We start from the raw sequence: 72089 nt of genomic DNA, 5'->3' as shown, positions 1-72089 counted from the left end.
ATCAAACGTGTTTTTAGAATTCCGTACGTAAATCTAAGCAGATCAAACGTTTTATGAAACACAGATTGAGAGGTGTGTGTGTGTGGATCGTTTTTACGATTGTGGATTCTACTTCTGCGTTTGTTTATTTTTGATAGACCTCTAAGAAGAAGAAGCGTCACACATGAATCCCCACGGGAAAAACAGCGAAATATTTGTCTCAAAATTCCGTACGTAACTCCAAGTTTATCAAGCGTGTCCTTAGAATTCCGTATGTAAATCTAACCAGATCAAGCTGTTTTTAGAATTCCGTACGTAAATCTAAGCAAATCAAGCTTGTTTTTATGATTTATGAAACACAAATTGAGAGGTGTGTGTGTGTGGATCGTTTTTACGATTGTGGATTCTACTTTTGCGTTTGTTTATTTTTGATAGAAATCTACCCCCATATTGGGATGGTGACCTTTTACTATCGCTTCCTCTGCCACATCGCTCACATCCTGCGGCCTCTGTACGACGCCCAGAAGGGCAGGACGCTGAAGCAGCCGGTGGACTGGACGGCGGAGCGGGTCAAGGCTTTTCAGGACACCAAGGAGGCCCTGGCCCGCACGGCCATGTTGGCCCACCCCTCGCCCTCGGTGCCCACTGCTCTCACCACGGACGCCTCTGACTTTGCTGTGGGAGCGGTGTACGAGCAGTGGGTTGGGGACGCCTGGCAGCCGCTTGCCTTCTTCAGCCGCCAGCTGTCGCCCAGGGAACAGAGGTACAGCACGTTCGACAGGGAGCTCCTCGGGCTGTGGCTTGCTGTCAGGCACTTCCGTTTCTTGCTGGAGGGACGCGAGTTTTACGGCCTACGTGGACCATAAGCCGCTCACGCACGCCATGTCCAAGGCGGCAGAGCCGTGGTCCGACCGCGCCAGCTCGCCTACGTGTCCGAGTTCACCACGGACATCCAGCACGTTGCTGGGAAGTCCAACCAGGTGGCGGATTGTCTCTCCAGGGCGGTGGTTGGTGCGGTGCAGCTGGGCTTGGACTACGTCAGCATGGCTGCGGACCAGGCCGCCGATCCTGCCGTCCAAGCTCTCAAGTTGTCGGACACTGGACTGCGCCTGGAGGAGGTGGTGTTCAGTGACGCGGGGGCCACGCTCCTGTGTGACGTCTCCATGGGTCAGCCGCGGCCGGTAGTCCCCGCCAACTGGAGACGCCCTGCCTTCGAGGCCATACATGGCTTGTCTCACCCTGGCAGGAAGCCGTCCTCGCGACTGGTGTCGGAGAAGTTTGTGTGGCAGGGGCTCAAGAGGGATGTGAGAGCCTGGGTCGACATGTGCACCGCCTGTCAGCGCGCCAAGGTGCATCGGCACATCAAGGCCCCCCTGGAACAGTTCTCCGGCCCGAGTGGAGGTTCGACCATGTCAACGTGGACCTGGTGGGACCGCTGCCCCCCTCGCACGGATACAACTACCTTTTCACCAGCAGTTCCGCTCTCCTCAACAACGGCCCCCGACCTGGCCCGGGCGTTCATCGCGGTGTCTCCCGCTACGGCACCCCGGCTGATCTCTCCTCTGACCATGGCTCGCAGTTTACTTCGGAACTGTGGGCGGCGGTGGCAGAGAGTCTGGGTGTAACTGAGGGGTACAATTCCCTGACTGTATTGAGAGTATGGTATTATTAAACCACTACTTAGTTATGTACTTTAATTACTGGCCATACAGTACACGGTATATCTGGTGAACACCCACACAAGAATACTTCAATGACAAAGAAAGTTATATTTTGAGGGATTTATTATTAAGCAAGAACGATAGGTTACAATATTGAGAATTATGAAATGCGCTTATATGGCGAAGAACACTTAAGTAGGTCAAGAGCGTAAGTCCATGAGCATAATAAGATGGGTATAATTGATACCACCTGCAGCATAAGAATTATATAAGGCACACTCGTAGTCAGCTGGAGATACTAAGGGGGTTCCCTCCGGTTGTAAGCCAGCAGGGGAGAGGAATGTTCGGATGCAAAAGTCTGGATCAACGAGGAATCAATAAGCTCCAGCTACGGGAGGCGGTACATATACTCCCCTCGATCGGCAGACAAAAGCAGCAGCTATAATCCAAGTATGCGCGACAGCATGGATGAAAGCCAGCCAGCCTCTTCCTAGAGACGGGCTCGAGTGATGCTCCTCACGGGTAGATCCCACACAGCAGTGGGGTAGACGGTTCTCTGCTCCAGCAGCCACAGTACCAAAAGCAATATAATCCAGCCGGAAAAGGCTCTGCATTCGCCGGTGTAGATTCTCCTGTGCACTATACTTCACATTAACTAGGTCGAACTTGACGTTATTTCACTAAACTCGGACACTTTTACTATCCTATTCGCACACGGTTCTAAGTGCTCTATTTAGACGCAAGGTTGCTCACTTCACTTGGTCGTTGACTCGTGGTGAAGGCTTTACTAGTAATGAACGAACTAGACGTTACTTTGAACGAATGATGAACTGAATGAACTAAGCTGAACTGAACGAAGTGAACGAAGTGCTGCTGTTTCCACCTGCGCCGTATTTATACGTAAGGTGAATTATCTAGTGCCAACCTCAGTTCTGTCTCGTATTACTGCGCAAACCTGGACATGTTGAGACAAGCCTTGGCGGTGGCTTTGAACTCGCCATTGGGGGTATGGTCGTTGGCGCCTAGGGGTCGCTGTCCAATAGGAGAACGAATATTATGGTCTGGTTTGTACCTAGGTAAAGGGATATTCCGTGTATATATACAAAGAATAAACAAGGGATATCAAACGATATACAAATATTATCCAAGGGATATCAAGCAATAAATATATATATTCGGTTTAATCTGACCCTTTGTAACAGCCGCCTCCTAATTAGTCTGCACCTAATTAGATAAGCAGAGACAGATTAACCGTCTTGTCCACTACTCAATGTCCGTTGTGAGGAGTAGGACAATTCACAAAGTCAGTGGGTCATGGTCGTCAGCAAGGGAGTCAGGGAGCCTTGGCAACTCTATCAGCCTCGCCACGGGTCGGGTGTATGTCCGTCCCTGGACGAGCACTTCTGCCCCTCTGACCTTTCCGTCGGCGCCAGTGATCACTTTGCTTACGCGGCCGGCCGGCCACGCAGCTCGGGGTAGTGACTGGTCTATGATCATGACGACTGTGTCCACTTTTAAGTTGTCCCCGTCCTTGACCCGCTTCTGACGGGCTGGAAGGGATGGTAGGGGGGTTAGGAGGAAGCGGGCCTGAGACTGCTTTGATCTGTGCTTGGCTGTGCCTCCACCTCCTCCGTCTGTTTCTCTTGTTTGGTCTGTACCCCGTCTGAGGAGGGGCCGGTTCGGGCCGCCCCATCAAGGAGTCGCTTGGGGTGCTGGGTTCGAGGTCAGCTACGTCTGGAGCGCAGCTGAGGGGGGTGGAGTTCGGAACTCCCTCTTGTGCCCACGGTTCTCTCACAGGCCTCTCGCCTAATGTCAATAGCCTCTCAACGGGCTGTACGAGAGAGTGGCCTGTGTCGCTCACCTTTGTGTGCAGGCAGCGTGTAGACGTGGGTTCACTGTCAAGTCCGTAGAGGGGGCCCTGGAGCGTCCACCCCAGTCGGGTCTGAACCGCGACTGGGCATCCTTTGGGTCCGATGTGGGCCGCCTCAATTGGGAGAATGAGGTCCGCGTGGTCGGAGCCGATGAGCAGGGTCGGTGTGGCGCCGTCGATAAGCGGTATAGGTAGTCTGCGTAGGTGCACGTACTTCGCCATCAGCTGTGGGATGGGGTAGGTGTACTGTGACAGGCCTATGTCGTGGCTGGTGAAGACGTTAGTGATACTATACTGCTTCTCGGGCTGGTCCACCGCTGCTATCTTGAAGGAGACCCTTTCACCCTTTATGGTCTTCTGGTCTCTTCTGATGGTACGTATTGTCATTGTTCCTTTGGCACCCCGCAGGCCCAACTGGGCTGCGGCGGAAGCGAGGAGGAGAGTCTTTTCAGACCCATCGTCTAGGACGGCGTAAGTGTCCAGGACCTTGTCCTCGTAGCTCAGGAGCACTCTGACCACTTTGATGAGCACTCGGGGGGTCCCGCTATGCTGGTCTATATGGAGCACTCCTGTTGGTGGGTTGCCTTGGATCTTCTGGGGTGGTGCCGACTCGCGGTCGTCCGAGTAGCACCGTGACTCCCAGTGTCTGCTGTAGCAGTCGGGACACCAGGGGGCGGTCTGGTGGATCTTCGGTACTGGTGCCACCGCCTCGGCCTGGTACATTACCGTGACGGGCCCACTTTGTTGTCCTGGCGGACGCCTGTTGATGTCATGCAGGACCTCCAAGTGGGCGCCGCCGCACCTGCTGCACTTCTTTTTCAAACGGCACTCAGCTGCCATATGGCTGCGCGCGCAGCGGAAGCAGCGGCGGTGGTCTTTGATCCAATGACTCACCTCGTCCGTGGTCAGCTTCTTGAAAGTGTCACATTGATACAGCCGATGTTCCCCTTCACAGTACTGGCATTCAATCTTCCACTCCTCTTTCGTCGAGGGGGTGTTGTGTTTCTTATGCTGCGGTACTGATTCGGCTTGGTGCATAACGGTCACCGACCGGCGGTTATCATTTGATCCCCGAGGTCCTGGTCTTGGGCTTGGTCCACTCCACACGAACGTGTCCAGTCGTAGGCTGCTGACTTCTCTCGCGAGGAAGTCAGATAAGTCTAGGAGGGAGGCCTCTGGGCCGTTGGGGTCGCGGTGGTCTCTCTGCTGCCGAAAACGCTCTTGTCGGGCGGGAGGGAGCTTCTCTAATATCCTTTCTACATTAGAGTTAGCGTACAGTTCATATATCCCTTTTTCCTTTTGGGACCCCAGCATCCCTACCAGGGACTGTACCTTGATAGAGAGGTCATCCAATGCTCTATTGTCTCTGGCTGGGGGGAGGCGGTCGATATCTCTTATTTCCTGTATCACGTAGTCCCATATGCGTCCATAGCGCTGGTCGAGGGCCACTAGAGCCGCGGAGTATGGGGTGCTTGAGTTGGAATATGCCAGCGCTATATTATGCGCTCTGGGCACCTTCAGGTGCTTGAGGAGGATAGCATATTTGTACGTCTCATCAGGGACGTCGGACATCATAGTCTCCAAGCACATCTGTAATTCCGTGTACTGTGCTCTGTCCTCGCGCGTAAAGTCTGGGAACGTCGGTGTGCCAAGGTACGATGCCATGGATGGCTGGCACATCGGTGAGCGTTGGGGAAGAGGCCTCCTGGGCGAGTCTCCCCGTACGTGTTGTCGTGGGTTGGTACTTGGTGGGTACCAGGGGCCGGGTACCCAGGTGCTGTTCCTCGGTGCTGACGGTGCGTCAAACTCACCCGTGAGTTGAGTCGGGGGTTTGTAGCGCAGTGACTCGGGGCTGACGTCTGGGCTGTACTGCGCCTCCTGGTCCAGAGTACGTTGCTGCTGGTCGGGGCTGTACTGGGCCTCCTGGTCCAGAGTACGTTGCTGCTGGTCGGCTTGACATTCCTCCTCTTCCTTTTCCTCTTCCTCTGCTAGGTCCTGGAGTCTTCTAGTCAGTCTCTCGGCGACGTAGGCCGGTTCTTCCCGGTTGCTGGGTCTCGTATGGACCGGCCGGGGAGGGGGTTCGGAGACGCAGACACGATCCTCCTGTTGGCGGGGTCCCGGGTCGCTTGGTCGGGTAGGGGAATGTGCCCTAGACCCTTGTCGTGATGATCTCCGGGAGCTCCGTGCGGAGAGAGGGGGTGTCGCCATGGCAATCAATTGTTCTACCATCTGGCCTGCAGCCGGTCGCGCTCTGCTTCGCGCTGGGTATGGGCGGCGTCGCGCTGTGCATCGGCGGCGTCGCGCTGTGCTTCGCGCTGGGTATTGGCGGCGTCGCGCTGTGCATTGGCGCTGGCATGGGCGGCGTGGAGCTGTGCATTGGCGGCGTCGCGCTGTGCATTGGCGGCGGCGTGCTGCGCATCGGCGCGGCTTCTTTCAATGTTCTCTTCCGTCTGAAGGCGTCTGGTCTCCAGTCTTATGCTGTCGTCTTCACTCCTTTGTTGCGCCTGGAAGCGTTCTCGCTCGATTGCAGCGTGTTCGCGCTCGCTCGTCTGTTGAGCCTGGAGGCGTTCTCTTTCCATGGTAGAATGTTCGCGCTCACTTAGTTGTTGCGCTTGAAGTCGATCGCGTTCTGTGGAGGCTGCCAGGGTGGCGATGAATGCCTGCGCCAGCATCTTGTCCGCTTCGCTGGGGGAAGACACTGACGGAGGTGATCGGCTTCTGGCAGTGCTCGTTGGAGATCTGTTCTCTGGGCGCGCCTCGAGGTCCGTCTCCTGGGCGCGCTTCTCTTCTGGTAGTGGGTCGGGTTCTGTCCCTGGAGCGCTTTCTTTATCCTGGAGCTCTCCGGGGACCGTCCCGTTGACGTTTTCTGGGGGTATAGTCATGTCATGTCCCCCCTGGTCCCCCCCGTGGGCTTGGTCAGTTTCGTTAGAACCCACTGGGGTCTCTACTGGCAGGGTCGCCTGGTCGGTAGGATTTGACATGCTTTTACTATCCGCTTTATTTATTTTATCCGCATTTAACGTCTTTATAAAGCTAGGTATTAGACTGACAGCGTATGCCTCTAGATAGGGAGGTGGCTGACGTCTGCGCTGCGGGCGTTCTAGCTCGGGAGAGCTGCTTGGGGAGTGTTCACCGCTGGCCATGGTTAATATCAATATTATATTTAGATATTACACTGATTACCTCCGGCTCGAAGGACCAATTGTAACTGAGGGGTACAATTCCCTGACTGTATTGAGAGTATGGTATTATTAAACCACTACTTAGTTATGTACTTTAATTACTGGCCATACAGTACACGGTATATCTGGTGAACACCCACACAAGAATACTTCAATGACAAAGAAAGTTCTATTTTGAGGGATTTATTATTAAGCAAGAACGATAGGTTACAATATTGAGAATTATGAAATGCGCTTATATGGCGAAGAACACTTAAGTAGGTCAAGAGCGTAAGTCCATGAGCATAATAAGATGGGTATAATTGATACCACCTGCAGCATAAGAATTATATGAGGCATACTCGTAGTCAGCTGGAGATACTAAGGGGGTTCCCTCCGGTTGTAAGCCAGCAGGGGAGAGGAATGTTCGGATGCAAAAGTCTGGATCAACGAGGAATCAATAAGCTCCAGCTACGGGAGGCGGTACATATACTCCCCTCGATCGGCAGACAAAAGCAGCAGCTATAATCCAAGTATGCGCGACAGCATGGATGAAAGCCAGCCAGCCTCTTCCTAGAGACAGGCTCGAGTGATGCTCCTCACGGGTAGATCCCACACAGCAGTGGGGTAGACGGTTCTCTGCTCCAGCAGCCACAGTACCAAAAGCAATATAATCCAGCCGGAAAAGGCTCTGCATTCGCCGGTGTAGATTCTCCTGTGCACTATACTTCACATTAACTAGGTCGAATTTGACGTTATTTCACTAAACTCTGACACTTTTACTATCCTATTCGCACACGGTTCTAAGTGCTCTATTTAGACGCAAGGTTGCTCACTTCACTTGGTCGTTGACTCGTGGTGAAGGCTTTACTAGTAATGAACGAACTAGACGTTACTTTGAACGAATGATGAACTGAATGAACTAAGCTGAACTGAACGAAGTGAACGAAGTGCTGCTGTTTCCACCTGCGCCGTATTTAAGGTGAATTATCTAGTGCCAACCTCAGTTCTGTCTCGTATTACTGCGCAAACCTGGACATGTTGAGACAAGCCTTGGCGGTGGCTTTGAACTCGCCATTGGGGGTATGGTCGTTGGCGCCTAGGGGTCGCTGTCCAATAGGAGAACGAATATTATGGTCTGGTTTGTACCTAGGTAAAGGGATATTCCGTGTATATATACAAAGAATATACAAGGGATATCAAACGATATACAAATATTATCCAAGGGATATCAAGCAATAAATATATATATTCGGTTTAATCTGACCCTTTGTAACACTGGGGGTCAAGCTCCATCGCACGACCGCCTACCATCCGCAGGCAAATGGGCTCTGCTAGCGTTTTCATCGTTCTATGAAGGCCGCCCTTCGAGCCAGCCTCATGGACAGCGACTGGCTTGACAAGCTCCTGTGGGTCATGCTGAGGCTCAGGACGGCACCAAAGGAGGACCTCCAGTCGTCGTCGGCCGAGCTGGTTTTTGGACAGCCGCTACGGGTCCCTGGTGACTTCATTCCCAGGTCGACAGAGCCCTGGTCTGCCATTGCTCAGCGCGCCTCGCTGCTAGACAGTGCCAGGACCTTCGTCCCGGTCCCGACTACGCAGCATGGTGTCCCTACTTCGAGGATGCCCCCGGAGCTGCACTCTGCGAAGTTCGTGTTCATCGGTCACGATGGCCACAAGACTCCGCTACTTCCTCCTTATGACGGGCCCTTCCGCGTCATCGAGGCCAGGGCCAAGAACTTCGTGGTCGACGTGGGGGGTAGGCCTGAGTGTGTGTCCGTGGATCGCCTCAGGCCGGCCCACTTGGACCTTGAACTGCCCCTGGACTTGGCCCTGCCGCCACGCAGAGGCCAGCCCCCGGTCCTACCTCCCTGCCACGCCGTGGCCATTCCCCCCTGCGACCCCTCAGACCCCCCGCAGCTCGCGAGCGTCTGGTCACTTCCCCCCATCCTGCTCAGCAGGAGGATGTGACCGACGTTGTCACACCCCCTCCCGCACCTCCTGACTTTACCTACAATCGTAGGGGCCGGGCCATACGCCCTCCTCACCGTGAGGATTTCGTATATTGATGTGAACACTGGGGGGGCTGGTGTAGTGACTACATTATTGGTTTGTGTTCTCCTCTGACGGTGTTGTGTAGTGTGAGGGAACTACTGATTGGGCACCGCGGCCAGAGGGGACTTCTATTGCGGTTGCACTCCCTGTTGTTATTCATTACTGTGCTAGCGATTACATGTGCTCTTGTTATGTGTTGACTGACGTTGCTTTGTATATTAAACAAGCATTACGTTGCCTACGTTTATTCCTTTTTCCTCCGGCACTACAATAGCGGTTCAAATAACAAACTCAGCAAGACCGACGGCTTCTCAGTTACAGTGGGTGACAATATTGTCACAAGGAAAGATGAAATTACCTACCTGGGTTCCATCCTAGAGGCTAATCTCTCCTGTGACAAAATGGCATCCAATGTAATAAAAAAAGTCAACCAACGAACTCGATTCTTGTACCGGATCTCCTCTCTGGTAAACAAGAATACCCTGAAGACTCTGGCAGGAGCACTCATTCAGGGGTACTACGACTATGCTTGCACCTCATGGTACCAAAGCACCTCAAAGGCGCTAAAAACAAAATTACAAACATCTCAAAACAAACTGGTCAGACTACTGCTTGACCTTACTCCTAGAACCCACCTCACCCCTGCCCACTTTGACAACCTAGGATGGCTTAGAGTAGACGACAGAGTACAGCAACTTGCAATGGGCCTGGTCTACAAGATACACTACACGACCAAGGTACCCATGTACATGTCAAAATACTTCCCAAAGGTCAGTGAATACCACGATCACAACACCAGAGGGAGCTCCACAAATCATGTTAAACCCAGATTCGGCTCAAATAAGGGACTAAACACGTTTCGCAATTATGCCACATCAATGTGGAACGCCCTACCCAAAGCTGTAAAGGAATGTGGATCACTACCCACTTTCAAAACCTCTCTCAAGGGACACCTACGGGAGACTGCAATTCAACACTGGCCCCTGTAAATATCCTAACCCAACCCCCTCCAATGTACAGTCATTTACCTAGTATGGTTTTGTCAATAGTCCAATGTACAATTTTGTTTGTTTGTACAGTGTCTCCCCCCACAGTTTTGCTTGTTTATACAGTGTGCCCCCCCCCCCCCCCAACCACCTCCAATGTAGATTACCCAGTATGGTTGTCAATACCCCAGTGTACCCAACCCCCCCCACCCAACCTCCTCCAATGTACAGTTTCTACGTCAAATGTATATACTCCCTTTTCCTGACTCCTTCTGTATCACAAACAGTACTGTATTTGCAAATCTGGTATGTCATAAATGTATAGATGTAGCAGTACTGACTATCTGTATGTCATATATGTCCTGATGAATTGAAAATGGGGGACCCTGATGTAAACAAGACGAAAGTCTTTCTCTGGTCTGCATCCCCTTAACAATTGTGTGTATTGAGCTGTACTGTATTGTACCCATTCTGCAATCTGTTAATAAAGTTTTCAATCAATCAATCAAGCACCTTTCACAGACCAGGGTCACAAAGTGCTTCACATATAAAAACATCAATAAAGTGCAAGGATAGCAGCATGTTAAAAAGAAAGTAATTAAAAACGTGAAAGAAAGAAAAAAACAAGATAAAAAGACATACAAGATTTACACAGACATAGTTAGCCAAAAGCCTGTTTGAACAACACAGTCTTTAGCTGCTTTTTAAGAGTGTTTACCGAAACCACACCGATGTATCCTAGTTCCCACTTCAATGGAATGCATTTAGAGAGAAGAAATAATATTCTCCAAAATGTATTTTCGTTAGTTATAAATAGTGATTTTGTGTAAACCTCCCATTTAGTGTACCTCCCGCAATAACAATGACTGCGCTTCGACCGCCCTCTACTGGCAAGAGTTGGTCCTCTCCTTTATAGAGCTTTGAGGCAGTCCCCGCCCAGCAGAAATGACGTCAGCACGCGCTCTTTGTGTACTGTAGCTTCACCTAGTTGTCTATGGCCAATAAGCTAATGCTAATCTAATTATCTGATCATATCTAGAACTATAATGCAGAGAACGTGTAATGAATGTACTAACTGCAGCTGCAGAAGATATATTTGAAGTGTTTGAACGGACTAAGGTGGAGCAACGTGGAGGAGGATGAACTAGAGAGACTGATCGCCAGATTCTTCACCGTGAAACTACTGAATGTTTTGATGCTGAAACTGAGATGAAGAAACACAAAGCAGGTTTGTTAAATCAGAAGGTCATTTGAACTTTAATGTCACCCTCTTGATCAATGGGCTCCCATTTGAGATTACGACATTGCACAATGTAATGTTTTATTCTGCATATTACTAGCCGCTTGCAGTGGTTTCATAACCAGGCTGGGCCTTGTGTGCTGCAGACGTCATCATTGTACCCTAATGCTGCTGCATTGTTTCTGTCTTTATTACCTAACAGACTGAACATAAATACACCACTAGTTTCAGTTAAAGATGAACCCGAATCTCTTTGTCTGGAAAAACACAACAAAACAGAGTCGTAGCAACAAGGGTCTGCTGAGGAGTAGAACTAGTCCGGCTCCACGAGCAGAACAAGATAGATGTGACGCGCATCGTATAATAATTCAGTTCCACGTCCAGAATATGCTTTTAAAATATATTCTTTCACTTAAGCTTAGGCACTCTTTCGAAGTTGGTTAAGGTTAGAGTTTGTCTTAGAGCAGGGCAATAGAACACCAGCCCTGATTCCAAACTCTAACCTTAACCAACTTCGAAAGAGTCGCCTAAGCTTAACCAGTGATAGATAGTGGTAGTTTGCAGGCTGTTCGAAGCGGAAATAGGTGCAGAAACAGGCGTCACACGATTGGCGCACATGTCACATGACCAGAAACGTCAGTGGCCAATCAGATTGCAGAACGTGAACGCGGTAAAAGTATAGACGCACCCCCTCTCCTGAGCTCACCCCCTCTCTCCTGAGCTCACCCCTCTCTCCTGAACTGACCCCCCCTCTCCTGAGCTCACCCCTCTCTCCTGAACTCAACCCCTCTCTCCTGAGCTCACCCCCTCTCTCCTGAACTCACCCCCTCTCTCCTGAGCTCACCCCCTCTCTCCTGAGCTCACCCCTCTCTCCTGAACTCACCCCCTCTCTCCTGAACTCACCCCCTCTCTCCTGAGCTCACCCCCTCTCTCCTGAGCTTACCCCCTCTCTCCTGAACTCACCCCCTCTCTCCTGAGCTCACCCCTCTCTCCCGAACTCACCCCCTCTCTCCTGAGCTCACCCCCTCTCTCCTGAACTCACCCCCTCTCTCCTGAACTCACCCCCTCTCTCCTGACCTCACCCCTCTCTCCTGAACTCACCCCCTCTCTCCTGACCTCACCCCTCCTGAACTCACCCCCTCTCTCCTGAGCTCACCCCCTCTCTCCTGAACGCGTCTATGCTTTTACAAAACGGTTAGTGTTTCCGCGTTCCCGTTTTGCGCTCTGATTGGCCACGCACGTTTCTGGTCATGTGACATGTGCGCCCAATTGCATGACGAGCAGTGTCTTAGCCCATTTCCGCGTCAAACAGCCTGCAAACGACCTAACGCCTAGTTTATCACTGGTTAAGCTTAGGCGACTCTTTCGTAGTGATTTTGTGTAAACCTCCCATTTAGTGTACCTCCCGCAATAACAATGACTGCGCTTCGACCGCCCTCTACTGGCAAGAGTTGGTCCTCTCCTTTATAGAGCTTTGAGGCAGTCCCCGCCCAGCAGAAATGACGTCAGCACGCGCTCTTTGTGTACTGTAGCTTCACCTAGTTGTCTATGGCCAATAAGCTAATGCTAATCTAATTATCTGATCATATCTAGAACTATAATGCAGAGAATGTGTAATGAATGTACTAACTGCAGCTGCAGAAGATATATTTGAAGTGTTTGAACGGACTAAGGTGGAGCAACGTGGAGGAGGATGAACTAGAGAGACTGATCGCCAGATTCTTCACCGTGAAACTACTGAATGTTTTGATGCTGAAACTGAGATGAAGAAACACAAAGCAGGTTTGTTAAATCAGAAGGTCCTTTGAACTTTAATGTCACCCTCTTGATCAATGGGCTCCCATTTGAGATTACGACATTGCACAATGTAATGTTTTATTCTGCATATTACTAGCCGCTTGCAGTGGTTTCATAACCAGGCTGGGCCTTGTGTGCTGCAGACGCCATCATTGTACCCTAATGCTGCTGCATTGTTTCTGTCTTTATTACCTAACAGACTGAACATAAATACACCACTAGTTTCAGTTAAAGATGAACCCGAATCTCTTTGTCTGGAAAAACACAACAAAACAGAGTCGTAGCAACAAGGGTCTGCTGAGGAGTAGAACTAGTCCGGCTCCACGAGCAGAACAAGATAGATGTGACGCGCATCGTATAATAATTCAGTTCCACGTCCAGAATATGCTTTTAAAATATATTCTTTCACTTAAGCTTAGGCACTCTTTCGAAGTTGGTTAAGGTTAGAGTTTGTCTTAGAGCAGGGCAATAGAACACCAGCCCTGATTCCAAACTCTAACCTTAACCAACTTCGAAAGAGTCGCCTAAGCTTAACCAGTGATAGATAGTGGTAGTTTGCAGGCTGTTCGAAGCGGAAATAGGTGCAGAAACAGGCGTCACACGATTGGCGCACATGTCACATGACCAGAAACGTCAGTGGCCAATCAGATTGCAGAACGTGAACGCGGTAAAAGTATAGACGCACCCCCTCTCCTGAGCTCACCCCCTCTCTCCTGAGCTCACCCCTCTCTCCTGAACTGACCCCCCCTCTCCTGAGCTCACCCCTCTCTCCTGAACTCAACCCCTCTCTCCTGAGCTCACCCCCTCTCTCCTGAACTCACCCCCTCTCTCCTGAGCTCACCCCCTCTCTCCTGAGCTCACCCCTCTCTCCTGAACTCACCCCCTCTCTCCTGAACTCACCCCCTCTCTCCTGAGCTCACCCCCTCTCTCCTGAGCTTACCCCCTCTCTCCTGAACTCACCCCCTCTCTCCTGAGCTCACCCCTCTCTCCCGAACTCACCCCCTCTCTCCTGAGCTCACCCCCTCTCTCCTGAACTCACCCCCTCTCTCCTGAACTCACCCCCTCTCTCCTGACCTCACCCCTCTCTCCTGAACTCACCCCCTCTCTCCTGACCTCACCCCTCCTGAACTCACCCCCTCTCTCCTGAGCTCACCCCCTCTCTCCTGAACGCGTCTATGCTTTTACAAAACGGTTAGTGTTTCCGCGTTCCCGTTTTGCGCTCTGATTGGCCACGCACGTTTCTGGTCATGTGACATGTGCGCCCAATTGCATGACGAGCAGTGTCTTAGCCCATTTCCGCGTCAAACAGCCTGCAAACGACCTAACGCCTAGTTTATCACTGGTTAAGCTTAGGCGACTCTTTCGTAGTTGGTTAAGGTTAGAGTTTGGAATCAGGGCTGGCGTTCTATCGCCATGCTCTAAGACAAACTCTAACCTTAACCAACTTCGAAAGAGCGCCTAAGCTTAACCATCCAAAGAACTTGCCGTCACAAGATTGGGCGCACATGTCACATGACCAGAAACGGACCAGAAACGTCAGTGGCCAATCAGATTCGCAAAACGCACGAACCGTTTGGTAAAAGTAATGAGGCCTCCTGAACTCACCCCCTCTCTCCGTAAAATGTCAACACCAGTTAAAAGGAGAATGAAATCCCATATGAATACTAATTGCAGCCAAACCCCAGTGAACACGCCCACCACCTAAAGTGACAGTACGACTAACAATACAACACCATAAAGTTCAGCTCAACCCCATCATCCATTATCAAAACTCATTCTTAGTTAATAAATAACAAAATGGACATTATGCAACAGCATATTATTTATTCAAAATGTCTAATTAATTATTTCACAATAACATATTTCTCTCTCTCTCTGTCTACACAGACACCCATTATGAAGTAATGCAAAGTACACATAGATTACTACAAAGTGTCCAGAGAGATAGAAAGAGATGAAGAGGAGGGAGGAGGTAACAGGATCACAAGACAGGCAGGACTTACGACCTTCACCTACAGACCAGGCTCACAAGACTCCAGCTAGCAGCAGCTACTGGGTAAACAAAAAAAGAGCAAACAATACAGACTGAGGCCCCTCCAGCACCAGTCTCTCAGTTAGTTACAGACTGAGGCCCCTCCAGCACCAGTCTCTCAGTTAGTTGGTACAGACTGAGGCCCCTGCAATTCGAAACTGGCCCCTGTAAATGTCCTAACACAACCCCCTCCAATGTACAGTAAATTACCAAGTATGGTCTTGTCAATATTCCAATGTACAGTTTTGTTTGTATAGTTGTACAGTGTCCCCCACCCACCCCTCCTACCCAACCCCCCCCCCCCCCCCCCCCACTCCTACCCAACCCCCCCGCCCCCACCCAACCACCTCCAATGTACAGTCCCCCACCTACCCAATCCAATGTACAGTTTCTACGCCAAATGTATATACTCTTTTTTTCTGGACTCTTTTTGTATCACAAACAGTACTGTATTTGCAAATCTGGTATGTCATAAATGTATAGATGTAGCAGTACTGTCTATCTGTATGTCATGTATGTCATATATGTTACGATGAATTGAAAATGGGGGACCCTGATGTAAACAAGACGAAAGTCTTTCTCTGGTCTTCATCCCCTTAACAATTGTATGTATTGAGCTGTACTGTACTGTACCCATTCTGCAATCTGTTAATAAAGTTTTCAATCAATCAATCAACCCTCCAGCACCAGTCTCAGTTAGTTGGTACAGACTGAGGCCCCTCCAGCATCAGTCTCTCAGTTAGTTGGTACAGACTGAGGCCCCTCCAGCACCAGTCTCTCAGTTAGTTACAGACTGAGGCCCCTCCAGCACCAGTCTCAGTTAGTTACAGACTGAGGCCCCTCCAACACCAGTCTCTCAGTTAGTTAGTACAGACTGAGGCCCCTCCAGCACCAGTCTCACAGTTAGTTGCTGTGCCTCAAGCAACGGTTTATTAGGATCCCCATTCGTCATCACCAATGTGTTGACTATTCTTCCTGGGGTCTGCACAGATATACACATACAAATATGAAACATTCAGTATAAATCATAGTCATATATCACATACATAATCAATAAAAAATAAAACAAAAGAAGGTCATGGGTGAATCAATTTCACCATACCTTTAAAACAAAAACAAAGTACACAGAAGAAATTTGGATAACATGGCTGCAGCTACACTCATGCATGACATATATTGATTTCCTTCCGGATTATGGCTCCTTTAAAGGTGACATGCATTATAAATGTATTTTCAGTGTCTAGCATTGTATTATAGTAATAGGAGTTAGTATCAATGTGTTTGTGTCTCTAAATACCATATTGGCGGATTGCCGTCATTCAGGTCATTCATTTCCTGGTCCATTTTAATCAGGTCATTCTGATTTGACTCGCATGGTGACGTCACGTGACGCTGGGGAAGAGGATAGTGATCCGATTGGCTCTGTGGTTGGAGCCAATGCCCGCCCACAACCTAGGCAGCCCACATAGCGATAGCAGAGCGAGTGGAAATCACTTCCTCCAACAGCGAGGCAGGTAATCCGACACCCCGACTGCACTCTGCGAGGGAGAGAGAGAGAGATGGAGAGAGAGAGGGAGAGACAGAGAGAGAGACAGAGAGAGAGGGAGGGAGAGAGAGAGAGAGGAGCGATCGCTCCGAAAGCCCGCATCTGCGTGTGCTTGTTTACACAGTGCTCCTCCGTGCCTCGGTCTATCTCTCTCTGTCTACCAGTCGCAGACTGTGTGGATGACTGCCACTCAAAGTGCTTATGGGCGGAGCCAGGCCATCACAGCCTGAAATACTGATGCTGTGAAATGAGGCTTTTGAGTACTTGATAAGAAATATACAACAATGCATTTTTTTGAAAAAAACCTTACAGATGTCTTCAATAGACTCACAGGAATTGTGTAAAGTTGCCCAAATAGTGCTAGAAATAGCAATGCAGGTCCCCTTTAAGTTTATTTTTGAAACTGTCCTTGTTTTCCGTCCATATGATATGTAATGGGATCCTATTCCAATATGTTATGGCTCTATACATTGCAGTTTTCTGAACTTGTCATGCCTCAGAAAGGCAATCTCACCCCTCTCCCGGGCTTCCCTCAATTTAGGGAGTAGCTCTTTCCTTTTCATTCTGACTGCGTCAGTGTAATATTCATTCATGTAGATGTTCGTCCCTCTTAGATTTTTGTCTCTCTCCAAAACCGCTGATCTGTCCTTGAACCTCAAGTACTTCACCACTATGGGTAGAGCCATATGAAATCCGTTTAATTTTTTTCCAAATTCCATTTAATTTTTTTCCAAATTCCGTTTTTTCCGTTTTAATATTTCAGAATTCTGTATTTTGCTTTGTACGCTCATTTTACCATCAGAAATGGTGTCTAATAAGTGGGAATGAATAAATGTCCACAATTTAATAAGATATAACAGTCCATTTAATAGGGCTGTCTTAAATACTTCGAAGCTTCGAAGCTTTGTTCGATGGGCATGGGATTCGAATATGAAAATAAAATTCGATTATTAACACTTTAATCGCCGAAGACGCTGTTCAGCGTCTTTCCCCGCCATGCTTATTCTGCTGAAGACGCTGGACAGCGTCTTTGATATCAATATTTCAAAAATCTGTGATCGAAATCATATTTCTCCCCCGGAGACATTATATGTGCTGGTGAGTCCCGCTCAACTCTCCAATGGTTCAAGAGCGCCATCTGGTGGCCGATCGGCGGATCGCCCAGGGCAGAAACAGGAAGTGGAAGCTGGTGCTCATTTCGATTCGGTCCGATCACTCGCTATAGGTCCCGGGACTCGAGCTCGACACAATGGATAGCGATCCGTTGCCAATAACTTGATAAACAACATGATTTGGACGTGTATATACTATTATACAACCTGGAAATGGATCGGATCTTTCTACATCCCATAATAGAAAAAAGTCTGTTCCACGCTCATCTCCCAACGGCGCGAGGAAGATACGGTAAGATCCAGCGTTATTCTTCAACGTGTTCTTTACTAACTGTTGCGGCAGTAGACTGTCATAGACAGGTAGTGCCGAGGGGCTGAGCGGAGGAGTTCAAACAATTGACGCGCAACGTGAAATAACTCCGTTCCACGTCCAGGAAATACTTTTGAGGCATTTATTCTTTCGCTTCATCATGAGACAAACAAAATACGATTTGCACTTTGCGTTATTGCGTTATTGCGGTCAAAAGAAAATATGCTCTCCTAACTCTCACCCCCTCTCTCAGTGAACTGTCAACTAGGCTTGGGCGGTATCCTTATTTTCAAACCGGCAAACCTTTATGTTATAATACCCCGGTGCACGGTATTTGACGGTATGACTTTGGGGGGGGGTTTACGTGTTACCAAGTAAACAAATCATCGTCAGCTCTCAGAATGGTAGTCCCGTCCCGCACCGGTAGAAGCCTGCACCGTTTTAGCGTTAGCATCTAGCCTATAGCCATGGCAGACTATTTGATTCCTTAAGGGCTAGACATTGCCTGGGTTTTGGTCATATGCTCCCGAAATGCTCCCGTTGTTTGGCTACTTCTATGTGCAGTGAAAACTACTCGAATGCTTTATAACCTAGTCATTGATTTAGTTCAGGGTAATCTAAGATTAGCCGCAGAGCTAACGCTACTTAACGTGAGCTAACGCTAGTTATTCAAGCTCAGTAGCTCACAGAGAGAGATAAACAGCTGACAGCGGATAGTACAGGACGGTACAAATACAATAAAAAGGCGGGTGGGGGCTGTTGTGTAAACCTTGTACTCTTTAGTTCACATAATTATAATAAGAGACGGATTGCCCCACAACAACACTGCTCTCGTCACAACGCTTTACGGTATTTTCACAGCACTGTCGTAACATTACCGTAAAACGTGAACACCGCTGTGACCCACTCGCTCCACTAGAGCGGTCTCGCCCTCTGCTGGCGCGTGTGTGCACTACACTCAGTGTGTGCACTACACTCAAAACTCTGTTTCACTGTTATAGAAACTGAAGCGCATCTGTGATTTTGACGGTGACGGACGGTATTGAAAATCAATACCGTAGGTATTTCTAAATACCCTGGTATACCTTAATACCGTCATACCGCCCAAGCCTACTGTCAACCTCTGTGAACTGTCAAACACGAGAACTGTCAGACGTGAAAAGGTGAATGAAATTCCATAAAACACTCCCATTAGCGCCACACCCCCGTGAGCACGCCCACCACCTAAAGTGACAGTACAACTAATAATACAACACAAATAGAATACTGAATCATAATAAAGAGACCTCCATTACGGCGCCTACACTAACTGCTCTAATGATCATATCACCCACACTAGATGAATGATATAACATTGCCCACGGAATTATAAACGACCCCCCGCCCATCCGGTCGACATCGGATGATAAGTAGTAACTTCTAGAACCACGTCCATTTGACATTTTTTATCTGGCGCAGATCGCTATAAAACTGTATTTCATCATCAATACAATGCATTTGGGGCTATAAATCATGTTCTGGAGAAAGCTGCAGAAAACGACAAACATACTTATACTTTAGACCGTATTTTAGTATGAATATGTGAATGAAAAAGTATAACGTTGCTACACCCTGAACAATAGATATAGGACGTTGAATGGGCCATAATAATGTCAATTTAGCAATACAATTTAAAAAGTTATAGCCCTGCAAAGAAGGGGAACTTCTCCATGTTAAATAGGGCTGGCGAGGGATGGTAAATTATGAATTTAACCCCGGCGATCAAAGTGTTAAAATAAAAAAATAATATTTATTTTTGCAAAATCAACTCTGCCTCTCTTTGTTAACTACAACCATAGACGCCTACGTAATAGAGCAGCCGAAGCACGTGCTCCAGGAGTATTGAACTTGGGGGAGCAAACTTGTCTCTTTGCTCCCTCACTTTTTGATCATATGATATATCCCCCCCAATATATAAATATTATCTAACCATAACTACGTAATTTCAATCAAATTAATAATACGCAATGACACTTAATAGCAAGTTTTTAAGTTTCCAAAGATTGTGACACCCCCCTGCCCGATATGGTTTGATCCAGTGCCTCCCACAGACCGAGCGGAGCCCGGCCGGCGCACTCCAGTCTCACAGCGCTGCAGCCTCCAGGTGTAAGCTGGTAGGCAGGCAGGCAGGCAGCGTGAACACTTTGTTACAACAGCAGGATCTTCCACTAAGTAAGTTCAGTTGTTCGAACAAACTATTATGTTAGACATCATCTTTACTATTGAGTGGTATAACCTCTACCACGCAATACAATAAAATAGTTTCATGGTCCGAAATGCCATCTGGTCATACCAATAATAATAATAATAATAACAAAGTTTCCCTCTGGTTGGCGTTAGCTTTAGTGCTAGCCGCTAGCTAACGTTGTCATATATCTAGATATGTGGTGTCGTCAGCTGGATAACGTTGACTTCGTTTGCAAATTTTAACGTTCGCTATGGCAGATGAGCAGGGCCGGATTAACGACGGCCGCGGCCCGTGGGCCTATAGTGACGAGGGCCCCCCAACATTTTTTTTTTTTTTTTTTTTTTTATAATAATAATAGTGCAATAAAAGTCTGAAAATGAAGGGATTATGTCCATGAGTGTCATTTTTAGAAATTAAGGCCTGCCTCTTATATAAGCCTCTAATAAAGGACTGGTGCTCTTTGCAGCTGAGGTAAATAGAAGACCCGTCCTATATTTGAGGATTTACGGTAAATCAAGATGTTCAATTATCTTAAGGTACAATACCTGAAATGAAAATGTGTATGTGTCCAGCCAACCAGGTAACATGGCAGAAAAAAGAAAGAATACAGACATCGGAGCATTTTTCAGTACACCAAAACGCAAAGTAAGAACCCAGTAGCCTAATAGCTCAAAGACTTAAAGGGCGGGCTCCACAAATAATGGATTGCACGGTGTTAATTGCACCCTTACTTACAATTCATTATGAATTGTAAATGGGGGACCCTGATGTAAACAAAACAAAAGTCTTTCTCTGGTCTGCATCCCCTTAACAATTGTGTGTATTGAGCTGTACTATATTGTACCCATTCTGCAATATGTTAATAACATTTTTTATCAATCAATAACAGATTGCAGAATGGGTACAGTACAGTACGGCTCAATACACACAATTGTTAAGGGGATCCAGACCAGAGAAAGACTTTCGTCTTGTTTACATCAGGGTTCCCCATTTTCAATTCATAATGAATTGTAAGTAAGGGTGCAATAGAAATGTTTCATAATGATGTTCAGTGTATTCATAAGTGTATTGCTCTCCTTAATGTAGAATGATATGGTGACTGTACAGACTCAGGAAGGAGAGAACGAGACCCAAGAGTTACAGGTAATGGTAATATCAGACAGTCAGCTTAAAGTGTAGGATAACATAACAAATTAAGACACAAATACTTGGATTATATATCCCCCCCTCTCTCCCTTTCTTTACAGAGTAGCATAAAGATTGTGTATTCAAACCGGTTCAGTGTATTCATAAGTGTATTGCTCTCCTTAATGTAGAATGATATGGTGACTGTGCAGACTCAGGGAGGAGGCAGAGAAGGAGAGAAAGAGACCCAAGAGTTACAGGTAATGGAAATATCAGACAGCTTAAAGTGTAGGATAACATAACAAATTAAGACACAAAATAGGCTATATTTACAGCAGACCCTGTTATTGTTCCTTGTTGGTATTTTTTCTCTCTTTCTTATTAAAAACTTGGCCTATTTGAAAGGAGATTGATTTAATAAAAATAAAAGAGCGAAAAATCAATATACAGTATATATATATATTAATATATTATTATTATTATAGTAATTGGCTATCATACTGCAATATAAACTGAGTTTTATAGTGAAAAGAGCAGCTTTATTAGTCAAGATTGAAGGCTCTATATTGCAGGAAATTGCACGTACAGGTTCATTAAATGAAAAAAATATCTGCCGTGGAGGGGGTCGTGCCGGGCCCCCTCCAAACCACCCCTTGCCTGTCAAAATTTTTTTTTTAAAAAATATAAAAAAAAAAAAAAATTATAATATTGCACCCCCACTTTCAACTATAACTATGCGGCCATGACTACAACAAGCAATGCTGTTTGTTATTTAAGATGAGGTCGGACTCGGCACTGACAGATGTGTTCATTGTGCTGCTTTTATAAAGCCTCAAATGACGGCTTACAATATTTCATGAAAGCAAAGTGTTTTGTTTGTCTAAGATTTAAAAAGGTTTACTTTACAGCACTGACAAAGTTGAACAAAGTGCTGTACAAGTCCCACAACATAAAAAAAAAACATTTCATTTTTTATTCTTTTTTTATAGTTGATTCCATTTTTATTGCTCAATTCCGCGATTCCGTCCGCGATTCCGTGATCGCGGATTCCATATGGCTCTACTATGGGTCTAGGTCTGGTGTTGTGAGCGGCTGGCTTCCCAGTGAGCTCGCTCAATCTTAATGCCTCGTTGAAGCTTGAGCTTGTCCACAAGAACGTCCTTCACCTTTTCCTCGGTTTGCTCCCAGGTCTCCCCAAGCTCCTCACCGATGCCGCCAAGAACCAAGTTGCTCCTTCTCGATTGTCCTTCTGCATATTCCATTTTGTCAATGACGGCTGACAGGCCAGACAATATACAGACTGTTTCACATTTTGAGTTTCAGTTCAGTTCAGTTATTTTTTATTTCAGGCTTTGGACGCATAACAACGGTCATTCCATAAAACGTCAAAGTTTTACCAGCTGCTATTGCAGCATTGTCCGAAAAGGGCTAGGGAGAAGCACTAGGCTTGTCGGGCCCTACCCCTGAAGACTTACTTTTTTTTTTTTTTTTTTTCATTTACATACATACATAGTACATACATATAGTACACATTACAGTACACACATATAGTCAGGGCTGTACACTGCGATGAGATTATCGCAAATTGCCCCTTAATTTGGCCCGTGCGAGTGGTAAATAATATTTGGGGGCAACCTTGCGAGTAGTGATTTCAACCCTTCATTCGCATTTCACTCCTAAATTAATCCATACAAATTGGATAAAAAAATTTGTAAAACATTAGCCTACAACCAGGGCTGTACAGTGCAACATAATGTCGCAGTGCTATGAAAAAATCTGTCGGCAATGAATGAACTTACTGCGATAGCCTGTGTGAAGAAAAGATTTGCGTGTGGAGTGAATCTGGGCCAGTTGTAGTCTATCGTGCGATTAAATACCATGTCCCGTCTGCGTAGAGTCCATACATCCAACACCAAATCCCATAATTCCTAGCGAACCATCTAAACGAAACTGAATGTTGCATCGCCAAAGAAGAACTTCATTTCAATAAGTTTAAGCCACTAATTTTGCTCTGCAAGAACAACGGAGTGGATATCAGTCCATCTTATGACAACCACGTCCGATGTGGAGAGATGATAAGAGACCATAGCCGATGAAATTAAGTCTGATCTGGCAGTGATGATTGACGGGGACACAGCCATGCATTAGGTGAGTCGCCCACTATTAGGACGTTTTTCAATAATACTGTCTACTTAAATTTCCCTCCGGGGATCAATAAAGTATCAACCTATGTATCTAATAATGAGACAATATGCAAATAAGATAATACTAATAATTGTCACGGTTCCCCGTATGAAAGTGGCTTGCAACTTACTGCTGGTAAAATCACTGTTTATTTCTCGTTTTGCATAGTATTACATTCCTCTTCTATAAAGTCCCACCGTAAGAGCTATGGCCTCATACAGGTCCATTAAACCTTTTTGATTAGAGTCTTTCCTTCGAGCTAAGTTGAACGGAACATTTCACTGTCAAAAGCGCAAACTTAAACAAGGTTGCGTCGCAACACGGTTTTCAAAATAAAGGTCACATATACAAATACCGTAGTAGGCCTCTCAATTCTTATAAAAAAGTCCCGGATATACATAAACATTCATTTGCATAGATCTCTATAAATGGCCCAACACATTGATCACTTTAGGCACACCCTGAAACCAGTAACATCACAAATATGAAGCGGGTAATTACATAAAAATAATAAACCTTTCATGGGGTTATTTACAATAATAATAATTCATTTTATTTATAAAGCACTTTTCATTGTGAAACAAAGGTATGCAGAGTTTCTTGTCCTCCTGATTAATGCAATGGTGTGTGTGTGTTGTGGTGATCTCATTCAAGGAGCACTACAAACGCGCACACACACACAGTTTGTTGTTTTTGTTCTATTAGTGATTTACACACTTTCTCAGTTGGTTCATTATAAAAGATACAAACCTGAAAACATACGCACTTAAATGTTAAATAAAAGGACCACAGTAATGAGGCAGGAGGAACACATTTCTTTGCACTATAATGGTAAAATTGTTATTAAAAAATGTGCCCCTAAAAAATATTCTGTGCCCCTAAATTTCTCATTTAGGGGCAAGTGTGCCCCTAGTGAAAAAGCTTAGCGTACAGCCCTGATAGTACACATTACAGTATAGTATACCTGCAGTATATAATAGTATACATATGTACAATGTTCGATGCAGAATAGAAGTAACTGAGTTACCATACAATATACTATGCAATATACTAATATACAATACTATATAGTGCAAAGCAGAAATGGGATGAGGTACAATTTAGGTACAATTTACAGTAAGGTGTACTGAGGTATGGGTTGTAGTGCAAATCCTTTACCAATAAATATAAAGTGTGTTTAGGTGTTCTAAAGTGTGGAGAGTGGGTGCTGCAGTGTGTTGTTTGTTTAAAGTGAGTGTGTGTGTGTTGTGAGTGCATTTGATGGTTGTTGCATAGTGTTATTGTTCGTTGAGCAACCTGATGGCCTGGGGATAGAAGCTTCTTCTGAGTCTTTCTGTGCTTGCCATGAGACTCCGGTATCGCTTGCCTGACCGCAGCAGTTCAAAGAGGCAGTTGTTTGGGTGGCTGGAGTCCTTGATAATTCTCTTAGCCTTACCCCTGCACCGCTTGTTGTAAATGTTCTGGAGAGTGGGAAGCCCCCCTCCAATTGTGCGTTCGGCTGAACGTGCCACTCTCTGTAGTCTGCTACGGTCTTGTGCGGTGCTATTCCCAAACCAGGAGGTGATATTGCCAGTCAGGATGCTCTCTATTGTACATGAGTAGAAGTTCTTAAGGATCTTCTGACTGACTTGGAACTTCCTTAGGCGCCTGAGGAAGTAGAGGCGTTGTCGTGCCTTCTTCACAACACTGTCTATGTGTGTGGTCCATGTCAAGTCCTCGGATATGTGGGCTCCGAGGTACTTAAAGCTGTTCACTCTCTCAACCGGTGCCCCGTCGATGCTGAGGGGGCTGTAGTCCCTGACCCCCGACCTCCTAAAGTCCACAATCATCTCCTTTGTTTTGCTGAAGTTCAGGAAGAGGCTGTTCTCCTGGAACCATCCCGCCAGGACCTTGACCTCTTCCAGGTAGGCCCTCTCGTCGTTTGCAGAGATCAGGCCCAACACTACTGTGTCGTCAGCAAATTTGATGATTGTGTTGTTGTTCCGCTGAGCCACACAGTCATGTGTGTACAGGGAGTAGAGGAGGGGACTCAGAACACAGCCCTGGGGGGCCCCTATGTTGAGGGTGATGGATGAGGAGGTGCAGTTGCCTGCTCTCACCACCTGGAGTCTGCCCGTCAGGAAGTCCAAGACCCACTGGCAGAGGTCATAGTTCAAGCCCAGGTCCCTGAGCTTGGCTATGAGTTTGGAGGGGACTATGGTATTGAATGCTGAGCTGTAGTCGATGAATAGCATTCTCACATAGTTCCCCTGCCTCTTGTCCAGGTGTGATGCTGCTGTGTGCAGCACATGGGCTATGGCGTCCTCCGTGGACCTGTTGGGGCGGTATGCAAATTGCAGGGGGTCCAGGTTGATGGGGAGGGAGGAGCAGATGTAGCCCTTCACTAGCTTCTCAAAGCACTTCATGGCTATGGAGGTGAGAGCTACAGGGCGGTAGTCGTTGAGGCTATGTAGCGTCGCTACTTGTAGCTAGCTACTGCCCATCACTGTAGAAGGTATAGTATTGCCAAAGAATGTTTAGACGGACTAAAGTCATTATATAGACTATCTCTGGTATTATTTATTTTGATAGTCAGTGAATCTACTTTTAGTAAATGTCTCTCTCTCTCTCTCTCTCCCCCCTTCACTCAGATGAGTCTGACGGTCTGTTCGGCGAGTATGACGACAACAACGGCAGCGGCAGCGTGGAAGAAGAAGACGGCTCCATGTCGGACGGCGCGTGGCGGAGCCGCTACCTCATGGACCACGACCCGCTGAACCAGCTGCTGGTGTGCATGGTGTGTGGGGACCTCCAGTACTCGCACAGCCTGGATTGCGTGCGCGCCCACATCGAGGAGGCCCACCCGGACACCCTGAACCTGGAGGCACCGGAGCGCAGGCGCATCCTGGAGGCCTGGGACGAGCAGGTGTCCCAGCGGGAGCGCTTCTTCAGCAGCCAGCTGCAGCAGCAGAGCGGGGACCTGCCAGGTGAGGCCCCCCCGGTAGCCACCGACCGTAGTCACCTGGCCATGCCATTTTGCTCTTATGTCGTGCTCAGGTTGGGATTCCTTTCATCTCATTCAAACCTTTTATTTATTCTCAAAAAGACAATTGAGGTCACCCTCATTTTCAATGTCGTCGAGACTTTACAGGCTTTTCAATGCATACATTTTTTACAATACAATAATAATAATAAATATGAATGACTCTATAGCACCTTTCACACATGGGCCGCAGCCCAGAGTACCCCACAGCAACTAGTATACAATTTACATAAAACCAGCACACAATTGACTGAATAAAAACAATGCATAAATTGCTGACATAAGAATAGGTATAAAAGACAATAAAAGTAGTGCAACGTAAACATGCAGACAAGTTTCAAGTTTGTTTATAATATTTCTTTACTTTATTTATTTTTATTTATAGCATTTTCAGCTTTTTCTGGCCACGCAGGACCGATAGAGGGAGAGAGGGAGAACGGGAGGAGAGGTAGGGAAGACATGCGGCAAATGGTCGCCGGGACTGGGAAACGAACCCGGGACGACGGCTTCGCGACTCACAATAAAATACACATACTTTACGGTGAAATGCTTGGTTCTGTATGAGCCCCTGAGAGTGTGCTTCATACAGTAAAAAAAAAAGTAAGTAAAGAGGAATATACAATATACACGTATTGCAATAAATGCACACAATATGCATTGATGAAAGCGTCTGGTAAGATCATTAAGCTGTGTGTGGCTCTAGAGCACATACAAGTGAAAAGAAGAACGTACTTCTTCAGCTCCTTTCTTTCACAAAGAATGGTCCAAAACAATCTATGCCACAATATGTGAACGGAGGTGTCATTTCCACTCTGTTTGCCACAAACACATGAAACCGCCGGGCATCGTTGTTTATATATCACAGGACGACATTCGAGTCTGTCCAAAAATATTCTTGGAAATTGTCGATTTCAAGAATTTTTTTTTGCATGACGCTTGTTCTTGCTGCTACCACTTGAAGGAAATCACTGGTTTTCATTTGGTTATAACATGTAGGTTAAGTACATATCTATATAGATATTGTATGTTATTCAGATTCAGATTCAGATTACTTTATTCACCATATTATACAGGTACAAATGGAACGTGATTTGACATTTCAGTGCATGATTTTTTCACAAATAGGAATAAACATAATAATGATAAATAAATAAATGCAAAACAGGACGGAACAGTGAGACAACAATAAGACAGTAAAGTGCAGTGGTTGGGGACATGGATACAGTGCAGCACAGTTCAAGTCCAGAGGTGCAGGGGGACACCTCACTCATTTACCAGGCGAGCTGCTGAGGGGAAGAAGCTGAGTCTATGGCGTCTGAGCCGCCTGCCGTGGGGGAGCATAATGAAGAGGCCGTGACCCGGGTGGGCGGGGTCTGCCATGATCTTCCTCGCCCTCCTCAAGGCCCTGGTGGAATGTAGGGACTCGAGGGAGGGAAGGGGGCAGCCGATATAGTGTGTATCAGACAAGTTAGAGATAAAGACAGGGCCTGTGGGAGTGATAAGAAGCTTGGGAGAGAGTCGAGGTCACTCATAGCTATGAGGAACGTAAACATCTATTAGGAGATAGGGCGGTGTTGCTATGGGCTAGCAGCCGTTGCTAGGGAAATAGACTATAGCTGTGAGTTCTTCCGGTTTGAGTCAGACGAGGTTGCTATAGTGACACAAAGATAGTGGTCGCCATGACAATGCAGATAAGGAGCGGCTAGGGGGAAAGCCGTTGCTATAGTAACGAAGAGAGTTAGACATCGCGAGAGATAGAGACTTTAAGACATTAACCTCTTAAGCCCGGAGCCCTATTTTCTGAAAATCCACCTAAAATACATACCTGAGTAGATAAGTAGATGGAAGATTGCTCCACTTCTACAAGGTCCCTTTGCATGTTCTTGGTATCTAGGGACATCTATGGACCTCAGTGAATGTATTCCTAGTGTCACAAATACTGTGTCTAAAGGGGCGGCTAAGTGGCGCAGTGGGCAAGGCGCTCGCCACTAATGCAGGAGATGCTGGGTTCGAGCCCAGCTCTCGGCATTGCTACCAGCTTGGCTGGTCGTTCATACTAACGCAATTGGCAGTGTTAGAGGGTGGGAAGCTGGTGGGTGGGGATCGGACGTTGTGGACAGCGACTCCTACAGGTCGGTTGGTGCGCCTGCGCAGTAGAATCAGGAAGCAACGGGGGCGGCGTGTCCCTCCCGCGTGAATATTAAAGGCAACCAACTTGTGTTCAGCCTTTCGGCAGCGGCCGTCTTCCGTTGTAGAATTGTTTACATCAGGGTGAACGCTGTTGTATTCGCAAATATGAGAGCCAGCACTACGCAGCTCCAGTTAACCTAATTTATACCGTAATGAATCATTAAAAAAATATACCGTTAACTGGAATATGTTGTTTCTTTACACATATGTTGGGATTATGTAATTGGTTTGTCATGACAAAACAATAAAAATCGCTACTTTACATCAGGGTGAACGCTGTTACAGTATGCTGCCACCACCCACTTCAATGACAGAGCTCTCATATTTGCGAATGCATAAACTATATCTTAAATTATGGCTATGTGTCTAATATGGCTGTCGCGAAGTCATTGATAAGCGACAGCCATATTAGACACATAGCCATAATTTAAGATATAGTTTATGCATTCGCAAAATATGAGAGCTCTGTCATTGAAAGTGCTTCTAAGTTCTACAACGGAAGACGGCCGCTGCTGCTGGAGCTGGACCGAGTCAAGCCGGCGGCGGTGCACGGAAGCCGGCGTGAAACCACCGCATCGCCCCGCTGGCGCTTCAGCAACCTCCACACTGATGTACAGTGACTGACGTTAAAAACGCGAAATAACATATAACGTTACAGCGTACAGTTTCTAGTTAATCAGTCAGGCGTTAGCCTCCACACTGATGTACAGTGACACCCAGAGTTTCTAGTTACAGTAGTGACGCGTGAATCGAGATAGTCCTAACAGTGTTTATTATTAAGAGTCGGATAGTCCTAACAGTGTTTATAGTCTTAACAGTGTTTATTAGTAAGTAAGAGTCAGATAGTCCTAACAGTGTTTATTATTAATTAACGTCATAAACCAACTACCAGATTTATTTTGCACCAGGGAACTTGAAGGTTCCTGCCGCGCTCGCGGCAAAAGGGGGCGGGCTAGCGGCGTGGGGTCGTGGCCAATCAGAGAAAAGCTGAACACAAGTTTGTTGCCTTTAATATTCACGTGTCCCTCCCACGCAGACCCTCGCCGCTGAGAGATCGCGCTGTGCAGGTGAAAAGATGCGACGGCTGCCTCCTCGTGTACCGGAGGGGACACGTGATGCAAGGCTTCGTCACATTGCAGCCGGCCTGTGGGAGGCATGGCCTAACAGCGTTCGAGACAGGGGAGGGTAGAATTGGACAATACGAAAATTGGGATGGGAGAAAAAATAGAAAATGGGAGGAAAAAGTTGATAAAAAAAAGAAATACTGTGTCTATTACTAGGCTTGCTTAAATTGTGATGAAACAAAGGAGAATATGAATTATGATTTTTCTTTGCATCTTTGACAGTGAATAACACCATGCTAAAAATGACCAGACATGAAAAACTGCCACTGAGCTCATTCAGTACCTTCTTGAAATTACCCCAACTTTAATGAAATGAATAAAGGAAAGATGATTAAACAGAAGGTTTTGTAGATACAGTACTACAGCCATCCGGACCCATGTAATTTTAAATATTATTATAGAATATAGAATATGAGGCCTATAAATGACCTTAAACGATTTGAAGAGCAAGCATTTCTGCATGATATATACAATAGTGACAGATTGACTTGGCAGAGTCAGTTTAATCCATACTGTTGAGCCTCTAGAGCTCTAAGAAATAAATGCACACAGTGCTCCAGAGTGTGACCATTTAGTAGCATTTTGTGAGCATTTAAGATATTTTATTGCTCCTAAAAATGATAACTTGTAGCACCAGTGCGACTTGCAAATATACCCCTGTTTTTTAATTATACCATTGTAGAACTATACGAACATATGCGGTACCTACACCGTATGCCGCGTTCACTTCTCGTTCAATTTACTTCTCTGTAGAAATGCCAGCTCACTCTGTTGCTGTCTCCAGTGCGTGTCCTCGCTTGTAGTGCCATCGCAAGGATCACAAAAAGTATGATTCGGATTGGATGGTTTTTCAAGTATTAGCTGAAAGCATATTAATTCATTAACACACTTAGTCTATTATCAATTAGACCTGTTTGTTAATTCTAAGTGGCTCCCATACGAGGTGTGTCTGTAACATTCTCACTCCGGTGTTATGAAAGAGTTGTGTTCAGTCTGGTAACTTTGCTCTGGAGGTCCATCCCTCTGTGTAGACCTAGTATTGTAACCTATAGTGTAGCCTATATTGCAGCGGTTCTCAAACTACGGGTCGCGACCCAAAGTGGGGTCGCGGGTAGGTGACAGTGGGCATTGGCAAAAAAAGAAAAAAAAACTCATATCGAGTTTTCCACCCGGCAGCTGTGTGTATTTGCCATGTCTCGCCCCTTCATCAACGGAGGCCGACACACAGTATTCCAATACACATCTCACTACATCCTGCGCATGTATAATCGCGGGAGGGGGCCGGGGGTGTGGTCTTTTGTGTGTAACCTGGACTCGCAATGGATAGGTTTGTTGTCGGAAGCGGTGCCGGTTGGTCACGATGAAATGGGCTCTGCACATAGCCAGCTGCTATACCACACTGAAGCGAGGTGGCTATCTCGAGGCAGAGTATTAAATCGCCTTTTTTAACTCGGAGAAGAAGCGCAGATTTTCCTTGCAGACAAAAACAACTGATTGGAGAAATGTGCTGATAATGAGCTGGATTACGAAACTCCGTTAGTGACACTCCAGGTTAATCAGCAGAGATTTTGGGGTAATTCGTTTTTCGTGTGACGAGCTACTGAAAGTCAAGTTCACTGGACAACAGGCCCTCGCAAAATTCTGGATATCAGTCCGGAACGAGTACCCAGTGTTGTGTAATGCTGCGCTGAGAAAGCTTGTCCCCTTCTCAGCAACATACCTCTGTGAGGCCGGATTTTCAGAGTAGCAGTGGATCTCCACCAAAGCGCACGTGAGCGCATTTTCTTTTCATGTTCTGGCAACATATTTTGGCTAAATATGCCTTGTTTTATAAATGTGTATACAGAAACAATTCCGTCGCTTTTGTTGATTATGAATTAATTTCATTGATAACATAGTGCTGTAATTTTATTTTCTAATAAATATGCATGATCAAGTTCAACAACGTGTGCTTTTATTTTGATATTCCTTATTTCCACGTTGAAATTACGCGATACATTAAGTGTGGGGTCGCCAAAAAAAATCCTAAATGAAATTGGGTTGTGGTATAAAAAAGTTTGAGAACCCCTGCTATAGTGTATACCTACGTAGTGTAACCTATAGTGTATACCTAGTAGTGTAGCCTATAGTGTATACAGTGTGTACAGAACTCAGCTGCCAGGGTTCTCACTCACACCAAGCCCTGGCAGCACATCACCCCCAACCTCATCCACCTCCACTGGCTCCCAGTCAAGTTCCGTATCTGTTTTAAACTCCTGCTCCTCACCTACAAGTCCCTCCATGCCCTCACCCCCCAATACCTGTCTGATCTCCTCCACCAGCACACTCCATCCTGGAACCTATGATCCTCTGATCTGGGTCTCCTCTACATCCCTCGCACCAGGTTACAGACTTTTGGTGACAGAGCCTTCAGTGTGGCGTCCCCTACCCTCTGGAACTCTCTCCCCCCTGAAATACGCAACACCCAACCCTGGACACTTTCAAAACTGCTCTCAAAACACCTCTTCACCGGGCGCCCCAGTGGCGAACCACATAGCGCGCTCAGCCGCGACACGGGCGACCCGGGTTTGATTCCCGAACCCATCATTATTTCCCGAATGTCTTCTCCCCACTCTGTCTCCCATTCCTCCTCTGTCTCTCCCTACTGGACTGCCCAGTAGAAATAAAGCGATAAAACACCAAAAAATTTATATTAAAAAAAATAAAAATAAAAATAAAAAACTCTTCACCAAGGCTTTCCCCCATTAGTTATTTTAGATTAGGTTCATTTAGGGCTGGGTGATATGGCAAAAAATCATATCGCGATAACGATATGATAATGTTATCATATTTCTCTATCGATAATTATCGAAATTGTTATAAGTATAATTTTTTTTTGTTTTTAAACAATATATGTATGTTTATTTTGCAGCAATTCTTTGTCGTTGCCGCCATCTTTAGTGTTACATCCCCTCACACTCCAGTTCTCAGGCTGCAGCTGGTTTAAAAGCGAAAGTAAACTGGCTTCTCTGCTGGCTGTGGCTCCAGGGGAGTTGAACAGTTCTGGCTCTGCTAGTTTATTTTCGATATTTTGGCGCTTTTTTGGTTTACAAACCACCGCACATGTGCACCGTGACTCGTGACTGGAGTCTAGCTCTGCTAGCACACATAGCCTACTGTGTACAGACGGTTTCAAACTGTATTTTAAATTAGAAAGCAAACAAAATAAATGGACAAGAGAAAAATATATCTCAATTTGGTCAGTATTTGGTCATTTGGACAAGCAAAGCCATTACTTTAAGTTGCAGGTAAGAAAGACAAGTCTGTCCACTGTCTCTGGTTTTAAAACTGCCCCAAAATAAATAAAAATAAAATTATAAAAAAAATAAAATAAAAAATAAACGATTTTTTAAATATATCGCGATATTTATCGTTATATCGCCCAGCCCTAGGTTCATTATCCCTTACCTGCCATCATCCTCCCCTTTTTTCCCTTTTCCCCCTACTGCCCCATTTCCCCTAGCCCTCTTGATTGTAAAGCGACCTTGGGTTTCATTAAAGGCGCTATAGATTTATTATTATTATTATTATTATTATTATTATTATTATTATTATTATTATTATTATTATTATTATTATTATACCTAGTAGTGTAGCCTATAGTGTAGACCTAGTAGTGTAGCCTATAGTGTATACCTACAGTAGTAGTGTAGCCTATAGTGTATACCTAGTAGGGGTGGGCATGAGTAATCGATTGATCGATTACTCACGGCTATGAGAAAACTTGATCTTAAATTATTTACTAGGACGCACTTTTTTACAATGCCAGCTTGTGAGAATTCGTTGTAGCCAGCTAGCGTTGATGCTATTCAATGCTATCAACATTAGCTAAATAGCTAACCAACGAAATACAATGACAGTACCCAACTAACATTAATGCCATTCAGAATGTATAACATAGCTACAACACACAATACCGTTAATACAATTACATGCATCATTGTTTACAATGAATGGGTGGGGCTAGTTGAAATGACTGGACATGGACAAGTTAAACATCAATTAATTTAATACAACAGGTAGTTTCGAGTTGCGCTGTCGTGCCTACGCACCACAGGGCTATTCTATTATATACGGCTTTGACGTGCTGCCGATTAAAATCAGCAGCTCTTCCTCCTCATCGTCGATTGCCTGTAGCTGCATTCAACGTTAGCTAACGTTAAAACTAACCTAAAGTTAGTTGTTCACCAACAATCTCAACATTTGTTTTAGCGTTGGCTCAAAAACACAGAACCGGACGACACAAGTTGTCCGCTCATAGATAGGTTCCGCTAGCGATAACAACAATACTTCCAGTCGGGGGGTTTCGAAATAAAAGAGCAAAGTCTAAAACACCGGAAAAGACGTTTATTTTGTACAGCGTTTTCCTCCACGAATAATCGATCACTACTTGAGTACATCATGCGATCAATCTATCTGGATTTTTTGTAAAATGCCCATCCCTAATACCTAGTAGTTTAGACCTAGTAGTGTAGCCTATAGTGCCTAATTATTATTTAAAAAAAAAATATTATCATTCTTTCCAAAAGCAAAGAGGCCTAGAAGCGTGGCTAACGCTAATGGCGTGTATACCAGAGAGGCTAACTGCCTAAGAAAACGAGCACAGAGGCACTGAAAGAGGATTTCACCCATCTAATGAACACACTAGACTAGACTAGTGTCTAACTACTAGGGCTGACCCCTATTAATCGATTAGTCGACTAATCGGTCGAAAGGAGCCGTAGTCGACTGGCCAACCTCTTAGTCGAATATATAAAAAATAAATAAAAGATTTTTTTTTCCCATTTTTTCCAAAACGCTAATGGCACGCATACCAGAGGCTAACTGCCTACGAAAACAGGCACAGAGGCACTGAAAGAGGATTTCACCCATCTAATGAACACACTAGACTAGACAAATATCAAGATGTATCCATCAGTGGACCAATTGCATGCTTTTGCAGAGGACAAGAAGCCTTCAGTCGACTCCTTCAGACATTAAGCACCCCCCACAGCCCAAATGGAATGATAAAAAATAAAAAAATAAAAAATAAAGTTTTAAAATATTATATATATATATATATATATATATATTTTTTTTAAGTCTACCAATAGTCGACTAACGGCAAATTTTGGCCAATCCTAGTCGACCATCCAAATCCTTAGTCGGGGACAGCCCTACTAACTACACACCCTCAAGACCCCTATGCTCTGCATCTTCTGGCCGTCTCAGACCCACTCCTATCCGAGCTCCGGGAGGTTCATCAAGGAGAACCTGCCTTTTCTCAGTCCTTGCCCCACAATGTCAAAAGATTCAAAAGAATTGAAGGACTTTAGACCAGTGGCGCTTACCTCATTAGCAATGAAGGTTTTTGAGACGTTTTTAAAAAAACACTACTATGTATTTTATTGAGGGTAATTTAGATCCCCTTCAATTCGCATATCAGCCAGATAAAGGTGTGGAGGATGCTATGCTCTTCATCTTGGACATTGTGTACAAAGTAAACACCTGGAAACACCTGGAGCTCATGCTAGACTTTTATTTGCAGATTTCGCCTCTGCTTTTAATAAAATGCAGCCCCACATTTTAATTGAGAGGCTTAACTCTTATTTTAGTCTCCCACACCAGCTTCTTATGCTGATTTTTAAATGTCCTTACTGAGAGGGTCCAGCAGGTCTTTGTCAATGGGCAGATGTCCAACATGTCAATTTCCAACACTGGCTCCCCCCAAGGTTGCGTTTTGTCTCCCCTTTCATTTATTATGCACACGGACAGCTGCAGGTCGCTTCATGACCAAAGGCATCTGGTTAAGTTTTCAGATGACACTGTCCTGGTATCCCTACTGCAGCGCTCCAAAACTCATCATGGACCTGTACTTCACGACTTTGTGAATTGGTGTGATGAGAATTACTTGGACCTCAATGTCTCTAAGACTAAGGACATGATAATTTACTTCAGACACAACCCCGATCATCAAGCCAGTGTAGCTAGTGTAATTCACGACGTGGACGTCCAGATTGTTGAATCGTACAAATACCTGGGAACTGTGTTTGACTGTAAACTGAAGTTCAACTTAAATAGTCCATTGTTAAAAAAGCTCAGCAGAGGATCTACCTGCTGAGAAAGCTGAACTCTTTTAATGTTAGTTCGAAGATCCTGAGCACTTTTTATAGTTATTTTATTGAAAGCCTCCTAACTTTTTCTTTTATCTGCTGGTTCAGTGGCCTGTCTATTAAAGATAAGAACAGCCTACAGTACATAGTGAAAGTGTGCTCCAAAATAATTGGAGTAAAACAGAGAGACCAATGTTCTCTCTGGACGGACCAGGTGGTCAAGAAGGGGACGAGCATCACTAATCAACCCCTCCACGCTAGGGCTGGGCGATATGGCCTCTAAATGATATCGCGATATTTTTTGGCCATATCACGATACACGATATATATCGTGATATTTTGACATTTCCTCTAAAGCACTTAAAAATGCTTGATTTAACCCTTTGATGCATACAGTCACGCCAATATGATGATTATAATAAGTCCCTGCAAAATATGTTTGCATTATTAAACCATGAATATGCTTTAAAAAATTATTAAATGAAAATGTACTAAGAGTAGTCTACTGACACACTAATAAAAAAAATTATTTACATCTAAGACAATTTATATAAAAACTATTGGGTGCCTAAGACTTTTGCACAGTACTGTGTTTTCTATCCACTTTAGCCAAACACACACACACATATATAGCATCCCCTTAACAATTGTGTGTATTGAGCTTTACTGTATTGTACCCATTCTGCAATCTGTTAATAAAGTTTTCAATCAATCAATCAATCAAATCATCAACTATCCAGTTAGTATCATGAGAGAGAGAGAGAGAGAGAGAGAGAGAGAGAGAGAGAGAGAGAGAGAGAGAGAGAGAGAGAGAGAGAGAGAGAGAGAGAGAGAGAGAGAGAGAGAGAGAGAGAGAGAGAGAGAGAGAGAGAGAGAGACTATAAGCTGCCGTAGGCGATGATGCACAGGAAGTTGAACACACAGAGATTGAAACTGAATGCAAGAAACGAATAACCAATAAATATGAAGTTATCTTTAAACCTCTGTTGTTAAGCGTCGTCAATATAACCCACCCCCTTTTCTCACTAATGGAACTAGTGTGTAGTGTCGTGGAGTCCGCTTTGAGTGCTTCCAGGGTTAGCAGCTAAGAGCTAACGCTAGTTAGCTTAGCCTTATTTATGGTTTAACTTAGCAGCTAACGTTAGCCCATTGCTCGCGTTGAAGGTCCGCGCTGGTCTGTGTAATGAAATTACAATTGCATGTCATTTAAGGTCCGCGTCTGTCTATAATGAAATGAGAGGAACACTCTGCACTAAAGCAAGTCTCATCAGCCGACATATACTCGATATATCGCCCAGCCCTACTCCACGCTCTGTCTCAGCGGTTTTCACTGTTGCCTTCTGGCCGCCGTTTGACGTCCCACTAAGTAGGACCAACCGCTACGCCAAATCTTTTGTCCCCTCGCCTATCAGACTTTTAAACACAGACCGTAGTCATTTTAAGTAGCCTTTTGCACTTGGTTGTCTGTTTTTACTTTTACTTTGCTGGATTGTGTATCACATAGTGTTTTTTTTTGTTGCCGTGCTGTCGTTGAGATGTTTTGTTTTGTTTGTTTGTCTTTGTTGCTTGTTGCGTATGAAGCTGCAAATATGAATTGCCCCACGCGGGATCAATAAAGTTGTCTGAATCTGAATCTGAAAACAATGGTGGAATGAACTACCCACCCCAGTTAGGACAGCCGAAACCCATCCAATCTTTCGCCATCGACTAAAGATGCAGTTATTCCATTATCCTAACATAACCATTATCTGAAATAATAACAATAATAAAAAGAATCGAACCCTAACTAACCTTACTGTCATGCACTTGTCCTAATAAACAAACCTACACTGTAGCACTCAACACTTTGATGAACATTGTTACTCAGCTGATAGAGTTGTGCCCTTCCTGATGACTTGTCGTACAGAACTTGTAAGTCGCTTTGGATAAAAGCGTCCGCTAAATGACTAAATGTAAATGTAGACAAATATCAAGATGTATCCATCAGTGGACCAATTGCATGCTTTTGCAGAGGACAAGAAGCCGTCAGTCGACTCCTTCAGACATTAACTCATTCGGGGCCAGACCCGAGATATCTCGGGTTAACTCGCCAACGGTTGAGCGCCAAACCCGCCCAAACTCTGTGTATTGGGCTGTGCGTCAATTATATAGGTCCGGGTGGACTTTTCCATGTTGGGCAAGGGGAGCGGTTGTCCCGATCGGCTTGAGGAGCGTCAAATGCTCCAGATGGATGATGTATGGCGGATTATGTTGGTGACACGATCGACACCAATACTGGGACTCGCGATCAGATAATTGGAATATTATTTTTGGGGCACATCCTAGTCGAGGTAAGGGCTATATGATATCAATCTTGCGTTGATCAAAGCATGCCTTCATTGCGATCCGAGCCTGTGTGTAACGCTAGTCCATAACGTATTCCGTTGGTGACGATCAAAGCATAAAAAAATTATTTGATTATTTAATTGTAGCGTGTGTAGGGACGGAATGCCAATGCATTTAGTATAATACATGTTGGGGGGCTATTACCAGCCTCCCATGAATTACCCTAAAACCATACTTATATTCACCACGGTATAAAACGGGAATGTATGGATGAATTTTTTTTTTCACATATTGAACGATGGATACTCGATGTCAAATGGGCAATAGTATTGTATCCATAGCTATAATATAGTTATAGCCCTGCAAACACTGCCACGTATTCCTATACTTTAGAATGCTGGCCTTTTAACCACACATTACACAGTGCCCTCTGGCGCTGATTGAGTTAAGCACCCCCACAGCCCAAATGGAATGATAAAAGAATATATATAAAAGAAAAAATAAATTGCATTGTAGTCGATCGGCAAATTTTGGCCAATCAAAGTCGACTATACAAATCCTTAGTCGAGGTCAGCCCTAGTGTAGACCTAGTAGTGTAGCCTATAGTGTAGACTTAGTAGTGTAGCCTATAGTGTATACCTAGTAGTGTAGCCTATAGTGTAGACCTAGTAGTGTAGCCTATAGTGTAGACCTAGTAGTGTAGCCTATAGTGTAGACCTAGTAGTGTAGCCTAATAGTGTAGACCTAGTAGGGCTGTCCCCAACTAAGGATTTGGATAGTCGACTTTGATTGACCGAAATTTGCCGATAGTCTACTGGTAGTATATATATAATTATATAATATATATTTTTTTATTATTATTCCATTTGTGCTGTGGGGGGTGCTTAATGTTAATTTATTTTTGCATTCGACTAAGATGTTGGCAGTCGACTACGGCTCCTTTCGGTCGATTAGTCGACTTCGACTAATCGGGGTCAGCCCTAATACCTGTAGCCTATAATGTAGACCTAGTAGTGTAGCCTATAGTGTACACCTAGTAGCATGGGCGCCTGAGCAATGGAGCAAGTGGAGCAGGTGCATCCCCACAATTGAACTTGGGGGGAGCAAACGTGTGCTTTTGCACCCACACTTTTTGATCATATGAAATATATGATATGTCCCCCCCAATATATCACTGTAAACATAACTATGTAATTTCAATCAAATTAATAATACGCAATGAAAGAACTTGTGCTGATTATAGACACTTAATAGCGAGTTCTTAAGTTTCCAAAGATTGTGACCCTCCTCGCATTTCCCTCACAATGGTTTGATCAACTGCCTCCCACCCCAGCATGCAGTCAGTGGCGCATGATGCAGGTAGGCTACAGTGAGTGTGTGGGAATCACCGTGACCGAGTCTGTCATTGGTGGCAGACCTTTGCAGTAAGTTGTTCAAACAAAGGATATTCTACCACTCAATACAATAAAACACATTTATAATCATCACCTTCTCTTCTCTCAGGTCACTCTTTATGTTAGCTAGCGGTTAGCTCACGTTTGCTAGCTAGCTAGTAACAACCAGTGTTTGTGTGTTTGACTAGTTAGCTACCTGGTATATCAAAGCCCATTTGAGTTTATTAGGATCCCCTCCCCATTAGCTGTTGCATGACAACAACTAGTCTTCCTGGGGTCCACACAAAACATTACATTCTAGCATTGACTTTCATATTTTCCATCATATACCACTTATTTTCTGATTTTCATTTAATTGGAAAGAAAATAATGATAATAATAATAATGCTAATAAAATAAGAATAGCCTTCAATTCAACTACCTACCTGAAATGAAAATAAAAGAGAAGAATGAATTATAGAATGATGGAAGATAATATGATAGAAGCCCATCTCCTACTGTAAATAACCTGCACACTGTGTGTGTGTGTGTGTGTGTTTTTCAGTACACCAAAACGCAAAGTAATAACCCTAGTAGCCTAATATCTCAAAGACTTAGACTAGTTGAAATATGTTCATAAGAAAGAGGTGAAATGCTAATGGTAATGTTTCATAATGATGTCATTAGGCAGAGCAGGCAAGAGATGGTAAACAGACAGCAGAGCTGGGGACAGATAGGCAGGAACAGACTGCCAGTGTATTCATAAGTGTATTGCTCTCCTTAACACTTTCAGTGCCCAGCAGGGGGCCCACCATCCACTTCAATGTTAGTGTTAATATCGCCTAATCTATGTTTTAAATTATGTGTCTAATCTGCCCGTCGCTTATCAATGACTCATTTTCCAGTCAACATTGTCGAAGCGGATTGTTTTTTTTATCTGTTCATTTCCGTTTTATAGCATTTTGAAAAGCCCTCGTTTTCAAGATTCCGTGATAAACGCCCTGTACTGGAATATTCTAGAACGTTGTCATTTTTCGGCCTATTTATGAATCGTTTTCAAATAAACGCTAGATTATCGATAGTATATGTGTACGTATGCACGCTGGTGCCGCAAGCTGAAAATCGATTCTCTTAGTTCCTGGTCGCTCGCACAGCCAAACAGCCATATCACACATAGGGGAAAAGCTTATATCTTATATCCAAAAAGATTATTCCAATTCCTGATCGCCATTCCAAAAATCTATCCTTTTATTGATCCAATGCTACGTACTGTAAAGACACATTACAAGCTGTTCTGAGGTTCCACAATGACTGGGATCATCTCCGGTTACATGCGAGAGAAGTAAAATGTGGATTCCAGAGTTTTTTTTCTCATCCATTTTCATTGAGTCCATTCCAAAAGGGTGCATTACCATCTGGGAGACGATAGGGGGCGCTTTTTCACATCTGAGCTCCTGATGGGGCGGGGTTTCCCAACGGTAGACTCGGTTGATGAAATATGAATTCAGATCGCTAATACAAAAGATTTCACGCTAATTGTCGTGCTGGGCATTCAGGGGGCGGGCTGCTAACACGTGTTATGTCGTGGCTGGCATTCAAAGTGTTAATGTAGAATGATGTGGTGACTGCAGACTCAGGGAGGAGGCAGAGGAAGTGAGAAAGAGACCCAAGAGTTACATGTAATGGAAATATCAGACAGCTTAAAGTGTAGGATAACCAGTGTTGGGCAAGTTACTTTTAAAAAGTAACTAGTTACAGTTACTAGTTACTTCTTCCAAAAGTAACTAAATTACTTACTCAGTTACAAATGATAAAAGTAACTAGTTACTTCAGAAAGTAACTATTGCGTTACTTTCAAGTAATTTCTTTTTACATAAACAACATACACAAATCTAAACTATTTTAATGTTGCTGTGGGACAAAGTGAGACTAGCCTCCAATCAAATGCCATGTATGTAGATATTATTATAATTACTATGTTTATATAGTGGATCATACAAATACAATAGATGTTTTGGAACTTTTGATATCATGTATTGCCCCTCAACAGGCCACAACTGGGCAACATTAAATTATGCTTGTTAAGCACTATACCAAAAATAAATAACAAATATATACTGATTGATTGAAAATTTTAATTAACAGATTGCAGAATGGGTACAGTACAGGACAGCTCAATACACACAATTGTTAAGGGGATGCAGACCAGAGAAAGACTTTCGTCTTGTTTACATCAGGGTCCCCCATTTTTTATTCATGACATTTATGACATACACAACATACAGATATAAGAATCTAATCTAATCATCTAAACAAATCTAATCATGACATTTAAGACATGCATGACATACAGATATATATATCTCTGAGCACCTGAAGACTGTGCTATTAAACCAGGAAGTGCAACACTATGTCAGCAGAGTAGAGCCTCCACTACTGCAGTGCCCCGCGCTGCAACACTGAACAAAAAACGCTCATGGACCCGTCTGTCATTGACTGCTCGCTTGTGTTGACTTGTTCGTTGGATTCGTTTTGGATTATTTGGCCGCCAAACAAACTATCAAAATGTACACGGACCGCGGTCTCACGCTGACTGAGTCGCTTGTGTTGTGTCGCTGTGTGTCAGACTCTGGAGGCACCCGCCCACCTCTACCTTTGATTGGCTTACCATGACATTTTACTCAACATCAGCCAATCGCGCGCTGAGGTTGGCTGAGAAGGACAGTATGCCTCTCGGCGCAGAGATCTTTCTGATAAAAAAATAAAAAGCTTCAATCATAGTTGTAACTGAGGGGTTACAAAACCCTGACTGTATTAAAGATTGTGATATATTAAACCACTGCTAGTTATGTACTTTAATTACTGGCCAAACAGTACATCAAATATTGATGGTGAACACTCACAAGAACACGGCATTGACACAGAAATTCTATTGGAGGGTTATTTATTATTATTAGGCAACGTTAGGTTACAGATTGAGAATTAGGGTCGCGCTTGTATGGCGAAGAATATACGTAAAGTCAGTCAAGAGCATAAGTCAGAATAGTAGGAATACTATGATGGGTCTAAGCTGACGCCACCTGTGGTACAGTAGCAATTATATAGGGCAACACCGGTACCAACTGGAGACAATGGGTAGAGGAAAGTTCGGGTACTCCGTCTGGGTCAACGAGGAATAAAGAGGCTCCAGGTACAGGAGTCGGTGCTTGTACTCCCTTGATCAGCAGACGAAAGCAATAATTGTAATCCAAGATGCTCGACAGCATTGACGACAGCTAGCCAGCCCCATCCAAGAGGCAGGCCCAAGTGGTAATCCTCACGAGGTTAAATCCCAAACGACAGTGGAAATCAACGGTGCTCTTCTCCTGTGGTCACGGTCCCAAAGCAATATAATCCAACCAGAAATGGTTCTGCAATCGCCGGTGCCGATTCTCCTGTGTACATGTCCAACGGTTCTCGCCTAGGACTCCTCGGGTGTGGGCACGTATTTAGGCCACACAGCCTGGATAAGTGCACTAGCTAAAGACACGACGAACCGATGGGTAATGCTACATACGGAAGAACTGTGGCCGCACGATATACAATAAATGATCGACTATTACTTCACATTAGATTAAGTCGAACTCAACGTTACTGCATTAAACTCTGACACTTTAACATTCTATTCACACGCGGTTCTCAATGCTCTATTTAGATGCAAGGTTGCTCACTTCACTGCACGTTGACTCGTGGTGAAGGGTAAGTAAGGTTTAGGTAAGTGTACTGAATGAACTGAACTACTGCTGTTTACACCTGCGCCGTATTTATACTTAAGTGAATATCTAGTCCCAACCTCAGTTCTTGTCTCGTATTACTACGCAGACTCTGGGCATGTTCTGACATGCCCGGAGTTGCCTTTGAACTTGCCGTTGGGGGCTTGGTCGTTGGCGCCTGGGGCCGCTGTCCAATAGGAGAGCGAATATTACTCTGGTCTGTACGCAGGTAAAGGGATATTCCGTGTATATATATAAATAATATACAAAGTATATCAAACGATACATATATATATTCAGTTTAATCTGGCCCTTCACAACAGCCGCCTCCTAATTAGTCCGCACCTAATTAGTTAAAAGGAAGACAGATTAATAGTCTTGTCAACTACTCAATGTCTGTTGTGGGGAGTAGGGCAATCTACAAAGTCAGTGGGTCATGATCGTCATCAAGAGAGTCAGGGAGCCTTGGCAATTCTATCAGCCTCGCCACGGGTCGGGTGTAGGTCCGTCCCTGGACAATAACTTCTGCCGCTCTGACCTTTCCGTCGGCACCAGTGATCACTTTGCTTACGCGGCCGGCCGGCCACATAGCTCGGGGTAGTGACTGGTCTATGATCATAACGACTGTGCCCACTTGTAAGTTGTCTCTATCTTTTACCCATTTCTGGCGGGTTTGGAGAGACGGTAGGTAGTGGAGGAGGAAACTGTTCCAAAACTTGTCAGCCAATACTTGACTGTACCTCCACATTCTTCTGCCGTTCGCTTCTTCGGGTCTGTACACCATCTGTGGGAGCGCGGGGTCCAGCCGCCCCATCAAGAGAGTGTTGGGGGTGACTGGGTCGACATCTGCTACGTCGTCGACATCACTTGAGACGTAACCGAGGGGCTTTGAGTTCAATACTCCCTGGATCTCTGTGAGGACTGTCGTGAGGACTTCTTCAGCCACGGTCTGGGCCCCAAGCACGGTGTACAGAGCTGTCTTTATGGAACGTACTTCTCTTTCCCAGGTTCCCCCGAAGTGAGGGGCGTTCGGGGGGTTAAACGGGAAGTCGATCTGAGAAGGAGCGAGGTGGGTCTTAAGTTCTGGACCCATGGCTTGGAAGCTCTCTCTCAGCTCTCTTTCTCCGCCTTTGAAGTTTGTCCCGTGATCAGACAACAACGTAGACAGTTTTCCTCTTCGCGCTGTGAATCTCCGGAAGGCCATGAGGAATGAGTCCGTACTCATGGTCGGAAGGAGTTCTATGTGTATTGCTCGGGTGGTCATGCACTTGAATACAATACCCCACCTCTTCTCCGTCCCTCTTCCTTTCTTCACGTAGAGCGGGCCGAAGCAGTCCACGCCGGTGGAGTGAAAGGGCTTATCGCCGAGTCGGAGGCGACAGGGAGGCAGGTCTGCCATCATGGGTATACTGGGCTGTGCTCGCCACTTGCGACAGTCTAGACAGGTCCGCTGGAAGCGTCGTACTGCTTCTCTTCCTTACAGTATCCAATAGCGACTACGGATCTCAGCGAAGACTCTCTCTGCCCCAGCGTGGTGCACATCCTCGTCGTATTTCTTTATGATGAGCTCGGTGACTTTGTGTCGGCTGTTGAGGACTATAGGAAACTTGACGTCATCCGTTAAGTCCGGGGCCCGTCTCAGACGACCACCCACCCTGATGAGGCCATGGGTGTCGCGCTCGGGGGCCAAGTGGAGCAGTCTGCTGTCTGACGGGACTGGCTTTGTTCCCTGCAGGCAGTCTAGCTCGTCGGGGAACGAGTCTCTTTGGGCTCGCTGTAGCAGAAGGAGTTCTGGTTCTTCATAGTTAGCTGCGTTAATGTCAGTAGTGGGGGAACCTCAGGGTGGTGCCACAGGAATGTCTTTAACTGCGCACTCTCAAAGGTGGGGCAGTCGTCTATGTTAGGGTCAGTGGGGACTGGTGTGTGCGTCAACCCACAGAACATAGATTTCTTGATCTCTGCCTCCTCTTGACTAGCCTCCCGAGGGGTGGGGTTAGGCCACTCTTCTTCCGGGAGCTTGAGGAACTCAGGACCGTCACTGTAGATATTGTGACGTGTGAGGTCATCTAGGGACATTCCCCGTGTGATGACATCTGCTGGGTTCTGTTTCGTGTCCACGTACCTCCAGCACGCTGATCCTGTTAGGTCTTGGATCTCTGTGATTCTGACTCCCACGAAGACCTTGTATCTACAAGAATCGGACTGGATCCATGTGAGTACGGTCATGGAGTCTGACCACAAGATTGTTCTTTGCACCGGGATGGTGAGTTCACGTTGGATTAACGTGGCGAGTTGCGCGCCTACCAGAGCTGCGCAGAACTCTAGACGCGGGATCGATTGTTGCTTGCGGGGGGCTATCCTTGAGCGAGCCAGGATGAAGGCTGTGTGTATTTCTCCTCCATCCTCTCGGGCCCGCAAGTAAGCCACCGAGCCGTTGGCCACTTCTGAGGCGTCGCTGAAGATGTGCAGGTCCATCTGGCACGTCTCCAGCCGCACTGTGGGTGGGAAGTAGCTTCGGCGTATGTTCACATTTTGGAGCAAGTTGAGTTCTCTCTCCCACTCTCTCCAGGTGGAAGCGAGGTGGTCGGGTATGGGGTCGTCCCAGCCCTGTTCCTTGTCCCACAGCTCTCGTACAATAATTTTCGCCCGGGTGGTGTAAGGTAGGATACACCCCAGCGGGTCGTATTGCCTTGCGAGTGTTCTGTATACGCTCCGTCTGGTCGTCGGTAGAGGGGTCGACCTTCCCTGCTCCGTGGTCAGGGGTGTGTATTTGTAATGGAGCGAGTCTGTTTTGAAGCGCCAGACTAGGCCTAATGTCATTTCTTGTGCTTCACCTGGGATGGTCGCCATCCAGGTCTCGCTGCTTGCTGCCTTTGTCTCTGGGGAGAGGCTGCGAAGTACTTGAGGGTCACTGCTGGCCCACTGCCGGAGATCAAAGCCGCCTTTGATCAGTGAGGCGCGGAGCTTGAGTAGGAGGGCTTCGGCTTCTTCTGGCGTCGAGACGCTTTGCAGACAGTTGTCCACGTAGAAACTCCTCTCTACACTTTGTCTGACCTCCTCGTCAGCTTCAGGGTCTTCTGTCACATGTTTTTGCAGTGCGAACGTAGCACAACATGGGCTGCATGTGGTTCCGAAGGGGAGGACCTCCCATTGGTAGATGGATGGTTGCTCATCTTTGATCCTCTCTCTCCATAGGAACCGCAGCAAGGGCTTGTCCTCTTCCACTAGTCGCACCTGCAGGAACATCCCTTTGATGTCACCGCTGATGGCCACTTTGTCTTGGCGGAAGCGTAGTAGTACGCCGAGTAGAGAGGGGCCGAGTGTTGGGCCGGGCAAGAGTTCTTTATTCAGATTCTGTAGTCCGATCTGGTAGCTGCAGTTGAATACAATGCGATCCTTGCCGTTGTGGTGGACCTTGTGGTGGGGCACGTACCATGATTCGATCGTCTGGTCGGCCTCTTGAATGTCAATTTTCTTTATGTGTCCCGCTGTGATCAGCTTGTCGATCTCAGCGCGGTACACAGTGGCTTGAGTGGGGTCTTTGGCTAGACGCCGCTCGGTGTTCAGTAGATATCGCTCTGTCGCTTCTTTTGAGGCGTGGAGGGTGGGCATACCCTCTCGCCTCAAGAGTGGAGTTGCGTATCTCATCACTCCATTGACCTCGACTCTCTTTGTCCTCTGCTCGAGGAGGGTTATGGCATAAGTGTCTTCCTTTGAGCGAACAAGTTTCTTTTCATTCTTAAAGGGCATTGCGTCTAATGTCCATAGCCTCTCGACGTGCTGTAAGAGGGTGGTGTCTTCATCGTTTATCCTTGAGTGGAGGCAGCGAGTGGCTGTCGGTCGGTTGGAAGACCCGGAGAGGGGGCCTTGTAGTGTCCAACCCAGGCGGGTCTCGACCGCTGCTGGACAGCCTCTGGGCCCGATGTGGACCCGGTCCGTTGGGACGATGAGGTGTGCGTGGTCGGATCCTATGAGCAGGGTCGGGGTGGCGCCGTCGATGAGCGGTATAGGTAGTTGACGTAGGTGCACGTATTTTTCCATCAGCTTTGGGATGGGGTAGGTGTACTGTGACAGGCCTATGTCATGGCTGGTGAAGGCGTTGGTAATTCTATACTGCTTCTCGGGCTGCCCGACCGCTGCTATCGTGAAGGAGACATTTTCACCCTTTATGGTCTTCAGGTCTCTTCTAATGGTACGGATTGTCATTGTTTCTTCGCTCCCCCGCAGACCCAGCCGGGCTGCGGCGGATGCGAGGAGGAGAGTCTTTTCTGACCCATCGTCTAGGACGGCGTAAGTGTCCATGACCTTGTCCTCGTAGCTTAATATCACTCGGACCACCTTCAAGAGCACTCGGGAGCTCCCGCTCTTCGCAGGGTCTATATACATGACGTTCACTCTCGAGCTGCTTGGGGGTACGGGTTTCTTCTTATTGCTGTCGTGTAGGACCTCCAAGTGGGCGCCGTCGCACTTGCTGCATTTCTTCTTTAAACGGCACTCGGCTGCCATATGGCTGCGCGCGCAGCGGAAGCAGCGGCGGTTGGCTTTGATCCACGTCAGCGGTCATCTTCTTGAAAGTGTCACATTGAGACAGCCAATGTTCCTTTTCACAGTACTGGCATACAATCTTTCACTTCCCCTTGGTCGGGGTGGTGCTGTGGTTCTTGTGCTGCGGCACTGACTCGGCCTGGTGCATAACGGTCACTGACCGGCGGTTATCGTTAGATCTCCGAGGTCCATCTCTTGGGCTAGATCCACTCCACACGAACGTGTCCAGTCGTAGGCTGCTGACTTCCCTTGCGAGGAAAGCGGCCAGGTCTAGGAGGGATGGCTCGGGGCCGTCGGGATCACGGTGGTCTCTCTGCCGCCGAAAACGCTCTTGGCGGGCTGGACGGAGCTTCTCCAGTATTCGCTCCACATTAGAGTTTGCATATAGTTCATATCTCCCTTTCTCCTTTTGGGACCCCAGCATCCCTACTAGGGATTGTACCTTGATAGAGAGGTCATCCAGTGCTCTATTGTCTTTGGCTGGGGGGAGGCGGTCGATATCTCTTATTTCTTGTATCACGTAGTCCCATATGCGTCCATAACGCTGGTCGAGGGCCACTAGAGCCGCGGAGTATGGGGTACTTGAGTTGGAATATGCCAGCGCTATGTTATGCGCTCTGGGCACCTTGAGATGCTTGAGGAGGATGGCATATTTGTACGACTCGTCGGGGACGTCGGACATCATAGTCTCCAAGCACATGCGTAATTCCGTGTACTGTGCTCTGTCCTCGCGCGTAAAGTCTGGGAACGTCGTGTGCCAAGGTACGATGCCATGGATGGCTGGCACATTGGTGAGCGTAGGGGAAGAGGCCTCCTGGGCGAGTCTCCCCGTACGTGTTGTCGTGGGTTGGTACTTGGTGGGTACCAGAGGCCGGGTACCCAGGTGCTGTTCCTCGGTGCTGACTGTACGTCAAACTCCCCCGTAAGTTGAGTCGGGGGTTTGTAGTGCAGTGACTCGGGGCTGAAGTCGGGGCTGTACTGGGCCTCCTGGTCCAGAGTACGTTGCTGCTGGTGGGCTTGACATTCCTCCTCTTCCTCTTCCTCTTCTAGGTCCTGAAGTCTTCTAGTCAGTCTCTCGGCGACGTAGGCCGGTTATTCCCGGTGGCTGGGTCTCGTATGGACCGGTCGGGGAGGGGGGTCGGAGACGTAGACAGGATCCTCCTGTTGGCCGGGTCGCTTTGTCGGGTAGGGGAAGGTGCCCTAGACCCTTGTCTTGATGATCTCCGGGAGCTCCGTGCGGAGAGAGGGGGTGTCGCCCTGGCAATCAATTGTTCTATCATCTGCGCCTGCAGCCGGTCACGCTCTGCTTCGCGCTGGGCATTGGCGGCGTCGCGCTGTGCATTGGCGCGGTCTCGTTCCATGTTCTCTTCCGTCTGAAGGCGTCTCTCCTCCAGTCTTATGCTGTCGTCTTCACTCCTTTGTTGCGCCTGGAAACGCTCTCGTTCAGTTGCAGAGTGTTCGCGTTCACTAAGGGCTTGCGCTTGGAGTTGCGCGTGAAGGCGCTCTCGTTCCGCTGCAGAGTGTTCGCGCTCGCTTGCTTGTTGCGCCTGGAGGCGCTCTCGTTGTTCGCGCTCGCTCATCTGTTGAGCCTGGAGGCGCTCTCGTTCCATGGCAGAGTGTTCGCGCTCACTTAATTGTTGCGCCCGGAGGCGCTCTCGTTCCACGGCAGAGTGTTCGCGCTCACTAAGGGCTTGCGCTTGGAGTTGCGCGTGGAGGCGCTCTCTTTCCGTGGCGGAGTGTTCGCGCTCACTAAGCGTCTTTGCTTGAAGCCGATCGCGTTCGGTGGAGGCTGTCAGGGTGGCGATCAAGGCTTGCGCCAGTATCTGGTCCGCCTCGCTGGGGGATGACACTGACGGAGGTGATCGGGTGCTGACAGGGCTCGTTGGAGATTTGTTCTCCTGGCGCGCCCCGAGGTCCATCTCCTGGGCGCGTTTCTCTTCTCTTGGTTGTGTGTCGGGTTCTATCCCTGGAGCGCTTTCTTTATCCTGGAGCGCTCCGGGGACTATCCCGGTGACGCTGTCCGGAGGTATAGTCATGTCATGTCCCACCTGGTCCCCCCCGTGAGCTGAGTCAGTTTCGTTTGAACCCACTGGGGTCTCTACTGGCAGGGTCGCCAAGTCGATAGGATTTGACATGCTTTGACTATCCGCTTTATCCGTATTTAACGTCTGTTTAGATAAGCTAGGGAGTAGAACGACAGCGAATTCCTCCAGATAGGGAGGTGGCTGACGTTTGCGCTGCGGGCGTTCTAGCTTGGGAGAGCCGCTTGGGGAGTGTTCACCGCTGGCCATGGTTAATATTAATATTATATTAAATATTACACTGATACCCTCCGGCTCGAAGGACCAATTGTAACTGAGGGGTTACAAAACCCTGACTGTATTAAAGATTGTGATATATTAAACCACTGCTAGTTATGTACTTTAATTACTGGCCAAACAGTACATCAAATATTGATGGTGAACACTCACAAGAACACGGCATTGACACAGAAATTCTATTGGAGGGTTATTTATTATTATTAGGCAACGTTAGGTTACAGATTGAGAATTAGGGTCGCGCTTGTATGGCGAAGAATATACGTAAAGTCAGTCAAGAGCATAAGTCAGAATAGTAGGAATACTATGATGGGTCTAAGCTGACGCCACCTGTGGTACAGTAGCAATTATATAGGGCAACACCGGTACCAACTGGAGACAATGGGTAGAGGAAAGTTCGGGTACTCCGTCTGGGTCAACGAGGAATAAAGAGGCTCCAGGTACAGGAGTCGGTGCTTGTACTCCCTTGATCAGCAGACAAAAGCAATAGTTGTAATCCAAGATGCTCGACAGCATTGACGACAGCTAGCCAGCCCCTTCCAAGAGGCAGGCCCAAGTGGTAATCCTCACGAGGTTAAATCCCAAACGACAGTGGAAATCAACGGTGCTCTTCTCCGGTGGTCACGGTCCCAAAGCAATATAATCCAACCAGAAATGGTTCTGCAATCGCCGGTGCCGATTCTCCTGTGTACATGTCCAACGGTTCTCGCCTAGGACTCCTCGGGTGTGGGCACGTATTTAGGCCACACAGCCTGGATAAGTGCACTAGCTAAAGACACGACGAACCGATGGGTAATGCTACATACGGAAGAACTGTGGCCGCACGATATACAATAAATGATCGACTATTACTTCACATTAGATTAAGTCGAACTCAACGTTACTGCATTAAACTCTGACACTTTAACATTCTATTCGCACGCGGTTCTCAATGCTCTATTTCGATGCAAGGTTGCTCACTTCACTGCACGTTGACTCGTGGTGAAGGGTAAGTAAGGTTTAGGTAAGGGTACTGAATGAACTGAACTACTGCTGTTTACACCTGCGCCGTATTTATACTTAAGTGAATATCTAGTCCCAACCTCAGTTCTTGTCTCGTATTACTACGCAGAATCTGGGCATGTTCTGACATGCCCGGAGTTGCCTTTGAACTTGCCGTTGGGGGCTTGGTCGTTGGCGCCTGGGGCCGCTGTCCAATAGGAGAGCGAATATTACTCTGGTCTGTACGCAGGTAAAGGGATATTCCGTGTATATATAAATAATATACAAAGTATATCAAACGATACATATATATATTCAGTTTAATCTGGCCCTTCACAACAATAGTAACGCGCTGCATTTTTTGGCAGTAACGGTAACAGCGTTATTAAGATTGAAAGAGTAATCCATTAGATTACTTGTTACTGAAAAAACAAACGCTGTTAGTAACGCCGTTCTTTATAACGCCGTTACTCTCATCACTGAGGATAACATCCCTAGTCAAAAAAATGCTATAGGAATCTATACATTTTTGGAACCCTATAGGAATCCTTTAGGATCCCATAGGATTTTGAGACAGTTATATCCTATTGGATTCTTATGGATTATTATGGGTTTGGTTCAAAAAATTTATACAGATTATTATAGGATTCCCATAGCATTTTCTGACTAGGGATAACAAATTAAGCCACAAATACTTGGATCATATGTTCTTTTAACAAGTGTTTTTGTCATGATCTGAACTTTCTGGACAGTCCTCTGGCACCCCCGGGCGGTCTGTTCGCGTTGCTATGGGCCGTCGCCCTTGCCGCCCTTCATATGGACCTTTACGTACTTATATTGTCAAACTGTTGTTGTCCTCATGTATTCTCATTCTGCCACAATGTTGAATCCCTACCTGGCTCAAGACCTGGCTGCCTATTATTAGTTATCACTATGCATTGCCTATGTTCTTGTTCCCTGTGTTGTTATGTTACATCATGTTCCTAGTCTAGCCCTGTCTTCCCATTGTTGTTATGTTACAATGTTTGTTCCTGCCTGTTAGTCTAGTGTCTAGTCTCCCTTGTATTCTTATCCTCTGTTCCCCAGCTGTTCCTGTTTAGCAATCACTGTTTAGTATATATTCTCCCCGCCCCTGTTCTCCAGTGTTGCGTCATTGTTTTGAGATCCCTGTTTACGTGTTTGCTATTTACCGTTCTCCGGGGGTACCCTTCCGTACTCTCCAGTAACCAGCACCTTTCCGTGCATTGTTATTTTCCCCCTGTGACTTGTATATCCTCGTGTCTTGTTCACTAAAAGCTTATTATTGGAACGTCGACTCGTTGCCTCATCTTTCTTACCCTACACACACTGTCCTGCGATTGAATCCTCACCTCTCCTAAACTCCAAATTATCACAGTATGACGCAACCAAACCTGGATTCAGCGGACAATGGGAGAGACCAAGCGAACGACGTATTGCTCACCCTGGAGCGCTTCTTCGAGGGAGACTTCTGCTCTTCATCCTCTTGGGAGAGGATGCAGCTACACTCGCTGCTCTCCTGTGCAAGCGCGACGTGCGGCGCAGAGCAGGCTCCACTGCTCGCGCAATACGACCGCCAGCTGGGAGTGTTGATTCGGACGCGAAGCCACAGCTACCAGCACGCCCTCCTCCACAAGTAAGGCATCTACTGCCACCGCAGCAGTTAGCGTTGGTCCCGCAGCCTTCACTGTCCAGGCTGCTAGCATAGCCGTTAGCCTAGCTTCCACAGCTAGTGCTGCTAGCGTAGCTCGCGCTGCGCGTAGGTCTCGGAGAGCTGGTAGTGCTAGAAAGGCTAGCTTAGCCTCACATGCCAGACCACCGGTGGTTAGCACCTCAGCTAGCCCTACCAGCATAGGCCCCGCGGCCCTCACTAGCCCCGTAGCTAGTAACGCTAGTCCCCGCTCTGTCAACACCGTCCAGGCTACTAGCATAGCCGTTAGCCTAGCTTCCCCAACTAGCACTGCTAGTTCTCGCTCTGTTAACACTGCCCAGACAGCCAGCTCAGGCCCTATAGCTAACAAAGCCTCTGATGCTGGGACCGCCCCGTCGGCCGGCAAGGCTCCTGTGGTTAGCTTAGCCCCTGTAGCGAATGTAGCTTTGGCAGCTACCCCCTTAGCTCTCTCAACTAACACGGGCCCCATAGCTAACAAAGCCTTTGATGCTGGGACCGCCCCGTCGGCCGGCAAGGCCCCTGTGGTTAGCTTAGCCCCTGTAGCTTTGGCAGCTACCCCCTTAGCTCTCTCAACAAACACGGGCCCCATAGCTAACAAAGCCTCCGATGCTGGGACCACCTCGTCGGCCGGCAAGGCCCCTGTGGTTAGCCTAGCTCCCGTAGCTTGCACAGCTAGCAGAACCTCTGCCCCCACAGCTAAGTCAAGGTTTTATTCTGTTAGGAGGCTCAGGGTAGGCTTGTTCTCTACCACTAGCTTACCCCCTCCTGCTACTGTTAGCAAGGCTTATGCAACTGGCAGAACATTTGGTGATAGAGCAGTGATACCTACCTAGCTGCCCTCGCGTGCACAGGCCCTATAGCTAACATAGCCCCAGATGCTGGGACCGCCCCTTCGGCCGGCATGGCCTCCGTGGTTAGCACAGCCCCTGCCGCTAGTGTAGCCTTGGTAGCTACCACCTCAGTCCAGTCCGCTAGAGCCCCGCCTGCTAGCGTAGCACGCACTTCTAGCAGGTCTCAGAAGGCTAGCAAAGCTAAGAAGACTAGCATAGTCCTTCTTGCTAGGGTAACTCCTACTGCTAGCACCTTAGCCCCTCCTGCTAGTGTAGCATCTACAGCTAGCACCTTAGCCCCTCCTGCTAGTATAGCATCTACAGCTAGCACCATAGCCCTTCCTGCTAGTGTGGCATCTACAGCTAGCACCATAGCCCTCTCTGCTAGTATATGTAAATGTAGCATAGCGTCCCCTACTGGTCCCGTAGGCCCCCTCTGGGATAGGTTTCATGAGGCACATTCCCTGCTACAAGGGTTCTTGGGTAATTATTCTCTGGCCTGCAGTCGGGAGGAGCGAAGGAACACTTATCGCCTGGTGATCTCCATGATGAAGTGGAGTCCTGGAAGAGCATGCAAACTCCGGTTACCGGCCGGGAACATGTTTAGGGTGCTCTTCCAGGATCCCAACTCCCCAGCCGACTGCCAAGCTGCTAACCCTGTCAGGCCCTTAGCAGTTAGCAAGGCATCTGCACCTAGCTTAGCCCCTGCTAGCTTACTCCAGATCACCTATGTAGCCTCTGTAGCTGGTGCCTTAGCTCTTCCTGCTAGTATACCCTCTACAGCTAGCACATCCCCCACTGCTAGCAGACTCTCTGCAGCTAGTACTGCTCCTGCACTTAGCTTAGCCCCTGCTAGCTTACTCCAGATTGCCTATGTAGCCTCTACCACCAGCATGTCTCCCACTGCTAGGACAGCCCCTTCAGCTAGCAAGGTCAGTTTCCCCACTGCTAGGACTGCCCCTTCAGCTAGCAAGGTCAGTTTCCCCACTGCTAGGACTGCCCCTTCAGCTAGCAAGGTCAGTTTCCCCACTGCTAGGACTGCCCCTTCAGCTAGCAAGGTCAGTTTCCCCACTGCTAGGACTGCCCCTTCAGCTAGCAAGGTCAGTTTCCCCACTGCTAGGACTGCCCCTTCAGCTAGCAAGGTCAGTCTCCCCACTGCTAGGACTGCCCCTTCAGCTAGCAATGTCAGTCTCCCCACTGCTAGGACTGCCCCTTCAGCTAGCAAGGTCAGTCTCCCCACTGCTAGGACTGCCCCTTCAGCTAGCAAGGTCAGTCTCCCCGCTTCTAGGACTGCCTCTTCAGCTAGCAAGGTCAGTTTCCCTGGAGACGCCCCGTCGGCTAACCCCACAGTCTCATCCGCTAGAGCCCCTGCTGCTAGCATTACCCAGGTAGCTAACCCAGTCTCTACTTCCAGTTTAGCCCCTGCTAGAGCAGCTCTAGCTGCCCCTGTTCCTCCGGCTCCCGGGGAGACCCTGACGTCTAGTCCGGGTCCTGCTCCTGTCCCCGGGGAGTCTCCTAGTCCCGGCTCCTCGTCTGGTCCAGCCCTGCGCCATGGTCTACGCCGCGGTCTGCACAGAGGTTGATCTGCACCTGGAGAGTCGTCTGGTCCAGCCCTGCGCCGTGGTCTACGCCGTGGTCTGCACCGAGGTTGATCTGCACCTGGAGAGTCGTCTGGTCCAGCCCTGCGCCGTGGTCGACGCCGTGGTCAACGCCGAGGTCTGCACCGAGGTCGATCTGCACCTGGAGAGTTGTCTGGTCCAGCCCTGCGCCGTGGTCTATGCCATGGTCGATGCCGTAATCAACGCAGAGGTCTGCACCGAGGTCAATCTGCACCTGGAGAGTCGTCTGGTCCAGCCCTACGCCATGGTCGACACCGTGGTCAACGCTGAGGTCTGCGCCGAGGTCTACGCCAGGAGGGGCCCCCATCCGGGGTCCCGCGCCCGGTCCCAAGATCTCCACCTGGAGTGGTCCCCGTCCGGGGTCCTGCTCTGGAGTTGTTGCCCTCGCCCCTTTGTTCCGGGCCTCCTCACCGGTAGGGATGGGAATCGAAAACCAATGGGAACCGGTTCCTAATTGGCCGATGCCTGGAACCGTGTGCCTCCCGTGACTTTCGATTCCCTTATCGCTGCCAGGTTTTCAAAACAACGTTAGCGTTAGCATGTAGCCATGGCAGACTTATTTGATTCCTTAAGGGCTCGAAATTGCCTGGATTTTGGTAATATGCTCCCGAAATGCTCCCGCTGTTTGGCTACTTCTATGTGCAGTGAAAACTACTTGAATGCTTTAGAACCTAGTAATTGATTTAGGTCAGGGTGAGCTAAAATTAGCCGCGGAGCTAACGCTATTTAACGTGAGCTAACGCTATTTAATCAAGCTCACAAAGAGAGATAAACAGCTGACAGCGGATAGTACAGGTACAAATACAATAAAGCAGCAGGTGGGGGCTGTTGTGTAAACCTTGTACTCTTTAGTTCACATATAATAAGAGCCGCAGTGTTTGTTTACAAGTCTACACTGTAAACCATGGTGGTGCAACATACAAATGTGTCCGTGTAGCAACACAAGCCAATACCTTAGGACAGGGGCCCGGGGAGGGAGCTCTGTCTCTGTCTGTGTGTCTGTGTGTGTGTGTGTGTGTGTGAGACAGAAGTCGGAGGAATAACGACCTGTTATTCAATAGATTAAATTAGTTTAAGAATAAAAAAATAAATACATTTTAAGAGAATCTCAAATACATTATTTTATTTAAGTGTAGACTATAGTTAATGTTTTATTTTTTACAGTTTTTGTATTTTTCTGACATGGGGGCTCAACAATAAATGACAATCAGAAATGTCAAGTTGCATGTTGTTATTCTAACCAGCTTAGACCCCTACGCTCTGCATCTTCTGGCTGCCTCAGACCTACTCCTATCCAAGCTCCGGGAGGGTTATCAAAGAGAAGTCGCCTATTCTCAGTCCTTGCCCCACAATGGTGGAATGAACTACCCACCCCAGTTAGGACAGCCGAATCACGTCCAATCTTTCGCCGTCGACTAAAGACGCACTTCTTCAACCATTATCTGAATAAAAAAAAATATATCTAACCCTAACTAACCGTACTGTCATGCACTTGTCCTAATAAACTAACCTACACTGTAGCACTTGGATAAAAGCGTCAGCTAAATGTAAATGTAGTTCTGTTGCATTTCCAATTTATTTATGTAAATTATAAATTGATCAGGTATCGATAAGGGTATCGATAAAGAATCGAATCGATAAGCAGAATCGATAATGGAATCGTATCGATAAAATCCTATCAATTCCCATCCCTACTCACCGGGCCCCTGTCCCAGTGCCCGGCCTCCGCCATTGGGCTCCTGTCCCCGTCTCCAGCCCCCCTCTCCGGGCCTCTGTCCCTGTCTCCAGCCCCCCTCTCCGGGCCCCTGTCCCCGTCTCCAGCCCCCCTCTCCGGGCCTCTGCCCCTGTCTCCAGCCCCTCTCACCGGGCTCCTGTCCCCGTCTCCAGCCTCCCTCACCGGGTCCCTGTCCCCGTCTCCAGCCCCCCTCACCGGTCCTCTGTCCCCGTCTCCAGCGCCCCTCTCCGGGCCTCTGTCCCTGTCTCCAGCCCCCCTCACCGGGCCCCTGTCCCCGTCTCCAGCCCCCCTCACCGGTCCTCTGTCCCCGTCTCCAGCCCCCCTCTCCGGGCCTCTGTCCCTGTCTCCAGCCCCCCTTACCGGGCTCCTGTCCCCGTCTCCAGCCCCCCTCACCGGGTCCCTATCCCCGTCTCCAGCCCCCCTCTCCGGGCCTCTGTCCCTGTCTCCGGCCCCCCTCTCCGGGCCTCTGTCCCTGTCTCTAGCCCGCCTCTCCGGGCCTCGATCTCTGTCCCCCTCTCTGGTGCCCCTGGTCCTGTGCCCTGTGCGCCCTTCTCCGGGCTCCCCTCTGGTCCTGTTCCCCGGTCCCCCTACTGCTGGGCCCCTCCTGGGTTCTTTTTTCCGCCCCCCCCCCCCCCCCCCCAGCTCCTGTTTTCCGTGTCCTCGCCCCCAGTTGTTTCTGGGGTCTCTGCCCTTCGCCCTGCCTGTTCCGGGTCGATCTTGTGGGTCGTCTGGGAGTCTCCCCTTCGGGGGGGGGGGGGGGGGGGGTACTGTCATGATCTGAACTTTCTGGACAGTCCTCTGGCATCCCCGGGCCGTCTGTTCGCGGTGCTACGGGCCGTCGCCCTTGCCGCCCTTCATATGGACCTTTACGTACTTATATTGTCAAATCTGTTGTTGTCCTCATGTATTCTCATTCTGTCACAATGTTGAATCCCTACCTGGCTCAAGACCTGGCTGCCTATTATTAGTTATCACTATGCATTGCCTATGTTCTTGTTCCCTGTGTTGTTATGTTACATCATGTTCTTGATTGATTGTTCCTAGTCTAGCCCTGTCTTCCCATTGTTGTTTGTTCCTGCCTGTTAGTCTAGTGTATAGTCTCCCTTGTATTCTTATCCTCTGTTCCCCAGCTGTTCCTGTTTAGCAATCACTGTTTAGTATATATTCTCCCCGCCCCTGTTCTCCAGTGTTGCGTCATTGTTTTGAGATCCCTGTTTACGTGTTTGCTATTTACCGTTCTCCGGGGGTACCCTTCCGTACTCTCCAGTAACCAGCACCTTTCTGTGTATTGTTATTTTCCCCCCGTGACTTGTATCCTTGTGTCTTGTTCACTAAAAGCTTATTATTGGAACGTCGACTCGTTGCCTCATCTTTCTTACCCTACACACTGTCCTGCGATTGAATCCTCACCTCTCCTAAACTCCAAATTATCACAGTTTTAGTGCACAGGCGCTTCCAGTGAGTTCAAACCTCAGTCGGAAAAGCAGAACATTTTATGATATTTTTTTCTAGTTATTCTTAAAGAGAATCACACATTCCATTATTCTATGGATAGTAAAAAACGCACTGCAGAAAGTACAGAAAACAATGAAAATTTAATTTAATGTATAGTGCAACATTAACTGAGCTTTAAAGTGAAAAGAGCAGCTTTATTGGTCAAGATTGCAGAAATTATTACTAAGCACCCATAAAAAGAATGCATAAATCAATATACAGTATATACAGTATATATATATAGATTCATATATTATTATTATAGTAATTGGCTATCATACTGCAATATAAACTGAGCTTTATAGTAGGGCTGGGTGATATATCGAGTATACTCTGATGTATCGCGGCTTGTTCTACATGAGATGTAGTAAATTACTATATCGTGAACATCAAGTATAATGTTGTCACGTTGCGGCTGAGATGAGACTTGCTTTAGCGCAGAGCTTTCCTCATTTCATTATAGACGCAGACCAGCACAGACCTTTAATGACATGCAATTTAATTGACGCGAGCAATGGGCTAACGTTAGCTGCTAACTAAGTTATCCCACATAACTAGGCTAAGCTAACTAGCGTTAGCTGCTAACCCTGGAAACGCTCAAAGCGGACTCCACGACACTAGTTCCATTCGTGAGGAAAAGGGGTGGGGTAATATTGATGAGGCTTGACAACAGAAGTTCAAACATAACTTCATATTTATTGGTTATTTGTTTCTTTATATCGGGCATCCAGTTTGCATCACCGTGTGTTCAACTTCTTGTGTTGACATTCGAGTGTGACATCATCACATACGGCAGCTTGACGCTCAAAACGCAAACCTACAAAACCCGGGGGGGGGCTGGCTCTCTCGCGCGTTCTCGCTCTAAAGTAGCCAAACGTTACAGTATAAATACTAACTGGATAGTTGATGATATAAACATTTAATTTCATTATCTGAAATATTCTAAAATCATTAAGTCTGCTATAAGCCATTATCCCTTTGTGTGTGATTATTATTTTCTCAGTGTGTATATATACTGTGCAAAAGTGTTAGGCACCCAAGAGTTTTTATATAAATAGTCTTAGATGTAAATACATAGTCAGTAGTACATTTTCATTAAATAATTTTTTAAAGCATCTTCATGGTTTAATAATGCAAACATATGTTGCAGGGACTTATTATAATAATCATATTGGCGTGACTGTATGCATCAAAGGGTTAAATCAAGCATTTTTAAGTGCTTTAGAGGAAATGATAAAAACAATTAGAAAAACTTTTTTTTAATGCAGTCTGGCCACTGAACATAGAAGCAGGCCAGGCCAGTGTTTCTGGTTGCAGCGGTGCAATAGTTAGATAACCTAGGTGGGGAACAACCAGGAGATCACTGCAACTCACACAAGTTGGAGAACCATCTCTCTTTCTCTCTTTTTCTTGCTCACACACACACACACAAAGGGAGCCGCAGAATGCAGGAAATTAAAGGAAAACTCCCAACATTTTGGGAAATTAGCTTATTTGGCATCTACCCTGGAGTTAGACAAGAAGATACATACCCTTTTTCTTCTCTGTGTATGCAGTAGGAGTAGGAAGACACGCACCATTAACCTAGCTTAGCGTCAGTCACTGGAAGTAGGTTCCTCCATTAGCCTAGTTCCAAACGTCTTCCTACTCCTACTGCATGCACAGAGAAGAAAAAGGTATGTATCTTCTTGTCTAACTCCAGGGTAGATGGGAAATAAGCTAATTTCCCAAAATGTTGGAGTTTTCCTTTAAGTCTTTGTAACAGAAATGTCCTGGTGGGCAGGGCTGTACGTTAACTTTTTTTGCACATAGCACTGGTGCTACAGAGGTTGATAGTTTTGTAGCACTGGCCAAAATCTTGTAGCACAAGTATAAAACGTGTTATATTTCAGTCACAAATGTGCCTATTGTATTTGTGTTATTTAGTTGCAGTCAGGGAACAAACTTAACTTTTTGACTTACCAGCCATTTGGCTGGTAGATTTAAAAAAGGCAGATTTTTTACCAGCCAAAAATTATAAATTGCTTTTTAGTATATCGCCATGTGTTATTATTACTATAATACTCTCATGTGCTATTTTCAATTAATATCATAAACAACATAAGGAATATTAGCATAATTTTGAGTGGACTGAAGGAATGAGTCAGCGTTAATAGTTTTAAATGCAAATAATTTATTGAAACATAGAAGTGGGGTCGGTTGGGACACACACACACAATGGGGGACCCTGATGTAAACAAGACGAAAGTCTTTCTCTGGTCTGCATCCCCTTAACAATTGTGTGTATTGAGCCGTACTGTATTGTACCCATTCTGCAATCTGTTAAATAAAGTTTTCATTCATTCACACTGTTTCAACTCACCACCCCCGCATCATATTGTAGTCTAGTCTGTCTTCAAACTTCCACTCCTCTCGACACACACACACACACACACCCTTTCCCCAGTCCACACTGGCTCTAATTCTCTATGGCTCTGCCTCTGATCAGGATTAGCTTGTTAGCTTATGCTAATGTAACGTTAATTTCGGGCGATGTGGGCATAAAGGAATGGCGACGATGCCAATCGTGTTAGATGCATTTGACCCGTTGTGAGAAAAAAAAACACCACAGACTTATTTCGGATCGCAAAATAGCCGCAGTCTGCTGTGCAGCTCCGCTCCGCTCGGCTGAGAGCAGAAGGCAGAAGCACGGTCTGGGGCGGATATGACATCACGGAGTTGCTATGGTTTTTTTAAAAATAAGAGTATCATATGAACCTGACTGTTGCTAGCTGCCGGAGCCCAGATATATCATGACTGGAACTGCGCTTAGGCGGAAATTAGACCTGTGACAGGATTTTCAAAATAAGAGTATCAATATGAACCGAATGCCTATCGCACCAGTGCTACTGAAGTAAATCCATTCATCGCACAGACCGCTGTTGCTGTAGCACGTGCGATATATATGTCGCACTGTACAGCCCTGCTGGTGGGGGACCCCCCGCTTAAAAAGTGGCCTGACTGGGGCTATATTTCGCACTATATTTCCTGGCCTGAATGATTTCCCCAGTCCGGCCCTGGTTAAAAGCCTCCAATGCTTATTAGTGTGTGTGCGTTTGAACGTTTGCATGTTTCAACCATACATTTCCAATTATAATATTTTTTTTTAGTAATTATATATATATATATTTTTTAGCTCTTATAATAGTGGAAGTCGCGGCTCTCTGACACAGTTATTTTGGGGGTCGCGGCCTGACAACTTTGGGAACCCCTGGTGTAGCCTATAGTGTATACTAGTAGTGTAGCCTATAGTGTAGACCTGATACTGATACTAATACTAATAAAAAAGAGTATTGAACCGTTTTTAACAGCTGGGTATCGAGATACCATTCTAGTATTTGTATCATGCAACACTAGTAAAGACATTTATTTTGACATTCTGATTTAAGAACTTTCGAAATAAAAGTTAATTGATCTGACTGCTTGTATTAATTGATGAAGTCGCCATGTGCAGTAATATAGATTATAAAATACATCGTAGAATCGAATAGAATCGTGGACAGCTGAATCGTAATCGAATCGTGAGGCCAGTGAAAATTCACAGCTCTAATTCCAAACCCTGGGGCTTATATTCTTTATACAGTAAGGTCCATAAATATTTGGACATTGACACAATTTTTCACAATTCTGGCTCTGTACAACACCACAATGGACTTGAAATTAAATCAAGGTGTGCTTCAAGTGCAGACTTTCAGCTTTCTTTTGAGGGTATTCACCAAATCAGGTGAACAGTGTAGGAGTTTCTACATGTGCCCCAACTCAAGTAAAAAAGGTAATTGGTCAAGCTAACAATCCATAAGTATTTCAGATATCCATAGTTCCCTCGTTTAGTTTGGAGAACCTCAAGTCTCACTTTGTTTGTTTACATTTTCACCTCCTGACAACATCTGATCAACCTCTAAGGTCATGTCCAGACTAAACCGATTTCGGTCATATCAGGCAAAGTATTTGATCGTTTGCACCTTTCATCCACACGGAACTGCGTTCTGGCAGCCTGAAGACGCTACTTTCTGAGACCGGCTTCCAGAGTGCACAATTCTGAAGACGCTCCCCTTTTGTCACCATCTTTACAAGCGATACGTGTCTTCTCCTGAACCGATGACGCAATAGCCCACCTATCCCTTAACCCGCATGTGCAAACTCAGCCAAACATCACCAACCACCCTCGACAACAGATTGACATCTCCCTTACAGTGTTACAGAAGCTATTGAGCTTGATCGGGCTTTTACAGCTAAATGTACTTTTTCTGAAAACCCAAGTAGTAGCCAAGCACATACTGTTCCATAGCATACCCCTTCAGTTGATCATGACAAATCCTCTCTTACCTTGACGATTAAAAAGCCTCCATCATTTGGTAAATAGTATCCCCAAGGCATGGTGTTGAGCTGTAGCCAGCAAGCTATGCTATGCTATCAACATTAGCTAAATAGCTAACCAACTAAATACAATAGGCCTGAGACCTGTATCCTGAGGTAACGTTAAATACAGACAACGTTTGCTAGTCGAAAGGACTGGACACAGGTACAAGTTAAACAACAATAAATTACTTTAATACAACACAGGTAGTTTGAGCCGCGGTCTCTCTCTCCCTCTCTCTCTCTCTCTCTCTCTCTTTCCACTCCAGAATGTACGTTGCGCCGCGGTGTGTGTCTCTGGAAAACTAGGTCGGCTCAAAAGCACAAAACCGGACAGCACAACAACACTTCCGGTCTGGGGTTTTCAAAATAAAAGAGCGACGTCTAAAACAGGAAACACATTTATTTTGTAAATTTGTGGCACGCACTTATTATCTTGAGACGTTTTCGTTTTTACGGAAACCTTTTTTTAAATGAAAACGAAACAAACGAAAAAGATCAAAATTGTGTTAGTCTGGATGAGGCCTAAGTTGTGATTGACAGCGTGATGAGGACATGTCCTCACTATTAAATAGGCTCATTTTGTAGCCAAGCAGTAATTGATTGAAAGCACTTGTGTTTTTACTCTCAGTTGCAGAGTTTCACTTAATGCTGAAAGGTTATCTACTGTATCTTTATGTTTGTTACTCATATTATTATTATTCCTCCCTCCAGACCCCCCACAGCTCCCTGTGTGTAAAGAGGAGGTTCCCCCTGAGCAGCAGGAGAGGAGCCCCAGACTGGGCCAAGAGGAGTCAGAGCCCCTGCAGATTAAAGAAGAACAGGAGGAACTCTGGATCAGTCAGGATGGAGAGCAGCTTCAAGGTCTGGAGGAGGCTGATATCATAAAGTCCACATTCAATCCTGTCTCTGTGAAATGTGAGCATGATGATGATAAACCTCAGTCCTCATGGTTTAACCAAACCCAGGACCCAGAGTCCCTACAGATTAAAGATGAACTACATCAAGGGCTGGAAGAAGCTGGTGGCTCAGGGATCACAAGACACCCAGTGAAATGTGAAGATGGTCAAGAGAACGCTCAGCCCTTCCAGCCTCTTCAAACCCAGAGGGAGAGAAACAGAGAAGCTTACTCTTTACCCAGCACCTCAACTAAACTGATGAAAACAGAACCTGATGGAGAGGACTGTAGAGTATCAGAACCAGACTGTAACTTAGATCCAGCTGGTGACTTAGAACCAACTAGAGATAGCCAGCCCCTTTCTTCTGACTGTTCTCTAATTGAGACTGAAGACCGTGATGATAAACGTTCTGAAAATGAGACTGACGACAGTGATGGAACTGAGACTGTTGACAGTGATGATGAGAGTTCTGGAACTGAGACTGATGACGGTGATGAATGGAAGGAGAGTGGAGGACCAGGTTTGATGACTTTGAAACCAAAGAAGACACAGAAAATACGAAGTAGTCCTGGCTTCAGCAAGAAGGGACATCTGAAGAGACGCATAAGTCATACTGGAGAGAATAAACTACAGACAAGTCTCTTGGAAATCCCGCTCAAGAGATTGTCAGCGGTAAGATGGGGAAGAAAATATTATAATTGGGAGTTGTTTTTCAAAATCCATTTGCAGATTTTATATAAACTTTTACATGATAAAAATATAGATATACTGTATATTCTTGGCTGGGTCTTGCTTAACTAAGCTTGCCTAGTCTTGTTCTTGGCTGGGTCTTGCTTAACTAAGCTTGCCTAGTCTTGTTCTTGGCTGTGTTTTGCTTAATTAGACTTGCCGAGTCTCGTTCTTGGCTGGGTCTTGCTTAACTAGGCTTGCCTAATCTTGTTCTTGGCTGGGTCTCGCTTAACTAGACTTGCCTAGTCTCGTTCTTGGCTGGGTCTTGCTTAACTTGACTTGCCTAGTCTTGTTCCTGGCTGAGTTGGCTTGACTGGGTGTCTGTCTGTAGCCTACTGTCAGCGAGAGAGAGAGAGGTGTGGAGAGAGAGACACTCTAACCAAACACAGTTTAGTTTGCGCTGCAGATTAAAGTAGACACTTTGATAGTGGGATGTACAATGTGCCCCTGTTGTGTACCTTTTCTGTACCAAATCTCAGACGAAAACCCTGCTCAGACTAGTGTGAGTAAAACCCTTCTCAGAGAGATTCGTGTTGGATTATTCCTGATTCTTGGACGATTAGTCAGTTAGCTAAGATACATCCAAATAAATCAAGCAAATCAATACAAAATTTAGATTGTGGGTGAGGCATCATCTAGCCATAATATCTGTTCTAGTGAGTGTAAACACTTCTACTTTTAACAATACAAGTCAGGGTTCTGAAGTGGTGTTTTGACTTTTGTGTCAGAGAGAATTAGAAAATTAGATTAGATTAGATTCACTTTATTGTCATTACACAGTACAAGACAGTGCAACGAGATTTTGTATGTCTAATCAGGATGTGACAGTCAGTCAGTTGCATATAAAACACAAAACTGTACAGTAAAGTACAATGGTTAGCACAATGTGAAATGGTGAGAATACAAAATATAATACAAAATAATCATTAAAATAAAGTCTACATAAGCTATGGCTATATATACAGTGAGGTGCAGTGGGCTATGTAGAGTTTTGATTCACAAGTCTGACAGCTGAGGGGAAGAAACTATTCGTGGTCCTGTTGGTTCTGCCTGGGAGGCTGCGATAGCGTGCCCCAGAGCGAGTACCATGTTGAACAGTTGGGTGAACAGTCCATGGTTGGGGTGAGAAGCGTCTTTGATGATGTTCTGTGCTCTCCGTGAGCACCGCTTCTCATAGATTGATGAGATGGGGGGGGGGGGTCTTGGTGATGCGTTGGCCTATTTTCGCTACCCTCTGCAGTGATTTCCGGTCCTTAATGGTGCAGTTGCCGTACCAGACTGAGATGCAGGTGGTGAGGATGCTCTCAATCGTACAGCGATAAAAGTTCACTAGCACGGGAGGGGATAGGTGGAGTTTGGCCAACTTCCTCAGGAAAAAGAGGTGCTTGTGGGCCTTCTTGACCAGGGTCTAGGTGTTGGTGGTCCAGGACAGGTCCTCAGAGATGTGAACTCCCAGGAATTTGAAACTACAGACACGCTCAACCTCCTCTCCATTGATGTGGATGGGGCTGTGCGTGCCTGTTTTATTTTTCCTGAAGTCCACCACTATCTCCTTATTTTTTTTGGTGTTGAGGGCCAGGTTGTTATCAGCACACCACAGAGCTAGGTACTGCACCTCTTCTCTGTACGCCGACTCGCCATTGTTGCTGACTAATCCCACCACGGTGGTGTCGTCTGCAAACTTGACAATGGTGTTTGAGCCATGCACCGGTTTGCAGTCGTGGGTGAAGAGGGAGTAGAGAAGAGGGCTCAGCACGCAGCCCTGTGGTACACCAGTGCTCATGATGAGAGTGGAGGACTTGAGGCTGTCCAGTCTGACATGCTGAGGTCTGTCGGTCAGGAAGTCCAGTATCCAGTTGTAGAGTGACGGGTCGATGCCAAGGTCATGGAGCTTGGTGATCAGCTTGGAGGGGATGATGGTGTTAAACGCAGAGCTGAAATCAATGAACAGAAGTCGCACGTACGTGTCCTTCTGGTCCAGATGGAGGAGGGCAGGGTGTAGTGCTGCGGAGATGGCGTCGTCTGTACTCCTGTTCTGGCGGTAGGCAAACTGGTAGGGGTCAAGTGAGGGCGGTAGGGAGGATTTAAGGTGAGCCAGGACTAGCCTCTCGAAGCACTTCATGATGATGGAGGTGAGTGCTAAGGGTCGGTAGTCATTGAGGCTCTCTGGGGAGGCGTGTTTAGGGACAGGAATGATGGAGGTGACTTTGAAGCATGTGGGAACTTTTGCCAGGGACAGATTGAAAATCTCAGTCAGGACTAGGGCTGCAACGATTAGTCGACATAATCGACGACGTCGATCATAAAAGAAATCATCGATGAGGAATTGTTGCGTCGCATAAAAACAATCAGAGATGCAAAATGTTCATTTGTAACTGCAATGCACTACAGGAACTGCTGGGGGCAGTATCGTTTGCATTGTCTGACTGCATTCTGTAGTAACGGCGCGGGTAAGAACTTCAGAAGAAAGAATGAACGATGGCGGAAGGGAGAGAGAAAGACGGAGACGGAGATGAATTTAAAAAAGCGAGACCGAGGGTATCAAAGGTGTGGGAGTATTTTACAGATGACAAACCGAAAAAAACTGTTAAATGCCGATTATGCAAAGTGGAATTGGCATTCCACAGCAGCACCACGGCGATGCACGAGCATCTAAAACGAAAGCACCCCGGAGCCATGGTGACGTCGGAACATGGGTAAGTTTTAGATAGTTAGCCATAGTATTGTATTTTTTACGTTAGCTTACATGTTGGAAAACAGAACGTCTCATGGATATGGATAATGCTTTCTACGCGAACTCTATTGCTGAGGCTTATAGAGGCTGCTGTATTATGTTGTATGTAACGTTAAACAGCGCCATGCTTACACTTTCAGTTTCATTTCAGTTATGCCGACTAACCGGATACGGAAATACCTCATATATATACATTTACATTTACATTTAGTCATTTAGCTGACGCTTTTATCCAAAGCGACTTACAAGTTCTGTACGACAAGCCATCAGGAAGGGCACAACTCTATCAGCTGAGCAACAATGTTCATCAAAGTGTTGAGTGCTACAGTGTAGGTTAGTTTATTAGGACAAGTGCATGACAGTACGGTTAGTTAGGGTTAGGGTTAGATTTTTTTTTTTTTTTTTTTTTTTTTTTTTAATTCAGATAATGATTGAAGAAGTGCGTCTTTAGTCGACGGCGAAAGATTGGACGTGATTCGGCTGTCCTAACTGGGGTGGGTAGTTCATTCCACCATTGTGGGGCAAGGACTGAGAATAGGCGACTTCTCTTTGATGACCCTCCCGGAGCTTGGATAGGAGTAGGTCTGAGGCGGCCAGAAGATGCAGAGCGTAGGGGTCTTGAGGGTGTGTAGTTAGAGACCATTGACCGGAGGTAGGCGGGAGCGGTTCCCTTTGCCGCACGGTATGCTAGGTCGAGGGCCTTGAAGCGGATTCGTGCAGCAATGGGGAGCCAGTGCAGGTCCCTAAGAAGTGGGGTGACATGGGCCGACTTCGGTAGGTTTGAGATCAGGCGGGCCGCTGCGTTCTGAATGAGTTGAAGAGGCTTAGTGGCAGTGGCCGGGAGGCCAGCGAGCAGTGCATTGCAGTAGTCGAGGCGGGAGATGACTGTTGATTGGACGAGGAGTTGGGTGGCTTCTTTTGTCAGGAAGGGGCGTATCCTTCTGACGTTGCTCAGGAGGAATCGGCAGGTTCTGGTCGTCGCTGCGATGTGAGCAGAGAAGTTCAACTGGTCGTCGAGGACAACACCAAGGTTCTTGGCGGTCGGGGACGCAGTCACAGCTGCATTCTCGACTGTGATTGAAAGGTCGGTTAGGGGGGAGGATTTGGCCGGCAGGTGGAGCAATTCTGTTTTGCTTAGGTTCAGTTTGAGGTGGTTGGACGTCATCCAGGCTGAGATGTCGGACAGACAGGCCGAGATCCGCACAGAGACGTGGATATCTGAGGGAGGGAAGGAGAGGAAGAGTTGAGTATCGTCGGCATAACAATGGTAGGAGAAGCCATGAGACGTGATAATGTTACCCAGTGATTTAGTGTAGAGGGAGAAGAGAAGGGGTCCTAAAACCGAGCCCTGGGGGACACCCGTCCGCAGGGGGCGGGTGGCCGACAGGGTCCCTCTCCATGACACTTGGTAGGAGCGGTCATTGAGGTATGATGACAGCCATGTCAGCGCAGAGCCAGCCACTCCCATTCCTGCGAGGGCCGCAAGGAGGATCTGGTGGTTGACTGTGTCGAAGGCTGCAGATAGATCTAGGAGAATCAGGACAGAGGAGAGGCCTTTCGCTTTTGCTAAGTGAAGTGCCTCTGTGACCGCAATGAGGGCTGTCTCTGTGGAGTGACCAGTCCTGAAGCCTGACTGATTAGGGTCTAGGAGGTCATTCTGTAAGAGATAAGTAGTAAGTTGGTTGGATACAGCACGTTCAAGTGTTTTAGAAAGGAAGGAGAGAAGAGAGACAGGACGGTAGTTGCCTATGACAGTAGGGTTCAGGGTTGGTTTTTTTATGAGCGGCGTGACTCTGGCTTGTTTTAGGGAGGTGGGGACCACCCCCGAGTTGAGTGAGGAGTTGATGGTTGCAGTTAGGAATGGGAGGATGTCTGGTGCTATGGTCTGGAGGAGTGGGGAGGGTAGCTGGTCCAGCTGGCAAGTAGTCGGACGGTTTGACGTTACCAGTGTCAGGGTCTCTGCTTCTGTAATGGGAGAGAAAGATGACAGAGTGAAGGATGAGGTTCTCGATTCAGCATTTGGAATGGGTGGGGGTTGGGAGAAGGAGCTGCGGATGTTCTCCACTTTTTCCTCAAAGAAGATCGCAAAGTCTTCGGCAGAGAAAGATGAGGGAGGGGGGGGTGGGGGGGGAGTGAGGAGGGAGGACATGGTAGCATGCAGTTTGCGAAGATTCTTGGCAGAGGCCTCGATCCTATGGTGGAAGAAAGAAGCTTTGGCATTAGTGATGGTTTTGGAGAATGTTAACAAGAGGTTGTGATATGTGTCGATGTCAGCAGTGAGGCGTGACTTTCTATACTTCCTTTCAGCTGCTCTCAGGACCTGTCTTTGTTCTCTCACTGGATCTGTCAGCCATGGACTGGGTGGGGAACGGCGGGCAGGTTTCTCAACGAGGGGACAGAGCTTGTCGAAGGAGGTTGCAAGGGCTGAAAGGAGGGTGGAGGTTGCCATCTCTGTGGAGAGAGCAGAGAAGGTGTCACTCAAAGGTAGAGCGGATAGTATGTCAGAGGAGAGGGTGGAGGGGGATAGGGAGGGCAGGTTGCGTCTGAGTGAGACTGTTTGAGTTGGGGTGAAGACCTTTCGGTTAAGCATGAGAGTTAGTGAGAAGGATATGAAGGAATGGTCAGATACATGTAGGGGAGTTACCGTGGTGTTAATGATGCTGGAGTTACGGGAAAATATGAGATCCAAGGAGTTGCCTGCTTTGTGGGTGGGAGGCATGGGAGTGGGAGTCAGGTCAAACGATTGTAGGAGGGAGACTACTATGACTGACTGAGATGAGTCAGGCAGGTTGAAGTCGCCCAGTAGAAGGAGAGGGGTACCATCTTCCGGTAAGGAGCTAAGAAGCATGTCCAGCTCATCTGTGAAGTGATCGAGCGGACCTGGAGGGCGGTAGAGTGTAACAATGGTGAGATTGAAAGGATTAGAGACAGATACTGCATGATATTCGAGAGAGGAGAGTGACAGTTCTGGGAGTGGTGTTACGTTTGTAGCCCATGAAGGAGATGTCATGAGGGCAGTGCCTCCACCCCGTCTGGAAGGTCGAGGTGTGTGAGTGAAGTTATAGTTTGTAGATAATGCTGCAGGTGTTGATGAGTTATTGGGGGTTATCCAGGTCTCAGTTAGAGCCAGGAGCTGCAGATTTAGACTATGGGCGTAGGCAGTAATGAAGTCAGCTTTCTTGACTGCTGATTGACAATTCCATAAGCCTCCCCGTACTGTGACAGGTGTATTAGTGGCTGTAGGAGGGTAGGAGAGATTAGCCGGGTTACTAGCAAACTGGCGTGGATGGGTAGAGTCAGTTCTGGAGGAGCAGATTGTGGATATAGGTATGAGACACATTGTATTGTCGAGAGTGGCAGGGAGGAAGTAGAGAAATAGCAGTGTGGGAGGGAAATATAGGATTATGGTGTACTTAGCACTGGGTGGATCGGTGGATCACTCGGCGGTGAACTCCAGGATAACTCCTCCTCTTTGTCCCTCTTTGTTTCTCGACGCTTCGCTGACGCTACACCAGCAAGCCTTTAAATCACTATCACTAATTAGTGCTGTCTTAACACCTGGCCCTTAATGGGGGCACTTAACAAAACAAAATGGCCGTTTTAAACACGCCCCTTTAATCAAGTCAGCTGGTTCCTCACTTTTAAGATTCACTAATAGACTTAAAATGGCTTACCCTAGTTTTCAGTATAAAGCAATGTTTCTTCAGTGAGAGTGTCCTGTCCTTCCTTAACAGAGCCCAGTACAGAGATATATATCTGTAGTCACTCTGTAGTCCACAAAATAATATCCCTTAAGCGATAACTCCCTCTAGTGGGAAAACATAGATATTGCATCTCAATATTAATCCTAGGTATATATAAGGCTGACATTATAACAACCATCTAAAATAAACTGATACTATAGCCTATTTTATACTTATTATACTTATTTATACTATCTTATCAAGCACACTCTCAGGAGAAATCAGAAAGAAGCATTTCATGCAAAGTATTCTGTATTCTGTATGACAAATAATAAAGAAACTTGAAACTTGAACTTGAAATTCTGATGATAATTAATACAGCTTTCTGTTTTGTTCTCTTTCTATTGTAGTACAAAGCAAACGCATGTGGATGAGTTTGTCCTGAAGAGAGGCTCATGCACCCCTCAAATGGCTGGAGTCTTCACAGAGAGCATCCTCAACATGCTTGTTAAAGACATGAGACCAATATCGATGGTTGAAGATGAGGGCTTTAAGCAGATGGTCACCACATTCCATTCAGGTTACACCTTACCTTCCAGAACTAATTTTACAAAGCTCATTTAGGGAAAGTATGAAGCTACTTTTGCTAAGGTTAAAGATGCTCTTAAAGCAACCAAGAACAAGATTGCCCTGACAACTGATGCCTGGCCCAGTGTTGTGACAGAGGCATATCTTGGCATCACCTGTCACTTTATAAGCGATGACTGGAAGCTCAATAGCTTCTGCCTCACAACCATGCCACTCGAAGAACGGCACACTGGAACCAACATTGCTGCATGGATTTAGCAGGCTGTGGAAAGGTTTGATATCCCTCCAAGCAAGGTTGTGGCGGTTGTTCATGACAATGGCGCCAATGTCGTGCTGGCTGCAAACATCTTGCAGGAAAAACATGGGTGGGTGTCTATCCGCTGCGCAGGCCACACATTACAGTTGGTGATCAATCGTACACTGAAACACCCTCTGATTAGTAAAGCACTAGGAGCAGCGAGGTGTCTCGTCGAGCACTTTAAAAGGAGTGAACTGGCTTCAAGCTGAAAACAAAGCAGAAACGGATGGGCACCCCGGAACACAAACTTGTCCAAGATGTCTCTACTAGGTGGAACAGCACCTATTACATGGTGACTCGCCTGCTGGAACAGAGATGGCCACTGACTGCGACTCTGTCTGACCCGGCA

The 72089-nt window shown here is 46.7% G+C and overlaps 1 protein-coding gene across 1 annotated transcript; it reads left to right on the top strand.

The window, feature by feature from the left end:
- Nucleotides 1-12596: 12596 nt before the first annotated feature.
- On the top strand, nucleotides 12597-63767 carry LOC311233351 (uncharacterized protein; the record flags this gene model as incomplete). The annotated part of the gene is made up of 4 exons (XM_084320326.1): nucleotides 12597-12734; nucleotides 25916-26251; nucleotides 63524-63649; nucleotides 63754-63767. The coding sequence occupies exons 1-4, from the start codon at nucleotides 12716-12718 to the stop codon at nucleotides 63765-63767; spliced, it is 495 nt and encodes a 164-aa protein (XP_084176452.1). The 5' UTR covers nucleotides 12597-12715.
- Nucleotides 63768-72089: the final 8322 nt, after the last annotated feature.

Source organism: Notolepis coatsorum (genome assembly GCF_963971535.1).
Source record: "Notolepis coatsorum genome assembly, chromosome: 8".
In the NCBI taxonomy this organism is placed as follows: domain Eukaryota; kingdom Metazoa; phylum Chordata; class Actinopteri; order Aulopiformes; family Paralepididae; genus Notolepis; species Notolepis coatsorum.
The sequence above is the reverse complement of the archived record's forward strand: the minus strand, read 5'-3'. Positions and strand labels throughout refer to the sequence as shown.